This window comes from Erythrolamprus reginae, chromosome 3 (genome assembly GCF_031021105.1).
Source record: "Erythrolamprus reginae isolate rEryReg1 chromosome 3, rEryReg1.hap1, whole genome shotgun sequence".
In the NCBI taxonomy this organism is placed as follows: domain Eukaryota; kingdom Metazoa; phylum Chordata; class Lepidosauria; order Squamata; family Dipsadidae; genus Erythrolamprus; species Erythrolamprus reginae.
The window spans coordinates 210,324,780-210,396,868 of NC_091952.1; the positions used below are offsets into that span (position 1 = coordinate 210,324,780).

The following is a 72,089-nucleotide window of genomic DNA, read 5'->3' on the forward strand; positions in this document are numbered from 1 at the left end:
TCTTTGGGGATGGGAGACTACCCCCCACAGGTCCGTTTGGGAAAAGAGGTTTTCCCCCCTTCCCAGCTGTTTTGGGAATGGGAGGCTTTTCTGTTTTGGGATGGAAAGCCAAAACGGGGTGGTTGCACATATGCAGGGGATAGAATGTGCGGGAGGGGCATTGCATTATCTGGGTGGCTACCCATGCATGTGCAATAGTGCATGCAAACACACTTTCGGCACCTGAAGGAAAAAAAGGTTTGCCATCATTGGTCTATATCAGTGTTTCTCAACTTTGGCCATTTGAAGATGTGTGGACTTCAATTCCCAGAATTCCCCAGCCAGCAACGCTGGCTGGGGAATTCTGGGACTTGAAGTCCACACATCTTCAAACGCCCAAGGTTGAGAAACACTGATCTATATGGAGTGCTTCACTATCCAGGTGTCCTATCAGTGAGGAACTGGAAATGTGGGATTAGCACTCCATTCAGTGTTTTTCTTATTTTACAAATGATTTATTATGCTTAGTCCAAGTTTTCCCCTGCATCAGGGATCTTGATCAAATAAATGTCAGTTCTTTCCATTCTGCTCGTTATATAACCTATACTAAGCCTCTGATAAGATCTTTTGAATATTAAAGCAATTCATATCAGAGCTGTTGCAAAGCTTTAAGGAAAAATCTGATATTGAAATTTATCCTCCACTGATCTTGGACAACACAATCCAAGAAATCTTATAACCTTTGAGGTTCTGTTACAGCAGGGATCAGCAACGCATAGCTCTGGAGCTGCCTGTGGCTCTTTCATCCCTCTGCTTGGCTTTAATTCAACTACATATGCTAGTTCTGTGGCCTCTCAGGAAATAGCCAAGCATGGGAAGGGTTTTGTGGCTCCTGTGGTTTTCTTTTCTGTGGGAAATGGGTTCAAGTGGCTCTTTGAGTATTTAAAGATCCCTAGTCTATAGGGATCTCTGATTTTAGCCAAACCTACTTAAAACTTACATATGATAAAACATTTTAAGTTTAATTCGTAAAACAATGCTTACTGAAAGCATACCAAAATTGGAAAGTTTAACCAAGCCTAAGAGAATTTCTATGAATTCTGAAACTTTTTCTCAGTAAGTTACTTGAAGTGATTACTTGCATTGTACAAAGCAAATCTTTCTTTTGAATTTGAAATGTTCACGATAATCCCAAAGGTGCTTTTTTCAAAAGGCAATTGGACTTTTTTTTCCCCTTGAAGACATTTTGCTTCTCATCCAAGAAGCTTCAAAATGGAAGAAGCTTCTTGAATGAGAAGGAAAATGTTTTCAAGAAAAACTGAAGTCCAGTTGCCTTTTGAAAAAGGCAAACCTTTGGGGAAACCATGACCTGGATGACTAAGAATCTCCATAGACATATTCATATGATAATTTCTTCATGGTTATGACAAGTGGCATTGAGTCCTTGAAATAATTCAAAAACTGAGTTCCTTCATATTTTTCTCTACCAACAAAAAGTTCAGCTTGGGCATTATTTTTAAAATTCAGAATAATCCACTCCTCTTTAATGAAAAACTAAGTTTTACTTACCAACTTAATCGTAGGAGCAGCATTTCTTCATTAGTAGCATGAGTGCATTTCAAAGTTAACAACAAAGCAAAGCAAAATGCACAAACAAAAAAGTCACTAGAGATGAGGCCCATAAAATGTTATCTTATTACTGAACCCATAGAATGAATTTTTGTTAATATTTCTAGAAAAATGAATAGAAAACACATGAAAACTTGATAATCGCTGCTCTAAATCAAGTCTCCAATATGTATCACACCTACCTTCATTTTGTAAATGGAAATCATAGTTTTAAATATTCATAAACTGGGGAGCCAGTTTAATCTAAGAATATCAATTTGGTAACTGTAGAACTCATTAAAATCTTGCTTTCCAATTGATTTTGGTGGAACTCTGAATAATTATTCTATTGCTTAAACTAGAAAACAGCCTAGTATTTTAAAGAATGTATACATTACGAAAACTAATAGCTGTGAACATCTTTAATAAAGAATAGCTTTATATTTATTTATTTCATAATTACTTCCTGCTATTAAAGAGTATTGTAGAATTGGTATTAAACTTGTTTTAAATTTTTACCCAAATACCAGAACAGAATCATCTGATTTGTGCATAAATGTATATTACTTTCACCAGCTATATTAGAATACAACTTCAGCTTTAAGTATTGACTCATTAAATTACCTTCTGTGCTGTTGACTATGGAATTAGAATGGGAAGAAATCTTATAACTCCCTACCCAGTACAGGCTTATAACCATTCATTTAGTGCTAGAAGTTATAACGGCGCTGAAAAAAAGTGACATGATTGTTTTTCACTCTATAGTTGCAGCATCTCTGTGATCATGTTATCAAAATTCAGACACTTGGCAAATGACTCATACTTTTTAATTTATTTTATTTTTATTTATTCAATTTTTATGCCGCCCTTCTCCTTAGACTCAGGGCGGCTTACATGTTAGCAATAGCACTTTTTAACAGAGCCAGTGTATTGCCCCCACAATCTGGGTCCTCATTTTACCCACCTTGGAAGGATAGAAGGGCTGAGTCAACCTTGAGCCGGTGATGAGATTTGAACCGCTGACCTTCAGATCTACAGTCAGCTTCAGTGGCCTGCGGTACAGCACTCTTACCTGCTACACCACCCCGGCTCCTTATGATGTCCTGGGGTCATGTGACTACTTTTGTGAAGCCAGATTCACTTAATCATTTTACTAGCTTAACTGCAATGGTTCAATTAATAACTGGCAAGAAAGATTATAAATTGGGGCAAAACTCACTCAACAACTATTTTGCCTAGCAACAGAAATTTTTGTCTCAACTGTGATTGTAAGTCAAGGATTACCTGTACTTTATGCAGCAGCCTGTTACTGATTGACATTTCACTCAGAATGCTTCTCATATCTAACTGAACTACACGCCTTGTGCATACTTCTCCATCCTTAAACATCATATGTACTATACATGTATCTTCACATCAGGGGTGAGTTCTTCAGTTTGGACCAGATCACCTGAATCATTAGTCACCCGCTGGTGATGTAATTTTGGCGTCATGTATCCAGTTCTGTCTGTGCCAGTTTGTGCTCACCGCCATCTTTTTTTCTGAATTTTTGGCTGATTTTCCTGTGTTTCGATGGCTTCTCTTCATTCTGTGCATTGAAAAGAGCCTTTGCACTTGCCCCCAGGTTAATACTGACCTTTATTTCTTTGCTGAAGCACAGCTGATCAGTTCCTCAGCTGTGTTTCAGGCTGAATCCACCTTCTGAGTATGCGCGGAAGAGAAATCGTACAAGGGCATGCGTGCACGCTTGCTTGCTTGCTTTGCACGCATGTGGGAAATGTCACAATGCCCACATTTACCAGTGGCAAAGGTAAGTGGAACCCATCCCTGCTTTATATACACAAAGTAGGAACTATTTGTTTTAGCTATGAAAGAAAGTGGAGCTAAATTCTGCAGCAACACAAGCATTATGTAAATTTCATTGATTAAATCTACAAAAGAAATTTTAAAAATCTCCTGTAAGTCAAATATGTGTTGTATTGGAAAAATATGTATAGAAGGTTCATAGAATTACATCCATTCCATTTACATTAATATAAAAATACATGCAAATCTTCCTCAATAATTTATTGGGTATGAAATATCCTCCAGCAAATAGCAGTAAATTAAAGATTAATGCTTTCCCTTTTCAGAAATAGATTTAATTATGGATTCTCTGTGGATGTTTTTATGCTCATATGGTAAAAAAAACTCTGATTGTATTAAAAATGGAGCCATTAAAATAAAATAGAGTTAGTATATTACTTTTCTTTTCCTGCCTATAATCCAGCCTATAATCAGTATTCCCCTTTGGGGACTGCAAAACAAGAACATTGTTAGGCTTCTCTCCACTGGGACAAAATACTCATATATATACTAATTTACTTTTCTGTTCAGTGCAGCAAGCTGAAGATGTGTTTTATTTTTCCATATTAACCTTTTTTAAAAAAAGAAAACTTATTAAAAGAAAACCCCACAGTGCCAAGGGAGAAGATACAGAACAAACTGATATTTCAACTGTGACCATAAGTTCTATTATCTTATTAATGTAAATCAAATCAACTGTAACTGTATGACTCAAGAAAGCATGTTCCACAATATTGCTCTGAGTTGCATAGAAGAACGTATCTCTGGATATAATTTTGGCGGTCATTCTCCCTCCCTCTTACCATTTGAATGACTGATAAAGTGCTATCAAATTCATAATAATTTCTAGTGACAATATGAATAGATTCTTTTCAGGCACTATTACATATTACCATAGGAGATTAGTTTTCCACAAAATACAATGCAATTTAGATAGATAATATTTCATAAAAATTAAAGGCATAAGAGAGGAAATCCTATTTAAAAGCTCAGAAAAATGTATAATTCCTTGATAAATAAAATAAAATTATAAATTGATATATATATATATACTCAGAGGTATAATTCTATACAGTGGATCCTGTTCACAGATAATCACACAGCAAACTGTAATTAATTGAATTAATTAATTGAAATATATATTTTGACTGTTTAACTTTTTTGTAACTAAATAAAACATGCAATAAATATAAAGACAGTACTCTATGATGTCATTGTACAGTCTTTTTCCCCAGGGAAGAGTAACTGCAGCAGTTACCTTAAAGGAAGGGTGAAAAAAGTAAATGAAAAGGTTAGGCCAGAAGGACCTTATATTCAAGTCAGTTCTAAACTCTTCAAACCAAATCAACAAAAAGAAAAATCTATAATTTACATATAGCAAAGATAGTAATTCCAGAATTAAAGACAGCAACTGGAGCTGTATTCACTATTTGGCAGCTTTACCCATTTCATTCAAAACGTGAATATTGTAATGAAAAGTGGAACAATTGCAGTGCTGAGTATTTTCCTATCATCTCTACTCAAAATAAAAATGAATCTCTAATGAACATGAATCAGATATCAGTCCTGGAAGCCATCTTCGGCATTGGATCTTCAGCTCTGCCATATTTAGTGCTGTGGGAAACGGAGAGGGGAGAATTGTACTTTCTCTGAGAGTCAAGGCCACTCTGTCCAGCACCTGGAGGTGTTGTGATGGAAAACATCTCCGGTTGGAATAGTCCATTAATTGGATAATCTGATGGACATGTGGGTCTTTTGGGTGGGAAAAATCTGGAAGCTTTCAGATTCGTTTCCCCAGATGTGCCAATATGACATCTCGAATAAAATGAAACTTTAATGAATGCTTAGCCTCGGAGTCTTCTTATGTTGGGAGTGTTACATGGAACCCTGACACCAGATTTAAGCCAACATGATCCACAATGTTAGGGAGGCATTCCCAACATCAAGTTCCTACTTATAAGGAATAACATGTCTCACTGCTGATGAGAATGTAATAGATATGGAATAACTATATAAACGTAAATTCATTCATTTAGTATTAAAGTATTGAAACAAAGGCTCTATAATGATTTTCAGTTTGTCCTGAAATGAACTCAGGCTAAGTGAAACATTTCTGAGTATGTCAACAAATTTAAATGTTTTTTAGTCAGCATTTTGTAAGATCCAGATTTACCATCACAAAAAGTGAAATCTATTATCCCAGAATCAATATAACACAGGGTTATATAACTCCGAGTCTCCGGAGAGGGGCGGCATACAAATCTAATAAATTATTATTATTATTATTATTAATTATAAGAACTTATTACTCCAATAATACTTAATACTCCATTAATTAAACAATCCTTACTTTGCAAAAAACCATGCTACTCAGAACTGCCTATACATTCAGATGGTACTCAAAAAGTTCTTATGCTCGTTGGTTAAGACTTGAATTTTTAAGTTTTTATCAATCCCAGACTCTGAATGGAAGATTAACAACAACAACAATAATAATAACAATAGAAAAAAGAAAGACAAGGTAATATATTACAATTACTGGTGAACTGTCAATAGTCAGTCAAAGTCTGACTAATTCTGCAGACAATAAAACAAAATTTAGCTACATTGAGAAACTACCCTATTTTTCGGAGTATAAGACACAACAATTATATGATGTAAGCATCTTGATAGTTTGAAAAAAAAAAGTTTGATTGTTCAAAAAAACACAGGAAAAACAGACTGATTTGCTGGGCTTCCAAGTCTTTGATAGGTTGTTTAAATCAGTGATTTTCAACCTTTTTAAAGCCGTGGCACAATTTTTACATTTACAAAATCCTGGGGCACACCACCAGCCAAAATGACACAAAAGAACCGTTGTACCTACCTGAACGGTCTTCTCAGTGCACTGGAAGGAGAGTCCAATATGGGTTATTCTCAATCCTATTGGTCGAGACTGAGTTTAAAATTAACCTACTATTAGGCACCGCCCCTTGCCTGCCCCCAGTGAGCTCAGTTTTAAAACGAAAGGTAGTATAATCCAACACAATTTTATTGAACCATTATCAACATATATATATATAACAATAACAACCAACCAAGCCCAGCTTCCCTGAAACAATCTAATGCTGGGTGGGTTTGGACTCTCCTTCCAGTGCACTGAGAAGACCGTTCAGGTAGGTACAACGGTTCTTCTCCATTGCATCTGGAAGGAGAGTCCAATATGGGATATACCCAAGTTCCAATCAAATGGGAGGGAGATTGTTAGTCAGGGCAGCTGGAGAGGAACACACTCTCTGTAATACCCTTCTCCCAAAAGATGCCTCAGCTGAAGCATAGGCATCCAGTCTATAATGTTTAGTGAAAGTAGAGGGAGTCTTCCACGTCGCAGCCCGACAAATGTCCTCGATCGAGGCTTGAGTCCTCCAAGCCGCTGACGTGGCTGCGCTGCGAGTAGAATGCGCCGTGACTCCTTGAGGTGGATTCTGAGCTCTAGCCTTATACGCCTCTCCTATGCAGTCCCGGATCCATCGACTGATTGAACTGGGAGAGACGCCCAGACCCTTCTTTGGTTCTGCGAATGAAACAAACAATGACTCGGACCTTCTAAAGGCCTCGGTCCTTCTAATGTAGATCTTAACTGCTCGCCTAACATCTAGTTTGTGCCACCTAAGTTCTGTAGGGTGGCTCCCCTGCGAGCAAAAGTCCGGCAAAATTAGTTCTTGCTTCCTATGGAATAGCGAGTTGACCTTAGGAAGGAATGACGGGTCTAAACGTAGAACCACCCTGTCCGGATAAAATATACAAAGGTCTGGTCTGATGGATAATGCAGACAAATCCGATACACGTCTGGCTGAAGTGACAGCCACTAAAAAGGCCGTCTTGATGGAAAGAAATTTGAGCTGAACAGATCTTAGAGGCTCAAAGGGGGGCCCAGTCAAGGCCTTCAACACCAGAGATAAGTCCCACGATGGAAACCTGTGAAGAGGCGGGGGATGGCTGTTTGAAGCTCCTTTTAGAAAGTCCCGTATCCAAGGGTGAATCGCTAAGGAGCGGAACTCCGGTAGTCAGATAACTGTTGCCAATGCAGCCACCTGTCTCCTAAGAGTGTTTGGAGACAGTCCTTTTTCAAGGCCTGACTGCAAGAATTCTAGGACTGTCAGTATCTGGGCTCTTTCTGGTTGTATGTCTTTCCCGGTGCAGAACTTACAGAAGGCCGACCACGTGGCCTGGTAAATCCGGGATGTTGACGGCCGTCGGGCGGCCTGCATTGTGTCAATGATGCTGTCCGGCAAACAATGCTCCCTCAGTTTGTTCCTCTCAAATGCCAAACGGCTAACTGGAGCCATTGAGGGTCTGGGTGGAATACTGACCCCTGACTGAGTGAGATTGTCTTGTCCGGAATCCTCCAAGGTGGGGAGATCGACAGGGCTACTAAGTCCGAGAACCACGGGCGACGTGGCCAATGTGGTGCAACCAGTAGCACTTCTGCTTCCTCCAGTATAATCTTGTCTATCACTCTCTGGACCAAATTTGTCGGAGGGAAGGCGTACAGCAGACCGCGAGGCCAGCTCGACCGTAGGGCGTCTGCCTTCTCTGCCATGGGAGAGTGGAACCGAGAATAGAACCTGGGGAGCTGTGTATTGTTGTGAGTGGCGAACAAGTCCAACAGCGGTGTCCCGAATCGTAGTGTGATCTTGTGGAACAATTGCGGGTCCAGCCTCCACTCTGTGGGGTCCAAGGTGGTTCGACTGAGCCAATCGGCCTGGACATTGTTGACGCCTGCTATGTGCTCCGCGGATAGAGAAGCCAGGTTGAACTCGGCCCATGTGAAGAGGGCCATGGTCTCCTTCATGAGGCGAGGGGACCTCGTGCCTCCCTGATGGTTGAGATAAGCTTTTGTGGCCACATTGTCCGTTAGGACTAAGACGTGTTGACCCCGAACCAAGGTTACAAAATGCTGGAGCGCTAAAAACACAGCCCTGAGCTCTAGAAGGTTGATGTTCACAGGAAGGAGATCCTCCCTGGTCCAGAGTCCCTGGGCTACCTGGGAACCGATGTGTGCGCCCCAACCCGACAAACTGGCATCTGTAGTCATGACTAGTTGATCGGGAGCCAGGAAGGAACAACCCTTGAACAGTGCTGGGGAAGTCCACCAGTCCAAGGAGGCCTTGACGTTCCTTGGTAACCTGATCAGCCGGTTTGACTGGCTGAGTTTCGCCTTCTGGGCCGGTAGAAGCAAGCCTTGTAATGGACGAATGTGATGCCTGGCCCATGGCACAATCCCTATACAGGAAACCATGGTTCCCAGAACCCTGGACAAAAGGTCTAGAGACACCTTCGGTTGTCTCTGGATGGAAGTTATCAAGGCCAAGATATTGTCCAGTCTGTCTGGTGAAAGCGACACTGTGCACGTCGTGGTGTCTATCACTGATCCCAGATGTAGAAGTCTTGTAGCCGGGATCAATTGGCTCTTGGGAACGTTGATGGTAAAGCCGTGTTCTTCCAAGAATGTCATCGTAAGTTGGAGATCTCGGTGCGCTCCTGCCTGGGACTTGGACAACACGATGATATCGTCCAAGTAAGCCATGAGGCGGACGGACCGAGTACGGAGGTGAGCCGTGAGCACATCGAGTAATTTTGTGAAGGTACGAGGAGCCGATGATAGGCCGAATGGCATGGCCCGGTATTGGTAATGCTTCCCTTCCACACAAAATCTTAGATACCTGCGATGTGGTGGAAATATCGGCACATGTAAATAAGCTTCCTTCAGATCCAAGGAAGTGAGAAAGTCCTGAGGGCGTACTGCCGCCAGAATAGTATGCAAGGTGTGCATCCTGAATCTGCGGTAGAGGATGAATTGATTTAACAATTTCAGATTCAGAATTAAGCGACAGCCCCCGGATGCCTTGGGGACTATGAACACCATAGAATAAAATCCCCTGCCCTCTGTGTGTTTTGGCACAGGCTCTATGGCTTGAATCTGAAGGAGGTGACTTACCTCCTGAAGCAATTCCCTCCGTTTGGAAGGGTTCTTTGGTGTGGGACAGTGTAAGAATCGGTTGGGCGGGGGCTGAATGAATTCCAACCTTAATCCTTGTGTCACTGTCGATAGAGCCCATTTGTCTGAAGAGGTGGCCAGCCAGGAGGCGCTGAAAAGGTGTAATTTCCCTCCTACTGGCTGCGTCAGAGCAAAGTCATTTGGATCGCTTAAACCCACGCTGGTTGGAACCTCGAAATGGGCGTCTGTTAGACTGATAGCCTCTGGCCCTGTCTTGAAAGGGGGTACGGTCATTCCTGTAGGTATTCTGACCGAAGTTGCCCTGGGGAAAGGACCTAAACTGCTGGTTCGACCGCGAGGTGTCCCAACGAAAGGACTGACGTCGGTTGTAAGGAGTCTGACGACGATCCTGACCCCTCCGGGACCTGGGAAGGATCTTCCGTTTGTCCTTGTCCTCTATGAGGACCTTCTCTAATATGTCGCCAAACAGCTGAGACCCCTGAAAAGGCGATGATGCCAGGCGCCATTTTGATTTGGTGTCAGCTTGCCAACTGCGCAGCCATAGTAGTCGGCGTGATGCAAGGGTAGCAGACATCCCTCTCCCCGCAAACTTGGCAGCATGTAAGGTGGCATCGGCGGAAAATTCTGCCGCCGCCAACAACTTACTAAGGTCCTGGCGCATCCGTCCTTCCTCCGGCCCCAAGCGCGACATCATGTCCTCGATCCAGACGATGGAGGCTCTATTAAAAAACGATGCAGCCGCTGCTGCGCGGAACCCCCATCCGGCCATCATATGGGTCTTCCTGAGGAGCACCTCGGCCTTCTTGTCCTCTGGCTTCAAGTTATCACCCATCTCTGCGGGAACCAGAGCATTGGAAACCAGTGTCACCACCGGTGAGTCTATTGGGGGGAATTGGAGAAGAGCCTCTACTTCGTCGTCAAACGTGTAGAACTTCCTCTCTACCACTGATGGCCCCTGGGCTGCTGCCGGATATTGCCACGGTCTTTTAATACTTTGTACAAAAATTTCCGATGCCGGAACATGGTCTGTTTCAGGCTTAGGCTCCTTCAGCAGAGTAGAGGATCTAGATGGCACGGCCTGCGATGGTTGAGCCGGATCCTTCAACTCCATAGTCTGTCTTGCCTTGTATAAAAGAGTCCTGAAGGAGGACTGTTTGAACAGTCCCGCCACTTGAGGTTGTTCTGGAGGTGCCTCATCCTCTGACATATCATAGTCTTTATCACTATCATCCATTAACACAGGCTCCTCAAGTACAGAACCTAAACCTGAAAGGGGCGGTGCAGACCAGAGGTCCCGGGTCGTGGCTTGCCTTGGCTGTTGGGGCCCTTGCTGTGCACCCACTGCTATGCCCTTGGTATAGACATTGGAAAGTAATTCCTGGAAGGCCGGTGGCATATCCTGCCACGTATCAGGATTGTCCCTGAGCCCCGCAGCTGTAGGGGTGAAGGTAGCTGCTGGGACAGCTTTGGCCTGAGGTGAAAAACCCCATACAGGTCTCTCCTGGGTGGCTGATCCCGGCCTGCTTCTGGGAACCTGAAGCTGAGTCAGGGCTGGGTGATCAGGAGACCAGTCTCTCTCAACCCTCTCTCTTGGGGTTTGTGGCCCAGCAGGCACATCAAGGCTTAACGATGGTCCAGGCCTAGGCAGTGGAACACTGTGGAGTGCAGCCTCCAACTTTTGTTCAAGGGCCTGAATTCGCCTCTCAGCCTCCTTGATGGCTGAGGAAGAGGACTGAGATGATTTAGCCTTTATCTTCCCCTTATCCTTGGGCTTGGCCACCGGGGCAGAAACTGCAGATCCCAAGGCAGGGGCTGGGTCTGTATTGCCACAGGAATCCATAATACTCACAGTAAAAGTAGAATCAGAGTATTAAAGGCAATTAACGCACAGAGCTGAATTAATTATGCTGTCTCTCCTCAGATTGATAAACTCCCTCAAAATGGCTTCCTGGAGCTGCTGCGCAGTGCGCATGCGCCTGTCAGCCCCTCCAACCGTTCTTCGCGCCTAAACAAGACGCTGAGACAATGAAGGGAGAGGAGGGGGGGGTGAGTTCCCCTTCGGGCGCTCAAAATGGCGGGCGCTGTCTGAGGCAACATAAAAATAAAGGGTTCACAGCCCTTTCTTTCGCCGGCTCTTTCCCCCTGGCGGATCCTGCCTCTGCATTTCCCGGGCTTGCCGCGAAGCCTCTGGTAAGCGCTCTCCTTCCTTTCCGGCGCTCGGCTTGGCCGCCGACCATATGATCGGCGGTATGAGCGCTTTGAAGAAGCCGCGGTTCTTCTGAGAGCGGCGGCAGCGTTCCCGGCGGCTCCAAAGTAGCGCCAAACAGCAACTTATTCCCCTGGGTACAGGGTAGTGCTGGGAAATTGTAAATTGTCTTCGGGGGACTCCGTGTCCCCGAGCCTCCCAGTGGGGGGGGCGGACCCCCCCACCTTCGACTCCCAGCCGAGTTTGGCCACGGAGGCCAGTGACACCAGGCTGCTCCCCTTATGGGACGGTACCCTCTATGAGGGAAGAGGTCTCCTGGGGAAAACTCGGTGGGGGAGTCTGCCCGCGGAGGGCAAAAACCCCTTCCATCCTTGCAGCATCTGTAGAAACAGAAATAAAAGGAAGAAAGGCAGTTAGAACAAGTAAAAAACAGATTTAAACAACATTTTCTTTATTACAACTAACTCATACGTCTCGATACTTAGACTGAGTTTTAAAACTGAGCTCACTGGGGGCAGGCAAGGGGTGGTGCCTAATAGTAGGTTAATTTTAAACTCAGTCTCGACCAATAGGATTGAGAATAACCCATATTGGACTCTCCTTCCAGATGCAATGGAGAATGACACTCTAACACAGTACATATTATACATATAGTTAATAATATACACCATCAGGGTAAACATAACCAGCTGAGGCTGAGGCTTCATCTAGTGGTGGCAACATTTATCTTCAGTCCTGACCAGGATTATAAATCGGGACCATGGGGAGCAGTAGCAGCTTCAACCACTCACCACAGCCACACAATGACAAGTGCACAGCAGCCCCAGCGGGGACCTTCCTGGGTGTGGATGAGAGGCGGCCTGCTATTGGTTCATTGCTAGTGGTCGGGATGAATCTTAGAAGGTGATTGGTCAGTGAGCATTCTCTGTGCCTCCACTCTTCCTGTCGCTGAAAGGTGGGGGGATTGTGAGAGGAATGTTTATGTTCGGATGGAGGTGGCTTGCGGCGGGCCAGATAAATGGCCTCCACGGACCATATCCGACATGCAGGCTGTAGTTTGGGGACCCATGTTTAATTTTCCCACGGCACACTGGTTGAAAAACACTGGTTTAAATAAACCTCTCCCAGCCCCCCCAATCTTTTGGGAACAGGAAACTTTCAGGGAAACAGATTTTTCCACAGACTTGAGAAAGTGTGGTTTTGCATGCTGCCTGCATACTAAGGATGGGGCTTCGGTTGTTAGCAAAGCCCAGTTTCTGGCAAGCTGCGGACTGGTGTTGGGCCACAGACCGGGTTTAAACTTCCTTCTTAATTTATATTAAATTGTACAATTTTTTTCAATAATAATTTTTATTTTTCAAAATCACTTTTAGCAAATATTGTAAAGACGGAGTTTGAGAAACAATACACGACCAACACTTGTACAGAAAATTTACAGTTTTATTTCTGACCTCTGAGATCTAGGACTCATTCTAGACTATTTTTCAATAAAATGCATTTGTTGCCAAATGTCTATGTGATTGGTAAATTACATAATGTTTTTGGTCATGTTTGGAAAACAGGAGACCAAACAAAACAGATCAAGCCAATACATTAAAAGGTAGACTAGAATTCATTAATATAAAAATACTGCACATATTTTCTGCTGTATAATAATAGGGGTATATCAATAGAAATTTCAAAACTATTTGAAGTTTGACAATACAAAAAAGGCTTTTGTATGTTATGGGACAGGAAATATTACGAATCGCAAAAATGATTCATACAGGCTACCTACCCACACTAGATATGGATTAATTTGTTAATATAATGAAAAACTATTTGCTTTAACACACTGAAATGATTCAAATGGAGTATGACATTGAGAATTTTTTTAAAAAAATCAACCATGTATGTCAGAAACAAATAAGTACAATAAATTGTTTATAAAATTAAGGGAAAAAACAGTTACCCAAATTTTATTGATAAAAGTTTAATGCAGAGTTGCTTATAAAAATGGAAAAAATATTACACCATACAACTAAAGCATCCTGGCTCTGACCATTAACTACAGGGATGTTCATGTCAAAAACAAAATCTAATGTCAGAGTTATCTGCTTAAAAGGAAGCAACAAACAAAAACATCTCTGCAAGTAATAGGATGCTTTACCTAGTTCTTAAAGCTAATTATAAAATTATTTGTAACTGGTCCAACAAATTCTTCTTCTAGCAGAACTGTAAAAAAGAAAATAAATATTTATGAGATAGTAATAAGTGCACTCCATTTTTTTTTCTATTAATGCAAATATGCATATTTTACTTCTTGGACACATCATGAGTATTCTATTGTAACATCAAGATTTATATCAAAATTCACTTCAATTTTTAGGACAATTCAAAAACAGAGGATCTGTTAAATCTACTTTTTTTGGATTGCAGGCACCAGTTTTACATACAATTTGATATGCAGAATTCTCTTTAAAAATACATATATCCAAAAATGGCAACTACAATTTTTTTTTCACTTCGTATGTTTACTATAGTTTTATTGCTAACTCTTACAGATTTATTAAAATAAATATTATATTACTGTCCAAATTCTAAGCGCCCTCTATTTTTTTAAAGGTTCCTCATAGAACAAATATAAATCAGTGATGAAGTTAAATTTACTTTTTCCAGTAGAAAACATTAAAAGTTTCTGACAAAACAATCTGACTGTCAGGCCAAAGCCAGAATGCTTGGAGGTTTTGGCCTGTTACATTATGCTATGTTCTTTTGGAACGTTTCTTGCTGTAGGAAGAGGGGCGCAGCGGTTGCATGAGGAGTTAAGAGGTAGACAAAATAAATTCCTTTTAGAATTTCAAGGTCATCTTTTGTCAGTACTGGGCTGGAACAAGATGGGTCTGTACAGATTGGTGGTCCATGTGACGAACGTGTGGGTGTGGGACAGGAGAATGAACTGTAACCAGGAAGTAGAAATCCTGGGGAAATCAGATCTGGTATTTCCCAGATACGTGCCAAGATGGTTCTAAGAATAAATTGGAACTTTGAGGAAGTATTTGCCTTGGACTAAGATTTAAATTTAGATGTTAGTTGGAACACTAACACTGTATAGAATATGTTTATCTTGCTTATTATAAGTAAAACTTGCTACTTTAGTTTTCCTATTTCTATTACCATTATGCAACATTTGGTTAAGCATCTGGTTAAAGATAGGTAGGTAGGTAGATAGATAGAATATAGATATATAACAATGAAACAAATGCTTAATAAAACAAAAGCTTTAACGTTAAAAAAAGAACCAATACTGCACAAAACACAAACAAAGCTAGTTATTTTTACCTTCCATCTGTTTCCACATTCATTGCATACAACAAATGTTGTCATAGGTTCATCGGCACTTCTGGTCTGAACCTACCAAAAAAAACCCCAACGAAAACCAAACAAACAGAAAATAGCAATGTTACTTGGCTATAGTTATATAATTTTCTTATTTTGTGGTAGTACAAAGTACAATCTGATTTACTGATAAAAATAATTAAACCATCCAAAAGAAAAGTTCTCTAGTCAAAATATAACACATTAGCTCAAATAAAAAACATATATGATAAAATCAAGTTAAATGCAAAACACCATAGAAACTAGGCAGCTGCAAGATGGACACTGAAAATGTAAAACAATATTAATAAAAATAATAATATTGTTTAAAACTCAATATAGTGTAAAAGTCAATTTTAAAGCCTAGGAAAATGTGAATCTCTTCACCTGATGTTAAAATGATACTAATGTATTGTTCTTTTTTATGTGTTATATGCCGCCGAGTCTTTAGAGAGAGGTGGCATATAAATCCAATAAAGTAAAATAAAATAATAAAATAAATAAATAAATGCCTCTCTGACAGATAAATTTTAACTCCAATCTTTTGTGGCCAGGGCAGCCAATGATAAGATAAGAGAGTTTAAAAGGAGGCAACAGCAAAAAGAGTACATTTTGCCCGTCATTACTCTCAAAAAGAGTTTTCCCTATCTTTTTGCTTATGAGTGTTTTGGGAAAACATTCAATTGGGCCTTTGCCTTCTTATATTGGGAATACAGACTAAATAGGGAGTCCAGATTTAGTGCTAAATCTGATGTGAAGAAAGAAAAGATAAACATCAAAGAACATACAGCATTCTGAGATGAGATCAGGTACGGATTACTGTAATGTTCTGTATTTGAAAAATATAGTGTATTCCAAGACAGCCAACAAAATTATGGCTTTGTTCAAAATTGTATTTCAAACAAGGATGGATGGATGGATGGATGGGCGGGCAGGCAGGCAGACAGATAAAAATTACTAACTCCAAAATCTAATACTGTGATGGGCATGTAGAAATGTCTAAGTCACAAACCAGAGTATCTATAGAACAATGTATTTTGAATTCTTGAGGTAGTTGAATCTTTTTCCTGCTTTGTTGGTTCCTTATAATATGCTCCAAGCATATTATTTAATATTATAAAATATATTTCACAAAATTGCAAATGTTGAATGTTGCTTGAATACAACTTATATACCTGGGTGTAAGTACAGTTCTTCTTTTTACATTTACCACAGGAAAATAGATCAGTCTCTGTCCCTCCTGTTTTAGCCATCTGGTGCTCTCTTATAGCTTCTTTGGTAAGGTTCTTTCTCATTTCTTTCAATTCATCACTTGCCATCTCCTATAGGAAGCACACAAAAAAATCATATTAATTTTACACTTCACACACACACACACACACACTATTTACTAGGCAATAGGTTTACCCATTAATTTATGAAAGCAAAAATATTACTAATATTTATGATATATGCATTAGTCTTATTAATTGGTATTAGATTATTCTATATATTGGATTATCAGATTCCTTTTGCAGTCTTACAAAATGACAATTTATTTTACTGAAAATTCAGTAAAAAAAATTCAGGTTAAGGACTAAAAACATTATTGTACTTCAGACTCTAAGTGCTATTAAAAGATAATGCTGAGTGGCTGCTGTCCGAAAATATAATAGAAGCCATGTATCTTAGTTACTGTACAATAGTTTTGTTACTATATAAAACTTTTAAATGATTTATTCTTCATAGCGGCCTTCAGGAAAAAAAAAATTCTTCAAATGATTGAAAAGATTCAGCACAATCTGATTATATATACAGGTAGTCTTACAATAGCAATTGGGACAGGAATTTCCATTACTAAGCAATGAAATTATAAAATCTTATTTTAATATACAATACAGGCAACCAAGTTAGGAGGCATCGTAGATTTAATGTTTTTGATCCCTCCGCTGCTATCCTCAAGCCTGGGGTTTTTTTTTTACCATAGATATGATAGCCTAACTTGGGCTGAAGACTCAAAGGGCCATCTAGGTTTTAAGCTATTCTGAAAAGCCCCAAAAATGGAATAAAAGAATTCAATGGCAAAGAATTTTGTATTATTGCCAAGAAAACTGTACTATCACTTCCAGGAAGTTGAGCTCAAACTGAAGTATTATTTTAAGCAGGGGTGGGCTGCGAGCCGGAATGCTAATTTGGGCTCACTGCGGCGGCTCGTGAGTGCTAGCAGGGCCAGTGCTATTTTGCTTCTGTAGCTGTGGAGGTAGCAAAATCACGCAGAGCCGCAGGTGCACCCATATTTCGGCATGCGTGGGAGCAAAAAAACCTCACTGAAACACGGGTACATGATTTTGCTACCTCCACAGCTGCAGAAGCAAAACCACACTGGCCCCGCTAGCACTCACGAGCCATGGCGGCAAGCCCAATTTAGCGTTCTGGCTAGCAGCCCACCTCTGATTTTAATACACTATGCCCAGTTAGAGGAGTGATCTATCCAGCATAATACTATGTACATTAACTGAAAGTAAGTCTTCAAGATTTCAAGTAGAAGTTTCTCCAACATATCAGGAGATGCCAGGAACTGAATGAATGACCAAATACAAAACATACATTATTTCATCCATTTGTGCTCTTCTATGGAGACTTGAAGGCAGTAAATTATACTTACTATATTGCTAAAACGTTCAAAGTATAAATTTAAATACTTTTAAATTATATAGTACAATTTAACAGTACATTCAAAATTTTTACTACTGTATTTTGGAAACACAAAAAGGCATAGATTTTTAGTTAAGCAAATCAAATAGGCAATATTGACAATATTTTCAACTGAGATATGTAAATGTTGTTTTAGTTATGTCAACTAAATGTGGATTAATACTTGTATCTTAGATTAAAAAAATAAAAATTGTAATATATTGAATGTTATTACCTCTGCTGACATTTTAGCAAATCTATCAGGAGGTATATTTCCACATAAAACATTTTTTCTTAAATTAGGATTTTTTGTATCTTTAAGATTTGCTATCCTGCTGCGCACTCTATTTTTATATTTCATGTCAGTATTTTTTAGTTCCTGAAATATAGGTATTCATGAATTAAGGAAATAATGTGTAAAACACAGAATTGATTTCTTTTACAAATATCTGACCACATTTTATAATTCCGTGTTTTTAATTAATAAAAGCATATGTGGAAACTTAACTAAATTTATATTAGCCACAAACTATCAAGTTTGTCTTGCTTACACTAATTAAATATGCACAAAAGCAATATGTTATCTTAATGGTATGACATTTTAATATTAAAGTATTTTAATAATCTCTCAAAGATATGTATACATTTTGCCCTGTTGTTTAAAATATCCATTAATATATACAATATTCTAAACACATTTTAAAATATATCCTCTTTCAGCCATACATTTTGTTTAAAACGTTACCTGATCTAAAATACTTTAATAAAATTTATAAAAATGTAAGTATATTAATGAACACAATACAGACTGATGTAAAGTATAAGGCGACACAAAAAATTAAAGAACAAGAGGTTAAGAATTAAACTACAGAATAAGGTATGATTTTCATTATACAAGAAAGGATATCTTCTTCAATTTGAGAACCCATTTCTTCCTCATCAGCACCAATAGCAATGTAATCATCTGAAAAACAAATTAATTGGGAATCAGTTTTTAAATATATATATATATATATATATATATTTAGATGCAAATAATATTCTGTTTAATAAAATGTGCTCCAGATTATACATTACTATAACTGCAGTAGATTCTATCTATCATAAAAACAAGATAGAAAAAAACAAGTGCAAAAATAACTGTAAAACAATCACAAGCTGGCATTCCAAACAATAATTCAAACATAAAACATCACAAACAGGGGAGTTCTATCCACCCTATCCCAAGGTCTGGGTAAATAGATTTTCAATATCATCTGGCAGTAGTGGGTTCCTACCAGTACAAATAATTGTGCGCAGCTCCGTGTCTCTGGCATGCATACGCGTGACGCAGGTGCGTGCCAGATTTCGGCAATTTTTTTGCTCCCATGCATGGCCAGAAACAAAAAATCACCAAAATCTCTCTCACACACATGTCCCCTCGCGAGATTTTGCTTCCTGCACATGCACAGAAGCAAACTCTCACTTGGACACGCACAGGTGCATGCCATAGATTTGGAGCTGTGCAATTATCCATACAGGTAGGAACCCACTACTGCCTTCAGGAATGTAAGGGTGGGAAGCATGTGGATCTCACCTCATTCCAGAAGGGAGGCACCCATAAAGAAAAGGTGAATTTCCTAGGTATTGAAAAATGATACAATTTAATTGAGAGGACCCAAAGCAGGCCACTCTGCAACATTGTATCAGATAGGAAAAAAATGAAGAAAGATTGGTCGCTTAGGCCTATACCTGTGATGGTAAACCTATGGCACGTGGCACCATAGATGTGACACACAGTGCTCTTTCTGTGGGCATGTGCACAGTTGCCCCATCCCAACTCCAATAGTGTTTGTCCATCGCGTTTCACTCAATAAATTCCATCTTCTCGCAAAAGAAAAAGATCTCGCGAAGTTGGAACTGATTCAATGAACTTTTTCACTTGTACACTTCGCAATGGGGAATATGGGGTCCTGTCCTCCTCCTGGAGCCCATTATGAGGTGGAGCCACAATGTGACCCTTCATCATGTCAGCAAAAAAAAGGAGTTTCTTTTCTTGCACAGCTGCTTGTGTTGGGATGCCCCGCTGCCCACCAGCCAGCTGAGTGTGGGTGCCCTGCTCCTGGGCTTGTCAGCTTTCGGATGTCATCCCTACCACCCAGCACCAATTCAGGGATTCCTCCCCGCTCAGAGTGCAAGGGAGGGAAAGAGAGAGAGGGAGAGGAACAGACAGAGGAGGGAGTGAAGGGGGGGGGGAGAGAAATTATATTACAAAAGTTTTTCTTTTTCATTGTTGCTGAACATAATCTTAGCTTTGCCTGCCAGCCTCCACTTCCCCTCCACAGCCCAAATGGTTTGATTCACATGACATGTAAAGCTTGTCAGGAGATGTTGGATGGATAGATAGGTAGGTAGGTGTGTAGATAAAGAGGGAGGGAGGGAGGGAAAGAGAGAGAAATAGACAGGCAGAGAGAGAGAGAGAGTGAAAGAGAAAGAAAAAGAGAGGAGGGAAAGAGCAAGACAGAGGGGGGAATAGATGGGGAGGGAAAGAGAAAGAAAGAAAGAAAGAAAGGGGGAAGGGAAAGAGAGAGGGAGAGAGAAATAAATAAATTGGGAGAGAGAGAAAAAAAGAGGGAAGGGGAAAGAGAGAGGGAAAGAGAAAGACAGATGGGGAAAGAGAGAGAGGGAGGGAAAGAGAAAGATGATATTACAAGTTTTTATTTTTTATTGCTGCTAAACGTAATATTTCAAAAACGGGGGGAAATGAAGGGGCATAAAAGTGCATTTAGAACGATTAGCTGAACTCTGTGTTATCATTATTTGGGGTAATAAAACCTCATTATTCAAGTTAAATTGCCATGTTGGCACTTTGTGATATATAAGTGGATTTTGATTTGTACTCGGTCTCCAAAAGGTTCGCCATTACTGCCCTATACTATATGCCCAATAATAACCAGCATCTTGGATCCTTAATTTATTCCTATAACTGAAAGAAAATCAGTTCTTTCATTTCTCTCTTTCACTCCCTTCTTTGAATTAGAAATTAACTTTCAAACATTTTTCACAGTGAAGACTTCCATGTGATATTAACTGGTCAAAGATACTTCACTAGGTTATTTTTTCACTAGGTCATTTTTCACTTCTTCATGGCTTTTTTTGGTGTAACTTGTAACTTTAGATCAGCAAAAGACATTCTATTGACACAAGGCATCTCTTTATCTAATAACGGATATGTATTCAATCCACTTAACTGTAAATTCAAAATTGCAACAAATATCAGTTCAGAGCTAAGAATACTAACTTGAGGCCATTCTCAGAAAGAAATATGACAAATTCACGGCAACTAAAAATAATAAGCACACATACTGCAACATATAAAGAATCCTTCTAAAAATGTTTTTCACCATACACTTAATATCGTCTCACAGCCAGATTCTTCATACCCTTGCATTGTGTAATAAATAGAAGTTGAAAGAAAATATGGAGTCAAATGAAAAGTAAGTATAATATAATTCTTACCCCCTGTTTTAAGAGCTGCTGCCAACATTTCTCTGCATTTCATCCGTACAGAATCAGATGTGTTTGGAGCCCGAGGAAAAGAAGAGATATATGTGTCTGATGAAATGTTAGAATCCTCTTTCTTGCTGTTTGAATTGCTACTGGAACTGCTAAACAGGCAAACAGACAAACACTTTTTTTGTTCTGTTTCATTACGAATCAGCAGGACCCACAAAGGATGATTTGGACCCTCTTTATCATCCACCCAGACACTGCCTTCACTGATCAAATGATCCTTTTAAATATCTAAATCAATGAACAAAATCCATCAGTATTGAATATATTTCCATTTATATAATGAAGTTCATAGATGCAGAAAGAAATATTTTATCAATCTCAAATATTAAGGTAATTAAAAAAATGAAGACTTTTCTATACACACAGATTATTTCTGACTTAAATATTCCAATCTAAACTGACAGGATTTCATCTAATTGAGTGTTAAAGGTTCCGGTATATGGTATAAGACTATTCTGTAATCTTTTTTCCATATGTTATTTCATCATGTCCTTTAATATTACCCTTGAATTTGTATTCTTTAAGTTTGTAAACATTAGGATAACAATGTTAGTTGTCTTCTACCATTAAAAGGTTATAAGAAGTACCTTTCTTCCCTTGCTTCAGGACTATTTTGTGACGATGATGCGGATTCTTTTTTCTTGTCTTCAGATTCTTTGTCATTTGATGGTCCATCTAAAATGCATATAATATATAAAAGCAATAATAGTTCAATTGATGAAATAAGGGGATGTCAATCCAAAATAAATAAAAGAAGATTAGAAAGTGCCTGACAGCAATGAATGAATTTAAATAATTAATTTATTATATCTTATTAATTAACTAATTAGCTTTATAAAAATAGGTCAGATAAATCTTCATTTCCTGTTCTTTCTCTTTTGCCCTTTATGTAGCTATTTATTTACTACAGTGGTACCTCTACTTACGAACTTAATTCATTCCGTGACCAGGTTCTTAAGTAGGAAAGTTCTTAAGTAAAGCAATTTTTCCCATAGGAATCAATGTAAAAGCAAATAATGTGTGCAAACCCATTAGGAAAGAAATAAAAGCTCGGAATTTGGGTGGGGGGAGAAGGAAGAAGAAGAGGAGGAGGACAGTCGCTACCGAAGGAAGGTGAGGTGAGGGGAATAAAAAAAATCCAAAACTTTAAGGCTTAAAAAAAAAGAGGGATTCTGACGCGGCGAGGAGGAGCATGCACCTCCAATACATTCGGCGTGAGGCTGCCTCCCATACACTGTGCCAGAGAGAGAAACCCAGGCTGATTAAAATATTAAAATGGGAATGGCCGGGCTTTCGTGCCGCTCCCAAATTTCCTGGGAAATTTTTCCGGGTTCAGGTTCTTAAGTAGAAAATGGTTCTTATGAAGAGGAGCGGAGGGGAACAATCAGCTTTTCTTATTCTTAATAAAAAATGAAAATAACTTTATCATCAAAGAACATTCAAAGGCAAAGAGAACTCCTGCTACTATTTTCTAAACCTAAATCTATTCTAAACTGCTGTTTTCCACAGGTAAAATATTAGGGTAGTATGTAACTAAAAGCAGGATATGTAAGAAAAAAACTGTGGGTAAAAGAGTTACATTTCTCTCTCCCATGTAACAACTCTGAAACAGCTCATCAAACCCCTCTCTCCATGGTAACTTGATGAAATTTTGGATGTCATAGTAGTTTAAAATATGGGGAAAATACAGGGAATAAAACCAAGAAAAGATTAGTAACAGGAAAACTGTTAAAAAAATTATATTCCGCCCCCCCCCAAAATCGTAAGAAGAAACTGGATATAAAAGACCAAGAAAGAAAAGGAGTTACCGTAATATTTAAATTAATTTGAAAATCATCTAGCAATGAGAAAATGCAAAAGCTTAGTGCATCTGTACCTAACAATTTCTTCCATGATTTAATGAGAGATTTTGCTAGAGATGTAACTTCTTCCTCTGTACTTTGTTTCCGAATTGCATTTACAGACATTCCAATTCTTGTAGACTGAAAATTAAAATAGTTAAGATTAATGATAGGTAATTGCAAGATGATATATACATACATACACATCCCATTAAATTTCCCTCTTCCAAAAAGTATGTTGGAATAGTAATTGGTTGGGACAAATATAAGAAGTTTCGAAATCTAGCATCAAAATATATACATTGTAAATAGTTATTTAAAGTTCTGGTTATGGTGATAGATAAATGATTTAAAATTTCTACATTTTCTTAAAGGTAAAGTATTGGCATAACAATGCAAATTGTTTCAAGCAGATTGAAAAAAACATTTGGAACACTTTAAGGAAAAATATTAAATTGTACTTAACTAATTTTTGGCTATGGTATGATAGAGGTTACCTTTCCAGATTTTTTGAAATGTATAGCTGTGCATAAGTTTCAATTTAAATTTATTTGTGAAATAAAACTGAATAGATTTTTTTTTTTTTAAAAAAAAAACAGATTTAAAATTTAAAGTTTCATACAATGATGGACACTTGAGTCTATTATGACTTATTTTTTACATGTAGCACAACCTATTTATGTGATTTCCCACCCACCTCCTTTTAATATATTTTCAAAATAAAGCATACTGAACTACTACCATCTATTGTACTAGAAAAAAGTGTATAAGGAAATTTTATAATTTAACAAACCATCCATCATTCATAGCAGAAAATTAATAATTGCCAATGTTTACACAAATGTGTTCTGTTTTAATAATTCCAACTGAAACAAGCTCATGTGTAATAAAAATGACATAAAAATCATAGCGTTAGCTATAGAAACATAGAAGACTGACGGCAGAAAAAGACCTCATGGTCCATCTAGTCTGCCCTTATACTATTTTTTTTTTATTTTATCTTAGGATGGATATATGTTTATCCCAGGCATGTTTAAATTCAATTACTGTGGATTTATCTACCACGTCTGCTGGAAGTTTGTTCCAAGGATCTACTACTCTTTCAGTAAAATAATATTTTCTCATGTTATTTTTGATCTTTCCCCCAACTAACTTCAGATTGTGTCGCCTTGTTCTTGTGTTCACTTTCCTATTAAAAACACTTCCCTCCTGAACCTTATTTAACCCTTTGACATATTTAAATGTTTCGATCATGTCCCCCCTTTTCCATCTGTCCTCCGTACTATACAGATTGAGATCAATTAAGTCTTTCCTGATATGTTTTATGCTTAAGACCTATGGCATATGTGTTCTGGAATAGCTTTATGTACACACATCAGTTTAGAATACTGATTTCTCACATGTTTGCATATCTGTACCTAACTATACCTAGATTATACATTATTAAGCTTGAATATTTATAACTGACTAATGAGAAAACAGGTGTCTTGTGTGAATTTTATACTTTCACTCCTTTTGAAAAAAATAATAGATCCTCTGATCACCTCATCTGTAATTTTAGTCACCAAGGTGACAGATCTCTTCATAAAGATCTGATGAGACAACTACTGAAGCTTTCTTTATGAGATAGACTCATATCCTTTTATGAAAAATTAGATGTCTTTTTTATATGCATATTTTTACTAGCTTTCTGCATTTTGTGGAATAATATTTTTTATTTTATACACACACACATGCACGTATAATTTTAACTGCCCAGTCACTGAAAGTTAGGTAGCATATAAATTTATAAATAAATAAATAAATACACATCTCCAAGATATAAGACAATCACTGAAGCTCAACCATCATAGGATACAGGATATGCAGGTAGTACTCAACTTACAACAATCCATTTAGTGACTGTTTGAAGTTACATCACTGAAAAAAGTGACTTATGATCATTTTTCACACTTACAACCAAGCTCATGCTCATATTATCAAAATTCAGACACTTGACGATGATTCATTTTTGAGATGGTTACAGAGTTCCTGGGTTATGTGATCACCTTGTGCAACCTTCTGACGAGCAAATGTAGAAGCAGATTCACTTAACAATTGTATTATTAAATTAATACCATAGCAGCACCTTGCAAGAAATGTCATAAAATGAGGCAAAACTCCCTTAACAAATGTCTCACAGCAACAGAAAATTTGAGCTTAATTGTGATTGTAAGTTGAGGACTACTTGTATAAGCATCATAAATCTACTAGCAAGATCCAATAATCATAACCAAAAACATTTTTCTTATCAATACATTTATGTTTGAAATGAAGATCTGAGAAATCACTTTCTCTTTGTAAGGAATACGAAATATCACACTGATGAATGTTAGCTTCTATATCTCTGTGTTTACAACATAATCAACTTCAGTATTTGAAGAACAACAAAAAAAAAAGAGCATACCTGTAACAGTTCCAGCGTCATGGGTATATTCTTAAGTTCTTTGAGTAAATCAAGAGCCCCACCCTGCAAAACACATTGAAGATTAAATATACCTATTGCCATGTACTTTAAAAAGACGCCAAATATTATTTTATTCATCTTAAAATCTATGATATAAATGCTAATGAAAATGATACTGATAAATATTTCTTCCTGTTTTTTCCAAGAACTGACAAGCAGAGGTGGATTCCTCCCAGTTTGGACGGGTTTGCCTCAAACCGGTAACAACTTGCAGTTGATGTCACAACGATGTCACAGAATTAGTTCAATTGGTGCCGGTCTGTGGGTATTGCTTTCTTTTGGGGGGGGGGGGATTTTTAAAAAAAAATTGAGGAGGAAATTTTTTTCTGGTTTTTTTTCCTTCTGTGCATGCACAGAAGCTGAGTTTCTGGCACTGCACATGCGTTGCCATCTTGTTTTTGTCTTTTTTGGGGGGAACCTTTTTGCATTTTTTTGCCACTGTGTATGCGTGGGTGTTTCGCAATGTGAACTAGGTCCATCCTAAAGTAAAGGCTACCTATGTGATAGCTAGTGACATTTAATTAAAAGAATACACATTTTTCCAATATCTTGAGCAATATTTAAATTCAGCTTAAAGAAAAATTATAGAATTATCACAAAAGAAAAGAATATCCAAGATGTCTGAGGATGTATATAATTTTTCATTATATTTGTTTACACAGTCTAATTTATATTTAATGCTGAGTTCCTAATTTATTTTAGAACATAGTAAAAAAGGGAAAGGGAAAAATATATTTTCCCCTTTCCATTCAAACTGTTTGATTTCTATACGTACAATCTATCAGTTTTAGATTATACTCTTATATTGATCTGTTTGAAAAGTTAGTAAGATTTATAAAAAAATACTTCTCTGGTAACATGTAAGTCATGACTATGAAAAGAAATATTCTGGTATATATTATGAAATAGAATTGAATTATAAAAGTAATTTAATGGAATATAACCACAATATATTAAATGGACATATTTGTATCATCGTTATTCTTACTACATATAATTTTCCTTCTATTGAAATAATAAAATTCTTTTTGCTGAAAGAGTTTTAAAAAACTATCAGTTAATATCAACTTTATATTCATATCGCAAATATTGAGCACTGAATCACAAGACCCAACAACTATAAAAAATCCCATTCAAGAATATCAACTTTATATTCATATCACAAATATTGAGCACTGAATCACAAGACCCAACAACTATAAAAAAAAAATCCCATTCAAGAAAGGGAAACAATTCAAATTAAGACAGTTACCCTCAGACTTTGACTTCATTACACATAAATTTTATTGCAGGAAATAAGGAATTCTAGTGATAGGAAAGTATGAATAAAATGTCATTTGGATCTGAGGACACATGAGAATTTAACCAGTTATTTAAATGTATTCACTTAAGACCCCAAACAGATACATATGTAAAAGCCTAGAAAAATATGTAACAAAGTTATTCAGGAGGTGAAGAAGTTGCCTTTCCAAAGGCAAGGTCAAAAGAAATACCTTATAGGCCATAACATTACTAAAATGTTCACTAAAATCACTAAGACTCTACAACCATCATAAATATATGCCAGTTGCCAAGTGTTCGAATTTTGATCACATGGCCACAGGAATGCAACAATCATAAAGGGGAAAAATATTATGTCACCTTTCTCAGTGCTCTTTGAATAATCACTAAACAAATAGTTGTAAGTCAAGGACTACATGTACTGTATATTACTAAACGGATATATTTTTTTGTTAAACAGTATTTCTGACAGCAAATTTCAATTAATTTCTAAGAAACTGAAGCTACATGCAATACAACTGTAAAATGGGCATTAAAAATGCCATTCAAAAATACTTCTAAACACTTTCTGAACAAAAATACTTTTTGCACAATGCAAACACACACACAGGTGATTGCTTTTTATTCCTTCATTAATTTGTATGTACTATAAAAAGTCTAAAAGGACAAAATATTAATTTCAGTTATTACTGTGGTTTTCTTCCCTTATCAAATAATGCCCAAAAGCTGCCCAAGAGAGAGAGAAAGAGAGAGTGGGAGGGAGAGAGGGAGGGAAGGAGGGAAGGAGATAAGAAAGTATTTATTAGTGGCTTGCCACCATACCTTACTTATGTCATATTTAAAGATATCCTCATTCACACATGTTTATAGTACTACAGTATTTAGTTACTTGGTTTTAAGTACACTGTTCTATAATATTTACAAAATAGATGTCCATACTGATATTGTGGCTAAGACCCTGTTCTTTATCCTGATGATCTCAGCTGTGTTAGGATTAGAGAATTCCTAGCCAGCCTGTGGAAACTCTCTATAAGAGCACATAATATAAAAACAGAACAGTTCTAAAACTGCAGTAGGGATGCATGATCTGTAGATTATTAAGTTCATGGGGTCTCCAAACCATTTTTATAGTAGCTGAGTCCCTAAATATTACAACATCCTTCCCCCACTAAAAACCTCCCAAAACCATTCAGCAGAGTAAAAATACACAACAAACAGAAACATAATCAGGCATTATATGACATTATTGTTTTTGAATCTTCAAATTTCGATCCTTGTATGTTAAAAAAAATGATAACATTGTCTGTATAATACAAGTAGTCCTCAACTTACGACTACAATTGCACCCAAATTTCCATTGCTAAGCAAAGTAATTGTTAAGTTCTGCCCCATTTAACTACTTTTTTTTTGCCAGTTTTTAAGTGAATCACTGCAGTTGTTAAGTGAATCATGTGGTCGATAAGTGAATCTGGCTTCTCCAATTCACTTTGCTTGGCAGAAGCTGGTTGGGAAGATTACTAAAGTTGATCACATGACCCCGAGACAATGCAAATGTCTTAAATACACATCATTTGCCAAACACCCAAATTTGGAACATGTATCCATGCAACCATGATTATACAATGGTCATAAGTGTGAAACCTGTTATAAATCACATTTTTCAGTGCCACTGTCACTTTGAAAGGTCATTAAATTAATGGTTGTAAATTGAGTACTATCCGTACTAGAAAATTTCCAATCTCAGCAACTGAATAATGTCACACAAGCATTAGCAACCCAATTTCATTACATGGCCTAGCACAGTGATGGTGAACCTTTTTTCCCTTGGGTGCCAAAAGTGTGTGTCCACGTACTGTCACATATGCACTAGTGTCCACACCCATAATGCAATGCCCTCCCGCATGTCCTGCCCACTGCACATGCATGCACAACCCACTGCGCATGAATGCATGGGGTGCCTGTTTTGGCCTCACATCATAAAACAGTGGTGGGAGAGGGGAAAATCCTCTTTTTCCAAACGGAGCTGGGAAGGGAGAAAACATCTTTCCCCAAACAGAGCTGGGAGGGGGGGGAAAGCCTCTTTTTCCAAATGCAGCTGGGAGGGTGGAAATGCCTCCCATCCCCACATGGAGCGGGGGGGGGGGGGACCTTGCATGCCCAAACAAGACTGGGGTGGAATCTCCAGAGATCTGGAAAAGCATGGGCCATAGAAAGTGAGGAGAAAGCATGAGCTTGTCTGACCCACAAATCAGCTGGCCGGAGGGAGACACTGGCACATGCCCAGTAGAGCTGAGCTGGTCAATAGCTCGTGTGCCTGCAGAGAGGGCTCCGTGGGCACGCATGTCATAGGTTTGCCATCACGGGTCTGGCAGCTCAAATGCTTTATTTATAATGAGAATTTAAAATAGTGTATACCTAAATGCCAGTACAGAACATGATAATCTTTTATGGAAAAAATCTAAATAACAGTTATGCTCAGAATGAACACATAAAATGGCCTAAGTATACAATGGGAAGGTAGTTCACATTGTTAACTCTTCCCAAATAGACAAATTACATATCCTATTTTTTAAATGTCTATTGGGAATACTGGGACACAGTAAATTTATCAACATTGAAACCTACCTATATGAATCAGTCCCTTAAATCATATCCATTAATCCACAGATAACACAATATAATCTATACTCGCAAGCAGTGGTCTCCAGGATCATATTAATTTCCCCCCCCCAGATACATACAGTTACATTAAACCAGGCTTAATGTATCAGGAATTTAGACTTGAAATTGATTGGGAGGAGGAGGGAGAGTGTATTGAATAATTTCTAAACGCTGTTCCTGAATCCAATAGGAGTTCTCCCTTCTCCTCTCTTTTTCTTATATTTTACTTTATGCTATGATCATAAAGTATGCTAATGTTTCACTCAACTTGGTGGGTCTTACTTTATTTTACAATTCACATAATTTAAACTCAACAACTTAATATTAAAAAGATTTTAAAAGTGTAGTTAATTTACCATGGAAAACAGCATACTAATATTCTAAACATAGAACTATAACTTTTGCTAATCAAGTGTTTATGAACTTTGGAAATAATTCTATCTATATTTTGAGGTTTGATTTATAACTATTCAATGACCCCTGACTGTAGTCTTTATTAGTCTTTTTAAAAATACCACTAAAAATGATTCTATACTCCAAGTCTTAAGAGTCTATACACAGAGATGCTGCTGTCTATAGCAGAGAAAATACTTTTGTACCTACTCAAAAGTAACTTCTATTAAATTAACTATGATTTATCTCAGGTATGTGAGTATAGAATGGCAGTATGATGCACATGGAAAAATATTTAGTACACTGATTCTATATCTAATAATAGGAAAAGCTACTGCTTACCTTTTCTTGTCTAATCCTACTCAACTGCTCTTGATTTTTGAATATCCATATGTGCAACTTTACCTCTGTCAACTTGAACCTATTCATTACACAATAAGGTAATTCATTACACTAAATATACTATAAAAACATTAATAGTTACTACTATCACTATAATAAAAGCAATTATAATCCTTAACAATACTACCATATCATAGTTCAAGGGACTTAAGAGACCCTAATGGAAAAATAACTGTGCATAAGACTGCATATTAAATCCATACCAAAATAAAGAATATGAGAGCGCTTGTCAAAAATTCATTTAATTAATAGCAGAAACTTCTTATACTTCTAGTGGTAAGGCTGGTTTTATTCTAAAATTCATTGCACATGTGTATGTATTAAACAGAACATTTTAGCAGAAAGTACTACTTTGTGCAATATCTCAGAGTTTGTCTTTTCAATAAGTATTGAAAATAAACTGCAACTTATATAAACTAGAATTGCATTTATCCTAAGCTAATGTTTTTACGCCAGGTTTGTGATTTTCATGTATTTTTGCATCTGCGTATTTTTATGGTTGCTTCATAAATGGTACCATGTAGTTTTCTTGGTAGTCACAGAACTCTTTTGCTATACAATATAAATCACATATTTGTTAACATCAAAACCTGAATTCTTCCAATATCCTTCTTCATTTCACAGCTAACACTTCAAATTGCTCAGAAATGCAGGAAGTGGTAGCTTAGCAACATCTAAAATCCACAGACTACCTCTCTCTGGAACAGGTAATGTAGTTTTAGATTAGTGTTTTAAACTTACAAGTCAGAGAGTCAGATTAAATTAACATAGTTAGAAGGGATCTTGTAGGTCATCTAGTTCAACCTTAAGCAATGTATCTTATAATAATATATAGTATGGATAGCATTTTGAAACAAACCTTTTGTTTGTTGATTGTAAATAAAAATTACAATAAAAGATTCAGAGTCAATATCCACACATGGTAGCAATACACTGCAGTGCATCATTTAAATTTTAATAAGATGTTTGGGATCAATCTCAATAGATGCTCAAATTGACAAGGGTTAAAACAACCCAGTGTAGTGAATTACAACTGCAAAATGGAAGTTTGATATACACCTATAGGGCAGTGATGGTGAACCTATGGCACACATATGGAGCCATATCTGAGAGCACGTGAGGCATTGCTCAAGCATGCATGTGTGTGCTGGCCAGCTGATTTTTGGCTGTTCGGCTCTTCTTCCCAGGCTTCAGGAAAGCCTCCTGATGTCTGGGGATGGCAAAAAAACGGCCCAACCGGCCAACCAAGTTCAGAAACAAACTTCCAGTTGGGTCATTTTTCATTCTCCTAAGGTTTCAGGAGGCTTTTCTGAACCCTGGGGACAGGAAAAACAGCCCAATGGGCCTCCCAGAAGTCTGGAGACTTCAATGAGGTCTGAGAGTAAGAGTAGGGGGGCAGTGCAGGGGTTGTGCGCATACAATAGGGTTTGATATTGCATTATGGATATAGGCTGGCACGCCCACGCTATTGCTCGCACACACACCTTTTTGGCATCCGAGTCAAAAAAGGTTCAGCATCACTGCTATAGGCTAATGTTTAGACTTCTAACTCCATATAACCAGAAAAGCTAAACGGTGGAGAACAGGGGCTGGCATCGCATTATAAAGAAGAGAAAGGTAGCATAGGTGCTAAGGACGGAACAGATTTCCAACAAAAAGAAAACCCAGAACATTAATCTGATTTTAATCATTTTATTTGTACTCAGACTATCATTGTTATACCTTATGATTCTTGACAAACTTTTCTTTTATGTATAGTGAGGAGAGCATGTGCACCAAGATGAATTCCTTGTACGTCCAACCACGCTTGGCTGATAAAATTCTATCCTATCCTATCCTATCCTATCCTACCCTATTCTAAAACTCCATGAGCCCTCGACTCTCTTGGAAGCTCCAGTGGGATTTATTTATTTTTTATTTTCTGAAAGTGAAGGATTGGGGCTTTCTTCAGAGCAATAAATGCTACAACAGAACGTTTTCCCTGGATATTTATTTATTTATCTGTTTGTTTGTCAAATGTATGGGATAGGAGTAGTTTGCATAAACATAAGTAAAAAGTAAGAGGATAATAGGCCAGGGATGGTAGGCACAATGGTGCGCTTATGCATGCCCCTTACAGACATCTTAGAAACGGGGAGTCGTTGACTGTAGATAATCTAAGGTTAAAGTTTTGGTGGTTTGGGGAAGAAACCGCAGAGTCAGATGGTGCATTCCAGGCATTGATCACTCTATTGCTGAAGTCATATTTTCTGCAGTTGAGTTTGAAGCTGCTTACATTTAGTTTAAATCTATTATGTGCTTGTGTATTGCTGTGGTTGAAGGTGAAATAGTCATTAATAGGAAGGACATTTGGCTATATGTTTTTATGAACTACATTTAGATCAGATCCAAGACAACGTAGTTGTAAATTGTCTAATCCCCTGGTTCCCAGGCTGGGTGTGTGTGTGTATGTTGATTTTTAATAGGGGCAATTGGAACCTTGTTTAAACAAAGTTAATGGCTTTTTAGGCTTCCTCCAAGAGTAGGAGTTCACTTTTCGAATAGTAAAACTTGGGGGGGGGGGGGGGGGGGCGCACAAGGATTTTAGAGATGCTTGGATGCCGCATGGTCAAAAAAAGGTTGGAAAACACTGGTCTAATCCCAGTATCTCAAGTCTGGTGGAATAAAGTATTTTGTTGCGTGGGGAGGAGTGAAGGACTCTTCTTGTGAAATATTTCTGGACTCTCTCGATTGTATTATTGCCTGATATGCATATACTGTAATTTGAACGCAACGTACGACTACGGCTCCTTACAAACCAGGAGAGCTACCACAACTGGCGCAGATACGGAGATCAGGGTCCCGCCGCGCAAATTGCGCTTTCCACAGATGACAGTTGGGAACATCACAAAAGAGAAACTGCACCCCCCCCCCCCCACTTTAGCCCCTCGTTTATCAGCCACCCCACGCACTCCCCCCCCCCCGCGGAAAAAGGCGGGCGCCCCGTTGAGGCGCAGCGCTGCTGATTGGTCGGACAGAAGTTGAAGTCGGGCGCGCGAGAGGGGCTAACGGACATTTTTCCTTCCCGATTGACCTCACCGCGTTCTTTTTCTGCACCATCTTGTCCATCTTCTTAGCGATGCGGATGATTTCATCTTCGGTGCTCATGGCGGCTGCCGGGTCCGCGGCGGCGCCTCGCGCTCTCTCTCTCGCTCGCTCTTTCTCTAATGGGCGACTGAGGAGTGAGCTTCAACCTTCAGTGCTTCTTCTACGCCACGAACGCCGACGCTTTCGGTGCAAAAAAGATGGAGCCGCCAAATCACTGTCGGGGTCGCTGAGAACATCAACCGGTCGGGAGCGACAGCTCGGCAGCCGTGGCGCCAGGCCGTGGCGATCAAACCTCGAGTAAAGAGTGCCAGGAAAGTCTCCAGAAAACCGAAAACATCGATTAAGGGTTTTGTTTTGTTTTTTGTTTTTAAATAGAGGGCGGAGCTACTTCAGAGTTCCGACCGTTCAGCGGAAATGGAGGCTCAAGTTTTGCGCGGGGAGGAGCGAAAATGACACGGAGCCAGTATAGAATCTTTGTAACTTTGTAACCTCAGGACTTTGGGCTGTGAGTTGTTTTTCTCTTGGCAAATGGAAACAAAAGGAGATCGCAGTGGTTGTGATCTCGGGGAAATAACACATTTATTTAGGCGTGAAAATCTCCAGGGGTGTTTATTTGTTCAGTCAGTCAGTCAAGTACGTATTGGTAGAATACAAAGATATAACAATGTTTACATACATGATACTAGTAATAGACAAACATTAGGACAGGGGACGGAAGGCTGCTGCACTTATGCACGCCCCTTGCAAAATCTATTAAAAAGATGACTACAAAACCCATGGCTCTCAGCATGCCCAAATGATGACAACGAGTTTGCAGTCTAATTTATTTGGAAGGCTACGGGTGGTTTGTTAGAGACGTTTATCTCCAAGGATCCAACTTCCTGAAATTAACTGTAGTTTGCATATTTGCTTGTTTGTATATTTTTGGTCCTTTTTAAATTGAATATATAAAAATTGGAAGTAGAACAATTCTATAACAGAATTTTAGAACAGCCATGGATAGTCTTATCTCTAGGATTTAAAACGGTGTTAAAGTATTTGTGGCATTTTGAATAAATGTATTTTGATCTAAAATGCAAGAAAATTTCAGCCAAAAAAATGCCTTGGCCTTTGTATGAAGTGTTTGTTGACTAAAGAAGACAACTAGTGATTGCTGGTTTACTAATTTAAATTGTCAGAATGGTTTTGCAATTGTGTGTGCATTGGGATTTCATGGAGATGGATTTATATGTAGTAATTCTACTTTCCATTTTAAACTGTAATAAAGTACAAAGCTGCCTGAGCTCATTTTTTATTCATGTGAACTGTATACCACCAAAAAAGCTATTACAGAAGATTAAAGTTCACAAAGCATATGTAGTTGTATTCTTGCAGCAAAAACAATGCTACAAAATATATATTTTACTCACCATAGAAATAACTGATTTTTTTTTTTGTATCTATCTTGCTTGTGCATATTTATAACTGCAGTTTGAATTATGTGTTCAACATTGCTGGCTTTGTTGATACACTGAGTCACACAACCAAAGTTTGTAGCCAAATTTTACAGAAGCCCGTCTTTTATGGATTGGTGAATTATACAATATGAAAATATACTGACCAAGTATTGATTTATCTAACCATGGATAAAAGTATAGTGCAAATGTGACTAATTTTGCACTATACTAGTCGCTCCGAGTCCATGGAGACAGCATACAAATCTAATAAATTAATTTTAGTATAATGGTGTCACCAAGTCTTGGTATTCTGCATCAGCTATATAAAATGACTGATTTAACCTAATTTTTTATCCTGTTTAAAAAGCAATCCAACATAAACACATCTTCTTTATCCTATTTTTCCCTACAATTCTGATAGATTGGGATAAGAGCCAGTCGCCAGGCTTTCATGTTAAGGTGGGACCTGAACTCATGATCTTCTGCTTTCTAGTGCCTTTACCAGTACATCACACTGGCTCTTTAGTTTATGATATGTAATGCTACATATTTTGCTTAATATCTTATAGATATCTGAAGACATGCCTGTTAAAACACAAACAATTGGATAATTTTTTATTTTATGGCAGTGAACCTGATCATTACAGTATCTTAGTGAAAAGTATGAATCCAAATATTTTCTCATGTTTTTTAAATTATATAACTGTTACTATATCTCTTCAATCAGGGGTGTCAAACTCAAGGCCTCTAGGCCAGACCCGCAGGCCACCCTGGAAATAGAACTTGACAGTGGTGCCTCTGATAGTGAAAATGGAACTCCGTTTCAGTTTGACACCTGATCCACAACGCTCTGCTAGTGAAACTTGGCCACACATACCACCCCCAAGGTCATACACAATCCTGATGGCAGCCCTTGTTAATGAAACCAAATTTTACACCTGTCTTCCATGAACAATTTATTTTTTTCTTGTTTAATAGTTGTAGATATGCATATAAGGGGTACAGCATTTGTCATACAAGAATTGTTTCACTCATTGATTGTTCAGATTTTATTCACAGTAATACATTACAATTTCCACCTTAGGTGTTTTCAGTAGAAGATTTCTTGCCATAAACATAGTATAAAATAAAAGTGTCCTCTTAGCTATGAACCTCCTAAAATATAAGATAAAGAAAAGCCAAATTGTTTATAAAATACTCCAGCCTGAACATATGGCTTCATTTACATCCTATACACGCTTTCTGGAAACAATATTTGACAGTCAATAGCACCTATTTACTAAAAAATGCATTTAGAATTTACTGAAGTGCAATACATTTCCTAAGGCAAACATTAAATTAACAGACCATAAAATTCATGTTAGAATAGAGTATGCCTTCAGCAATTCATTCACTGCAATGAACAATGCATTTCAAGATAAATTAAAAAGTAATCCTATCAATTGTCTCAGTATTTAAGGTACAATATAATACAATAAAGATTTTTGTTTTATTTAAACATTCCAATTAAGAATCATTTAATACTCAGTACTATAAAGTTTAATTGTTTAGCATACAAGTATTGTATGTCAGATTCCAAAGTAAACTGAACATTATGTGGGGACTATTATATTTTGATGTCAGTAGTTCTGTATAGTTTTTTTTAAGTTAAAAATGAAATTAATCAAAGGTTTGGTTTGCATTTCTGATGTTTAAGAGAACTAAAGCAGTTACCCTTACATAATAAATACTTTAAGACTACTATCTGATAAGCCAATATTCAAAAATCTTGTATGTTTATCGCTTAATAAAAATTTTCTGAATACTGTCCAGATGCTTTCTTGGAGCATGTAAGCAACTAGTCTCTAATAAAAACAAACTGATAAAATCACTGTTCCCATATTCAAGTCCTATGTACACAAACTCTAACAGAGATTCCTATAATTAAAATAGTTCAGAGGTGCTTTCAATACAGAAACATTTACTTCTTTCAAGAGCCAAATTCAGTTCATTAGAATCCAGATTCTGCATTTTAAAATATTGTTTCAGGCTGCAACAACTTAGGTTTCCTTGCTTTCCAAATTCTATCATATATCTAAAGTACGTCCAATTAAACCTCCATGATATTGGCAATACACACCAGAAAAAAAAAAACAATTTGAAGTTGAAAGCATAGCTTTCTTGACCAGTTCTTTAAGCTGGTATATAGATTGCTCTCAGTTTAATTATCTAAAGGCCCATCAAGTATCCAGAAACATTCCAGAACATAGACAAAAGCATCAAAGGCCATGATTATCTATTCCACCAACATGTAATTGCAGTTACATTTTTAATTCTGCATTTAAATGATTATAAGCTGCAGATATAAGTGATTCCATTAGATTTTATGTCTCCTGTTAAATAAAATCACATTAATGAATAGAAGAAATTTCAGAAGTGCCATTTCACCATCAGTAGATACATAGTAGCAATATGAGGCAACCCCCCCCCCCCCCCCCAGCAATATTGGGATTTGGTGAATGGCTTGAAAGAGAACATGTCCAGTTTTTTCCCCACATACAATATTGACCACAAAATTTGTACATTATTTCTAAAGGACTTTTACAATTATGCTTAGAATTGTGGATATTTTTTATTTCTATGTACACAAAGTACATATAGAAGTAATATGTATGTATAGAATTAGATGTGTATATGTACAAAACTTGGAAGGTGTATTTATCTGAAATACAATTTCAAGTCTTATTAAGAATTTAGATGTAAAATTTGTCATGACAAGGGTGAAGTATCACCTTATTTCTGAATGACCTGGTCCAGGGACATTGAAACTGTTGCTTGCACAAACTGTTCCAGAACAGCTGTGTGACTAGTTTAAACAGCTAGTTTCTGTACCACACCAAACCATGCTTTGCTATTCAGTGGTGGAAGAAACAACAGACCAGCCAAGGCTGAATGGTTACCTTGGTGATGGCATATTGGGTATCAGTCGCAACGGGAGAAGAGAAAGCAAATGGCAGTAAAATCCTCTCTAGGGTGGGTAGAACAGACAGGCAATGTGATAGCCTATGCTGAATATCAGGGGTTGTAGTTGAAGGCAGGCCATGGAAAGAGCAATGAGATGGCAGGAATGCATATGCCATGCTGAGGAGGAAATAATGTGTACCAGTCTTATCCTAACTTTCTCCAAAAAACTACTCTGGTATCCCTCCCTCCTGATTGTTTTGAATAACCAAACATTACATTTCTGCTGAGCTGTGGCAGATTTAGAACAGCCCAAATTTTCAGAGTGATCTTCTTCAGCTTTAAAATAAAATATATTTTGTATGCACCCCTTCTCTTGTCTCTTATACTCAGTTGATTGTCCAATGCTTTAAACAACCTTAATTTCTTGTTTGATTTTTTTAAAGCAGAACAAGTTACAACTAATACATACAATATATTTTCTGATTTTGATTTTTAAGAAGTTATCTACTTAAGAGCTTTTGAAAGCTCAATTTTTGCAATATATTAAAATGTCTAATGCTTTTTATTATATTCTATGTGCAATTGAGTGACATCTTTGCTTAAAATTATCTCAGTAAGGGCAGCTGAATGAGAAACATGTTATAGGGATAAATACTTTTTCAAAGATTCTAAGTAGTACGGCACACATTTAAGATAAAACACTGTATTCCTACCAGATGTAGGGATAATTTAAAGATTTGAGTCTTACCTTGAACATGCAATACTGGTTAAATGTGAACGTTAAGAATACCCGTTCTACCACTGCATGCTTAGTTTTTATATACTGCATATACAAGTGTCAATTTAGCAAGTAGTAATATAACAGGATTTGGGAGGGGGGGATCTTGCTCTGAATTATAAAAGGGCCCCATAACTTTAAATTTGGAATGATCTAGCAAGGAAGAGAATATCTAATTATATTTCAATATGGCTTCCCACTGCCATATATCTATGTTATGGCCAATGAGATTTAAAAGGAGTTTTGTTTCTCATGAAGTTATAATTTCTAAACTTTGCAATACAGTTAATACTGTAGGCACAGAGATGCTTTAGAAATAGCTACATGAAAAAACAATCTTGTACAGATGATGCTGGTGCATTTAACCTAAGAGTTAACACATATTTCAGTCAATCGGAGGTAGGTTCTTGTCAATAAATTCCTTCACATCCATCATTTCCTATTTAGGAATGAAAAACAGTAAATTAGTTTAGATGGTTTAATACTAATATTCTCTTAATTTTCAACTTGTCTGGATTATAGTTATAACAACCAGTTACAGTGGTATCTCTACTTAAGAACTTAATTCATTCCGTGACCAGGTTCTTAAGTAAAATAGTTTGTAAGTAGAAGCAAATTTTCCCATTGGAATCAATGTAAAAGCAAATAATGCATACAAACCCATTAGGAAAGAAATAAAATCTCAGAATTTGGGTGGGAGGAGGAAGAACAGGAGGACAGTCGCTGCCCAGAGCGAAGGGAGCGTTTCTTTTCTCTGGGCGTTGGCAGAGGTTTATTCCCTCTCCAAGCGCCCAGACAAAGAAAAATGCTTTGTTCGCTCTGGACTGCCAAAGCCTCCTTAAGCACCACCAAAAGGCTCCTCTGGAAGCCCAGAAATGAGCAAGATGGCCGGGATTAAAGGGGGAATGGCAGGAAACTGGCATGCCTTCGCTCTCAAATTTCCTGGGAAATTTTTCCAGGTTCAGGTTCTTAAGTAGAAAAAAGTTCTTAAGAGGAGAAAAAATCTTGAACACCCGGTTCTTATCTAGAAAAGTTCTTAAGTAGAGGAGTTCTTAAGTAGAGCTCCCACTGTATATTGAAGTAATTGCCACTGAATTCATTGTCACTGAACTCATATTATCACAATTGTCAATGTCAGCTTGCCATAAGCAAAGTCAATGAGGAAGCCAGCAGGAAGTCAAAAGTTGCCTTCATGTGAGTGTCTCACTTAATAACAGACAAGGTCCTACTTAATGATAACAAGGGGGGTTGTTGTAATTATCACCACTCAGTTCCATGGGTTGTATGTCACAAAGGAGTTCCTGCTCCCAATTGCTTATACCTCTTAAATTATTTTTTCTTGATTAAAATAACTCATTCTTAGTGTAAAACAATCATTACCTCAATACATGAGCTATGCATCATGCCTGAGTACATTTTGAAAGTTATGTTGCCAGGGTTTAACATTTTCTTTAGTGTTTCAGAAGTCACACTTCCAAACATTAAAGGAACCAAAGGATCACTGTCACCATGGCACTGGAGAATAGAAATGTCTTTGTTGATGCAATTGATGGAATCCTAGAAAAAATGTTACAAAAAGTCACGTTGAGAGTAAAGCATATTACACAAGCTGTTTATTTGTTATATGTTCATATTTTTATTTCAGTCTACCTCTATTTTTATTTCAGTCCCCATCCCATTTACCTACATAATCATATAATATGGAATGCTACGTAGAGACAATATTTGGTTGGTATCATTTACTAAGTTTTGTGACCAAATAAGAATTCAAATTTCAGGTTCTTTACCCAGGACTTTACATTTGTTGTTTTTGAAATTTTTTGGAATCTTATCTTTGATTTTCTGGCACACAGTGGGATTTATTAGTCCCTTTAAAGTTACTGCAGCATTATTTGTAAAACAAAATAAACAACAATAAGAATTATTATTAACCATTTGTAAACTGTCCAAAATTGCTGGCAATCAGACAGCATATAAATTTTAATAAATTATTATGGTTCATCACAGTCAGCCAAATGTTTCCGATGTATTTGGCATTTTTATCAATCTACAAAGTCTTTTCCAAGGGCCTGAGATAGGCAGTTGTTGATGTTCGTTGCAGGATGTAATCTATTCCAAAGCTACCTTTTGCAACTGATCAATGATGATTTTGTTAATGCCAATGGTATTCAAGTGCTGCTCCAGTTGTTTTGGGATTGCACCAAAGGTGCCTATTACTATTGCTATTACTTTTGCTTTCTTTTTCCACATTCTATTTCTATTTTCAGGTCTTTTTATTTTGTGATTTTTCTCCAGTTCTTTCTAATCTGCTGCCTTCAAGTACACCCACTATCCAGACTTCCTATTTACTCAGTATTCCAACATTTCATTTAAAGTCATTCAATATATTGTGTTCATGAAATGCTGGTTATATTTTTCCATATTTATCCAACAAAGGAGAGGATCTTAAAGATGCTGTTAAAATGCTATTAGGAACGTATATTTGATACTATAAATAAAAAAAATATTTTTTTTATGAAACCAATACTACCTGTGGAAATGAAGTCCGCAGTGGAAGCCAACAGCTGAGTGCTATAACACCCCCTATCTTCTGTTGTGTTGTAAGAGCAGTATATAAAGATAAAGCTCCTCCCTAATAAAAACCAAGGTAAAGTCCATTAGTAGAGCTTTAATCAAATACTGAACAAACACAATTTACTTTCAAAAACATGAATTTCAATTATATTTATTTTATAATATTTAAGAAACTAGTCAAAACATTTATAACGCAGTAGCATTAGTTGTTGGATTTTCACATTGACTAGTTTAAAAATATAGAAACACTTGCCAGCAATACATTTCTATCTCTTACACGATTAACTTTTGTCAATCGTGTATCACTTCCAAACTTCTTTTGTTAACTATGAAGCATTTGTTATGCAACTGATATGTCTTATAAGAATTTTAAAGGACATTAAGAATTTATGGCTGTAGTCAAGTCAATATTTATCTGACTTCTGAGTGCAAACTGTAAAACTGTGAACCTTTGTTTAAAGGAGAACTATCTTTGCTTAACCCAATTCATAAGGTATTTGAATGTAAATCATTTTATATGCCCTATATATGTATTATATTATCCCTTGCACAATTTCTTGTTCATGTTCATTTAAGAAGCCAGTGCTTGATTTGAACATGGAATTAGGTTATTAACTGGAAATCTAACAATACTATTTGTGTCCCAAAAATGTCAGACAAATAAGACAGAATTATTTTAGTTCTGCTATACTGTACAAGAAAGATTTATCAAGTAAAAAGCATTGTTGTTCTGTTCTGTTCTATTCTTCATTTGTTATGAACTATGCAAAATATATTTTGGATAATACAAAATTACCAGTATGATAAAAACAATAATAATTTATATGTCACCTCTCTCCCGGTGACTATACATATATGTGGAAACTTCTGTTTTAGTATTTGTATTGGTCTGAACATCGTTATTCATTCTGTACTCTGAAGGGAAAAAGAAATTTAAACAAGCATATCAAACCTTGCCAGTAAAACTGGATTGTATTCATGCTGCTACAAACTAAATACCTACAATAAGAAAGCATGGACCTAAATAACACCTGAAAAGGTATTTGGGAACTTTTTGTGGAATCAATATTGTAGAATCAATACAAACTAAATACCTACAATAAGCACGGACCTAAATCACTAAAGGTGTTTGGGAACTTTTTGTAGAATCAATATGGTTAAAAGAATAACTTGAAATCCAAATAATCAGTTGTTACAATAGATTTGCCATACTGGTAGTTTTCATAGAATTGGAATTTTTATATCAGTATTACCTGAGAAAATCCTCCCAAAATTATTCTGTTTGAAGGTATTCCATTCTTTACTTCTTGTTCTATAATTGTATTCACTGAAAGAAAGAACTGAATGTTAATTATGTTTATAATAGAAAGATATTATGGATACAATACTTATTTAATGATTATTTAGTTCCCTCCACTTTGGACTTTTCACTTTAGGGTGGGTAGAGGTTGACATATTAATTTTTATTGTTTACTATTCTATTTTCTTATTTAATTTTGGAACTATACAGATTCCATTATTTTAGCATGAAGCCTACAGAAAATAATTGACTATATTTATGCAATAATTACTTAATATTAAATGTGTACTTTAAATTATGATAAATTTCATTTTTAGGAAGCACTTAATTGACTGTATTACAATGTATTTTATTATAACCATAAAAATACATTATTTTTTTGTGTGTAAAAATAAGTGATACAACAGTGTGTGTGTATCTTATTGAGGCAAAGGATCAACTTGAAACAGAAGACTCTAGGGTTAAAGCAATGGTGAAAGAATCCAAGAAATATAAATGAAAAAATATTCATAGTTATTCTTTAAAAAACCATCAGTCTTTATGGAGAATTTCTTTAGAATATGTTATTCTAAACAGTTGATAAAATTTACAGGCAACACAAAGCATTATTAAATCTATCAATATCTCAATATCTATCAATATCTCAAGGCTCTGCTACAAATCATGGCAATGCTTATTTAGTTAGTTATTTAATTATGATAATAATTTAGAAAGGGCATATTTAGACTCACCATATAATTCCAACATTTTATTTCAGAAATCAAATAAATGATATACAATACCTCTACTTAAGAACTTAATTTTTTCCATGACTAGGTTCTTAAGTAGAAATGTTCTTAAGAATAAGCAATTTTTCCCATAGGAATCAATGTAAAAGCAAATAATGCATGCAAACCCATTAGGAAAGAAATAAAATATCAGAATTTAGTTGGGAAGACGAGGAGGAAGAAGAGGAGGACAGTCACTGCCAAAGGAAGAAGGTGAGGTGAGGGGAATCAAAAAAATCCAAAACTTTAAGGCTTAAAAAAAAGAGACTCTGAGACGGCCAGGAGTATGGGCCTCCAATACACCCGGCATGAGGCTGCGTCCTATATAGTTTATAGTTATAGCTATCTGCTGCCTCTACCTTCCCATGCTGAAGGACTCCCCTCTCCTCTCGCTCGCTTTGTAGCCAACGCCTTTCCTTTGCTGTAGTGACTCCTCGGCTGCCCAGTGCAAAGGGACTATTTCTTTTTTCTGGCCACTGGCAGAGGTTTATTCCCTCTCCAAGCGCCCAGAGAAAGGAAAATGCTTCGTTTGTCCTGGACTGCCAAAGCTTCCTTAAGCGCCATTGAAAGGTTCCTCTGGCAGCCCAGAAAAGCCTGAGATGGCTGGGATTAAAGGGGGAATGGCAAGAAACTGGCCGGGCCTTTGTGCCGCTCTCAAATTTCCTGGGAAATATTTCCTGGCTCAGATTCTTAAGTAGAAAATGGTTCTTCGAAGAGGCAAAAAAATCTTGAACACCTGGTTCTTATCTAGAAATGTTCTTAAGTAGAGGCGTTCTTAAGTAGTGATACCACTGTTGAATCTAATGGCAGGGTTTTGTCAGTCACACATCTGCTTCTACAAGTAATTCTTAATCTCTCCCCCCAAAATGCACTCAAGTTTCTCCAGAGCATACAGGGGATCAAAGGAACAGATTGATAAGAAATCTTGTTAAGTAAGCACAGCACAAACCAAAATTCCCATCAATACTACTGGCCCATTAGTATAATAGTTCTTCAGCTGCAATAATTTACACAAGAATTGTTTAGATTGTGTTCAACAGAATACTAGGGTTGAGCAAGAACTTTCTGGGATTCTGTAAATACGGTCCCAATTTTCAATCACAGCAGAAAAAGAAAGGCTGATATTTATATGACACCCCCTCACCCTCAATTTGTACATTACTTGTGTGTGTATATTTAAAAGGCAGGCAGTATTGGCTCTAGGGAATTCTTGATCTTAGAACAAAGTTTGTAATCTCATCTGACCAGGCAGAAAATCTGGGCTGATTAGAAAAAGAAGATCTTCAACAGGAAGTAAAGGAAGGTATTATATTTAGGAAGGGAAATATATGTCATGTGTACAAGACTGAGGATTCAAAACATAGAAAGGATTTGGGTATGGCCACTGACAAGCTCAATGTGAGCCAATATGTCTCAACTATTTGGGTTGTTTTAGAAGCAGCATATCAAAGATTCATGAAGTCCTTATATCCACATATCTAAAATATTTCATGTCAGAGTCCATCAACAAAGGGTTAGAATTCTCCACCTTAGAGGATTTTAAGAGGTGGCTGGATAGCCATGTTTTAAGAATAGTATGATCTTCCTGATGCTGGGATAGTTTTTGAATCTTTGACTAGATGATTGTGTTTCCTCCCAACTGCACAATTGTGTTTCGTCCCAGCTGCACAATTTTATGAATCTGTATCTTTTGTTGCCATCTACTTATCATCTGGATTTCTTCAGGATAGATGTGGTATTCTCATGCTTGATTTTCACAGAAACCATTCTTGCTATTCAATGCTATTTTTTAAAATCATAAAATATAAGGCATTATTTTCATATGTAGTTTGTTAGCTGACTTACCTATTATTTATTCATTTATATGGCTGTTCACTCAATATACAACTCAACAGTACTGTTTATGTATGAAGATTATTTGCAGTATATCAATGGAACATAGGTAAGTTTACAAAATATAAGTTTATAAATAGGATGGAAATTGGTAAATTTCCAAGCAATTATAATTATCTACTTCATCAAATACAACATGAATATACCATTCTCTGATGCTTGTTTGATTCCAGCTTCATCTTCCTGTGAATCTGGAGCAAGTCCATAAATATTGAACCTTTAATCAAAGTGACAAGACAAAAAATTAGTCAAATGCAGGATAGTTTTTCAGCTTTATATCACTCTAACACTGAAATTGGAAAAAGATCCATCATGTTAAGTCAGACAGATGTTTTCACGCTGGATAGCGAGGAAGCCCTCTGCCCCGCCTTCGCCCCGCTGTTGCCCTGGATACCCCTCTTTTTCTACTTTGTCCTTCAGACTCTCATGCCTCGAAGGGTGTCCAGATCGCGAAAATCGAGCAGCCTTAAAGAACGGAGCTTGTTCGTTTCCAGCTGTGGCGCCCCAAGTCACAACCGGAAGTCTCTGTTCCCTGCTTTATTGGGTTTATGAAATCCAGAATCATTACTGGAACTGATCTGAATTCTTTTCTTTACTCTATGACATTTAAGCTATAGGGCCTGAACCAGAGGGACAAGGCCAATTACAAACTGAGTGCTTGTTTGGGGAGCTACTATTAGTAGCCATCTTGATTCCTTACCCTTTATAAACTATAAACTATAGACAGGACACATTTGTGACCCAATCTGCTATATCTTATCAAATGTGCCATAGGAAATAGAATCAGTGGATAATTAAATCCCTTTCCATTTATTATGATTATTATTGTTTTAGTATAAATCACAGGAATAAATAAGAACCAGAATGTTTCAAACTTAAAAACAAAGAATAGTGAAAAGAAATTAATCCCTCACTTACCAGGAAGGCATGGCCATATTCATGTTGAGAGAAACTGGCATGATGGGCCTGAAAGATTCAAGTTAAAATTCAGCAAGAATGTTTTAAATATTCCCTTCTGCAATTTAACAAATGTTACTTTTTTGTTTTTCCTTTTCAAAATCTTATGCTGTTTCCTAATACATATCTTTTTCTCATTTCTTATCACATTGTAATGATCTATACTAATATCTATTCAAAGTTTGAAGTAGCTTAAGAGGAGTGAAATTCAACTGGTTTGGACCAGCTTGCAGGTACTGGTAGAGGAGATTTGAAGTGGTTTACCAAACCAGGAAAAAACCACTCCTGTTGGCCCCATCCACCACTACTCACCCCTTCCCACTCATCCTCACTCACTCCCTTTGCAGTGAAGGGAAGGGAGCTGTGGCAGCCTGCCTGTCCCTTTAAGTTACTTCCCCAGGAGGGATGGGGCCAGGGGGAGACCATAAAGGGAGCAGCAGCTCCACTGTGAATGGAGGGAGAAAAGTCCAGCTTTTCTCTGCTGCAACTAGTTATAGTTATAGTTTATAGTTTATTAGATTGTCGCCCGTCTCCGAAGACTCGAGGCAGCTCACAACATAACAGTGATACAATACATTACAAATCCAACAATAGAAAAGTTAAATCAATTTTAAAAACATTAATAACATAGTAAAATCCCTAACTATACAATCATACACATTCAGCCTAATCTATCATACAGTAAGGCCGAAAACATAATAAAAAAGGGGAGGTGGTGATAATTATCCCCACGCCTGGCGACAAATGTGGGTCTTCAGCATTTTACAGAAGGCGAGGAGGGTGGGGGCTATTTGAATCTCTGGAGGGAGTTTATTCCAGAGGGCCGGGGCCGCCACAAAGAAGGCTCTTCCCCTGGGTCCCGCCAGCCAACATTGTTTGGTCGACGGGACCCGGAGAAGGCCAACACTATGGGACCTAATCGGTCGCTGGGATTCGTGCGGCAGAAGGCAGTCTCAGAGATATTCTGATCCGATGCCAGTTTGTACCTTTAAGGTACTTCAACCCGCAGGAGGGAGAAGACCGGGGGGGGGGGGGGGGCGGGGGGACCTAAAGGGAGCAGCTCCGCTATGAAAGCAGGGAGAAAAGTTCTGCTTTCTCTCCCGAGTTTTCAACATGGCTGCTTCTTGCCTCCTTCTTGGGCTCATATACACAAAGCAAATATGAAAAGGAGGCAAGCAGCAGCCAGATTGGACACTAGAAGACTTGGCTGAATTTTTACGTCAGTTCGATGGGTGGGGCTTAATGGGCGTGGCTTGGTGCCACCCACCACCTTGCCATGAGTAATGTCATGTTGGCCACGGCCACTCAGTCACGTGACCTCCCCACCACCAAACTACACCTACAGAACTGGTAGGGAAAAAATGTGAATGTCACCCCTGAGCTTAAGAAATTCCAGAGAAGGTGAAATAATTGTTTAAATTCAGGTACCTTGCAAAATTAATCATGAAATATTTTTCTATATACTTTAGGTAAATAGATTTAAAGATCTAAATCTATCAGAAGTCCAATTGTCTTTCTTTCCATTTAATTTCAAGACCCAGTACTCTATTCAATTTCCTGTTTACAAAGAAACCAATACAAACACTAAAATGATGGGATCATAAAGGTTCCACTAATATACCGTCAATCCAAAATAAAAGGGAATTGGATTTAGGGTAAAATAAAATCTCCAATTTCCTGTATTACAGCCCATTGACTGGAGGAGGGGGCAGTTGACAAAGAAAGGAAGGAAAAGGTCAGAAGATGGATGGATGGGGGAAGAGAGAGCGTTTTCTGCTTTATATACTGTAAAGTGGGATGGAACTCTCTGCATGGCAATTCACTGTGGCCAGCTTGCCACAGGACAACTCAACGTCAGATAACTGTAGTATTAATGTTACTAATAATATTAAGACAGGAACAGGTCTAGAGTTTTGTTATCTCACATTAGGTTGCCCTGCGTCGAGTTGTCCCACAGCAAGTTGCCCATGACAAGCTGTCCTGCGATGAGTTGGTGGTGGTAAGATGGCTGCAAGTTGGCCACAGCAAGTGGTCCTAGATCCAACACAATGTGTGGTTACTTGATACACAGGAATTTACAAGGAATACAGTAATACCTTGTCTTACAAACTTAATTAGTTCCAGGACCAGGTTCATAAGGTGAAAAGTTCGTAACATGAAACAATGTTTCCTATAGGAATCAATGGAAAAGCGAATAATGCGTGCAAGCCCAAAATTCACCCCTTTTGCCCATTACTGCCGGCATTCGGATCCTTGTTCGGGGGCAGGTGACGGCAGGGGGTTGGGGTGGACATGATATTTCCAGCGCTGCTGCTGCTTCTCAAAGGGAAATTGCCGCTGCCACTATCCTCTTGTCCTGGCCAGAGGGATGGAATCCGCCAGGACGTGGCAGCCCTATCCTTTGGGAGGGCGGGGCTGGAGCAGAGGGGTGGCTGCGAAGGGGCTGGTTCGGAGAAAGCGCTCCCAGCGAAGGGGCTGTGAGAGGTTTTTTTCCGAGCGCTTTGGGAACGCCTGCCCTGCCTCTTCTGCAGCCCCTTCGCTGGGAGCGCTTTCGTCCAGGGCTGTCAGCGAATTGGCTGCAGGAGAGATGGGGCGGGCATTCCCGAAACGCTCAGAGAAGGCGCTCCCAGCGAAGCGGCTACGAGAGCGCTTTCTCCAAGCACGGAATCCCAGCGGGGGCTGTAATCAAATGTGAAATCCCGGCGGTGAGAGTCACAAGGCAGGGAAATCCCTACAGCAGTCAGAGAGCGCACTTGCAGCAAGATAGCCCATGTACCCGGGCTCGGGTTCGTAAAACGAAAATGGTTCTTAAGACAAGGCAAACAAATCGTAAACCCTGGGTTCGTATCATGAAAAGTTTGTATGAAGAACCTTCATAAGACAAGGTATCACTGTATCTATCTATCTATCTATCTATCTATCTATCTATCTATCTATCTATCCATCCCTCCCTCCATCATCAGTATAAAGATTCTTTTTTTAAAGTAATTTTTATTAATTTGTTTTTAAAAAGCATAATCAAGAAAATATATACGTTGACAGATTTGCAATATTTGCAATACACAAAAAAGAAAATAGAAAAACATACATACACTTCTAAACCAACAAAAAACACCTGGACAATTACAAAATTACAAATAACATAGAAATATCATCAATTTCCTCTAACAGTATAAAGATTCTTATAAGTCAGATTCACTTAACAAACACATTGTTAACAACTGCAGTGATTCACTTAACAACTGTGGCAAGATATGTCATAAAAATGAACAAAATTAACTTAACAAATGATTGACTTAGCGACAGAAATGTTGGGGTCAATTGAAGTCAGAAATCAAGTAGATGTACTCCTCCATAGTGCTTTACAGCATTCTCTGTCTACAATATCAGCATATTGCCCACAACAATCTGGATCCTCATTTTACCAACCTAGAAGGCTGAGTCAACCTTCAGCCAATCAGGATCAAGTTCCTGGTGTGTGGGCAGAATTACTTGCAATACTGGATTCTAATCACTCTGCCACTACAGCTCTTAATTAGGTAGGCTTGAGCTTCTTCAAAATTACGCATGGAAGCAGATTGAGGGGAAAAGAAATTAGTATCACCATGGACTTTTGAAGCCAGTATCTTTATGAGTGGAAGGGCTGCTTTTGCGAGGGACTCTTTATGAAAGAGGCAGGGAACCTTTCTTCCACCTTTAAAGATTTTAGTTAAGTTAGCACTTAAATGGGACAAAAATGGCATGCTGAACCAATGAAAGGAATTTTTGGGGTTCAAACTTAGTTTCCCTTACCCAGCACACAAATTTCCTTCTATACATAGAGAGGAGTTGCCTGCCCTCTTTTGGCAGGGAGCTCTTTCCTTCTGTCCTTTCAATGATTTGCACAGTTGCTTAGTGATTGCACCTGGAAGAATTAGGGTAGCAGTCATTGAGAGGGTGCCTCACTTAAGACTGTCCTCACTTATAACCATAATGGACAAGATAATAATAATAATTATAATGATAATAATAATAATAATTATAATAATTTATTAGATTTGTATGCCACCCCTTTCCGAGGACTCCATTATGGTCGTAAGTCAAAAAGTACCTGTAATTTCTTTCTCATAAATGGGTCACATAAATCTGTCAGACCTGTAAAGAAACAGCAACTAGAAAATATTAACATACTTACGCATGTGGACAAATATACTTTACATGTGGACTCCTAATCCCAGTAAATGCTTCTGCCCAGCCATGCCTATAAAAATATGGAGAACAAATTCCCATTCAAAATCTTCTCAGCTATTGGTACTTAATGTATTTATAATTTCCATTCTCAAATATGGAAATAAGAAAGAACTATTAATAATCTTAACATTCACAATTGTGAAGTAGTCTGTCTTGAATGGAGTCTAATTCTTGGTGATTTTAACATCATGAAATCTTCCTAGCAACAGAAATTGTTTGCTACAAATTTCTTTCAGGATGCTTACAATTTTCCAAACTAGTCTTCCCAAACTAGTACAGCTATGGGATTTTCTGGTAATCACCTATTTAACCTAACCAACTCCAACACTAATTTTTCAAGAGCATTTAAGATCACTGGGATATTCTGACTGTCATAGATTAAATTTACTTATCAAAATAATTACACTGCTCTTTAAAGAGCCAGTGTGCCATGATTTTGTTCCACTTTTGCTTTAAACAGGTAATACCACCAATTGGGACCCAGGAAGCATGCCTTCTCTGTATAGCACCAACTCTGTAAAATGATGTCCACACAGTTATCTATGCCTCTTGCACCTAGTGATGTTCCAAGGAACTTTAAAAATATGTAGGGTTTGGGGTTATGGAATACAATCAGCATTCCATGGAATCTAGATTTTTTAAAATATTTTTTTCAAACTGTAAACTGCCCAGAATCATTCTGCATTTGGCCAGCTCCTAAGAAATAAAAATTTCAAGATGTAAGATCACGTATTACCGTGTTTTCCCAAAAATAATACGTCTCCATAATAAGGTCAATCAGGCTTTTCAGCACAAGTGCTGAAATAACCCCCCAACCGCCCAAAAATAAACCCCTAAAATACTTTCCAGAGAAGGAGGGATATGCAGGGAGAGCAACAGCAAGAACAAATGAGAGGTGGCTGTGTGGACACCCCCATGGGACCAGCTCGACTCTTCGGGGCTCTGCCTACGGCAATTTGAAACAAGCTCCTACCTGCAAGGAAGAGGAGGTGAGCATAGATCCCTGCCTCACTGCCTCCTCAGAGGAAGGAGCGTGTTTGAAAGCGGTGCCAGAGGCAGCCCAGAGGAGCTGAGCCAGTCCCGTGGGGGAGGGGGGTGTACCTGCCTCCCGCTTGCTCTCTCTCTCTCTTTCTCTATGTCCCTACCAGCCAAGAGTGCCCACTGCAGAAAGAGCGGTTCCCGGTTGGAGAGCGACACAGATCTGCATACACGACCCCACAGGACGGGCTCTTCTCCTCTGGGCTGCCTCTAGCAGCGTATGGAAATGTGCTCCTGCTTGTTAAGAGGTGGCAAGGACAGATACAGCAAGCCCACAAGTACAGGACTTGAGCAGCAGACAGGTGCATCCAGCCCATGCCTGTTGCCACTCATGCAGCGGCCAAGGCTTTCCAGACACCTGCCGGAGAAGCCGTGTGCTGGCCTGGAGCTGTTGCCAGCATTCCACAAAGCGGAGGTGCTGGTGCGCCACGACTCTCGGGCACTCACTGCTTGTGCCTCTGTGGCTACTGATGCTGCAGTCCTGCAGTTAGCTACAGAGAGCTGGACTGCCAATTGACCTTGTCGTCCCTTCTGCTCTGGCTCCCGCCTGCCTCCCTTGCTGGCCCAGGCCACTCATCCTACAACTGTCCTCTCCACCTCTTACAGGGGATGCAGGTGAGGGCAATGCATGGGAATCGACTGCAGGAACAGCCACCCCTTCCTCAGTTTTGTGTCCACTGACCCTCCCCATCTTGTCGCTCGAGTGAAGCGGGAGGGGGAAGAAACTCTTGCAGGCTGCCTGAGGCAAAGCACATACTCTTCCTCCTCCCTTTCCTCCTCCCCACTCTCTCTCGCAGGAACCACAAGAAATCTTTCTGTCTTCTATCTTTCTCTCTTCGGAAACGAGTCTTGGTGAGACTCAAAAGTACAGTTTTATTTTAAAAGTCACTTCACTTACCCAGTATCTCCTAATCCATGGAGAAATATGACCTAGAATTGAATAATATATGAATAGCGTTACTACATGCTGGAAATCTAACTGCAATAAAGTGATATAATCCTTTACCTCTGTCACCAATATCTCAACACATATTTCACCAACCAGCCAACCCACAATATTTCCAACATTTTCTCTTCTTTCCTTTACCTGACATCCTTCAGCTGTCAATGCTTAACTTCCACTGCATAGTATACGAGTGTGCTTACCCCATAATCTTCCCAGAACCTTCTCTTCTGCCTTTCTCAACCACTACTAATATTTATTCATTCATTCATTCATTCATTCATTCATTCATTCATTCATTCATTCATTCAATTTTTATGCCTACCTTCTCCTTAGTCTCAGGGTGGCTTACAACATGTTAGAAATAGCACTTTTTAACAGAGCCAGCATATTGCCCCCACAATCCGGGTCCTCACTTTACCCACCTCGGAAGGATGGGAGCTGACTTAACCTTGAGCCGGTGATGAGATTTGAACCGCTGACCTTCAGATCTCCAGTCAGCTTCAGTAGCCTGCAGTACAGCACTCTACCTGATGTGCCACCCCGGCTCTTGACTTTCCCCCCCTCTTCCATAAAAAACCTACTCAGAAAATCTATATTTTAGTCTACATGGATCCATTTTGTTCCATACTTGAACAAAACATTTTGATTTAAGCACAAAAAATCCATGAAACTGTTCATACAGTGTTTTACTATTCATATTGAAAGAAGGTAGAATGAGTATAAAATAGCATTCAGTTCAAGAGCACTTAACTAATTAATAGCACTATCCTAGTCTCCCTTAAAATGAATGAAATAGAGCTATCCTAGTCTCCATTAATTTTAAAAAAATTCAGCAAAAACATGTGATACATACATGCACCCACACCCACACCCATATATATAAAGTGAATGGGTCGAAAGAAACTGGAAGAGTGAAAAAACTGCAGTTATATGGAATTGATGAAGTCTTCAAACAAGATTTGGTCCATAGTTGTGATACCAAAAGTAGATATGAAAAGTTACAGTGAATAGTACTGATGTAAACTACATTTGGTTATATTTTCTTTGCTTGCCTAGTGTCCTTATTTCTTTGCTATGCTATTTTTTACTTATTTGCTACATTTTGCATAGATCTGCTTACCCATAAGAAAATAGTACCTCAGGTAAATATGTAAGTATTATTTTTATCCTTTTTCTTTAAATATTATGAGTGAGTTGACATCATCACTTTTTGGCCACTGGCAGATCAGATTTCATTAATACAGAGATGAAGTTCAGACTTTTTCGGTCAATGTATAACATTTATACCTTTTTACATTAAACTTAATAGCTATACTGAAATAGGATCTCTTCACAATTCCCTTTTGAGTTTATTACTTTGAACAGTTTGGTATCAGTAAATGTAGTCATCAAGTGTTCATTTAAAATTAAACTTTGGGCATCCAAAGATATCCAGCTCTCTACCCTTAATCTAAAATCATAATGATCCAACAATATTGTTAATAGAAAATAGCTGAGAAATATTCTGTGGAGCAGAATCCCATTAAGGACTTCCAGTTTGTCTTTCAGTGACATCGGAAGCCGGACTGCAAGCTCCACAGCCGACTCCAAACACTGCATTTGAGGGTCCCGACTCCAAACACTCTGCATTTGGGGCCTAGGCCTTTCTGGAGAGAGGGTGAAGCAAGAGGAGATGGCAGGAAGGTATCCCCTCTCTGTGATAGTTATAGCTGTTAAGAAGGCAAAATCAGCTTGTTTTAAAGAGTAAGAATGATATGCAAAAGAAGAAAAAGATTTTTGACTACTGTTTAGAAAAGAAGTGAAGTAAAATATATTAATACTAGAAATGTATGTATACTAGAAATGTATAAGGCGGGAAAAGACCATATCTTTGATTGCTGGAATAGAAGAAGAATTGGAGAAAAGGGGGGGGGGATTAAAACAGAGATAAAATAAAATTGGAAAAAGACTAAAAGATAGACATTAAGATGAAAAGAAATGAAATGACAATGAATTGTAACCAATTAAGAAAAATATTGTATGGATGTATGAAACTCAGAAAGCAAATGCATGTGACATGAGATCTAGAAAGACTAAAAATAAATAAAACTTATGGGGGAGGGAGAAGAATCTGATTAAGATGTTTTTCACAAATTTCATAACTTAGCACTTCAAATCATTTTCAGCAATTAGGTGCACAATGCTTTTAAGGCTACTTCTTTAGGACACTCTTGAATGGCAGCCAACAGTAACACAATTCTCACTCATTCACGCTTCAGTTATTTTGATGCAAGAATTCACACCAAGCCACTTTGGAAAGACAATTAAAATGATGAAAAAGTTGTTATTTTCCATCTTAAAATATAAATGGGTCATCTTCCCTATACAGCGTATTTTCAATTTTATGTCATGGACCTGACATGAGGCTACCACTGAAGAGTGTTCAGAGACTTCAGGTGGTGCAGAATGCAATTGCGCATGCTGTTGTAGGTACACCTAGGTACACCCACATTACACCAACTCTCCACGAGCTGCACTGGCTCCCAATTGGTCTCTGAGCACAATTCAAGGTGTTGGTAATTACCTTTAAAGCCCTACATGGCTTAGGGCCAGACTAGCAACCGATAAGATCCCACAGGGTTGGTCTTCTCCAGGTCCTGTCAGCTAAAGTGTCGGTTGGTGGGGATGTGGGGAAGAACCTTCTCCGTGGTGGCTCCAACTCTCTGGAACCAACTACCTCTTGAGATCTGGACTACCCCCCACCCTACTTGGCCTTCCAGAAAGCTGTAAAAACCTGGCTCTTCCGGCAGGCCAAGGACCGTTGATTGGATGGTTCACCATCAAAATCCAGCCATAAATGACATGGCTTTTTTCTTTATGATTGGCTTTAATTTTGGTTCACCATCAAAATCCGGCCATAAATGACATAGGGTTTTTTTCTTTATGATTGGTTTTAATTGGTTTAATCCATTTTCTTAGATTTTACATTGTATGTTTTATTTTTTTGTTGTGAGGGCTGAGAGTCCCTAGGGACTTGGGCGGCATACAAATTAAATTGTGTGTGTGTGTGTGTGTGTGTGTATGTATACACACACATACATATATATAATTTAATTTAATTAATTTTATATATATACTGTATATATAATTTATTCCTTCCTTCTATAAATACTGGTGGGTGGGTAGAAGGCAGCTCAGGTCTCGCTGTGTTCGCCCTAGAACAAGGACAGAAGCACCAGCCTGAAGATGACCAGTGGGACCTTGTCAAAACATAGCCAGAAATCTCTAAATCCTACACTGGAAGAAACCCAAATGTTAAGACCTTCATACCTGTACCCATGAAAATCTAGGAAAACACACACACACACACACATATTATATGTATTTGTATATAATTTATTTGCTTAAAAAAATACTATCTATACCCCTTAAGAACTTACAGAATACTGTAAAACATATTTTTCACAGAGTTTTTAAAGCTTCCTCATAAAGTATTTAAAAGTTTGGAAGAAGGAAGTTACCAATAGCAGCTGTCCTAATTAAATTTCTAAAAGCATGTTTGACGACCCCAGGAAACGAGAGCAGGGTGGACATTGTCAAATTTAAAAACAAAAAACAAAAGCTTTGCTTGAAAATGTCAGTATCAGATAATTAATCTTGCATTCCCGCTATTGGACCAAAGTCCCTCCAGATCGTAAGCAAACGGTGAAGACTCCATAACATCAGAAAAAGCTCAAGCGTTCTGGGACGATGTGGACTTTTCCAGGAAATAAAAGGGGCACCGCGGTCGGAAGCCTTTCAGAGCCATGTCAATAGAAGAGGGCGGCCAAGTCGCCTGTCCGGTCAGAAAATGTCTGCATGGTGGGTGAGTCTGTGCACGTTACTCAAAAGCAAGGCCCGCTGAAGGAAGCCTTGCTCGACCTAAACCGACCCTTCCTCCTCGCCTCTCCTTTTGCCCAACCAATTTATATTCCATTGCGCCTTCTTGCCCCCCTCCCTCCCCCCGAGAGATAAGAACCGCCAGGAAGTCCGTTATATTCACTCACCGCGGCGGTGGCCTTCTTGGCGGCCGGGACAATGGCTGGGAGCGGAGCAGACATGGTGTTGCCGCACATACACTGGGCTCTCCTCTCGCGTCGGCCAGTCAGACACTGACGGGGCGGGCGAGCTGGAAGGGAGGTGTGGAAAAACGGGAGGCCCAGGAACCTTATTGGAACCGGAGAGACGGAGGATAAACTCAGCGGGCCCGCCTCCCTTCCCTGGGAAGGGTTGGGAGGGGGAATTGGTTGCGCGCGCTCCCGCTCTCTCCTCGCTCAGTCGAAAGAGAGAGCGCGCGCGAGGCAGCCGTTGGAACGGGGGCGGAGAGGAAAGAGGGAACGCTGGAGCGCGGGTCGATGTTCTCCCGCGCGTGCGCTTTGCCGGGCGACTTGGCGCGTAGGCGGTGGCTCGCGCCGGAGATTTTTTTTAGACTTTTAAAACCCCTTGTGGACCCCTGTAAAGGCCAGCCAACGGCAAGGGATTCTGGGAGCCCCCAGTTCGGGTCACGTGGCGTCCTCTAGGGCAGGGATCGCTAACCTTGGTCAGCTTAAGACTTGTAGACTTCAACTCCCACAGTTCAGTAAATGTTGTCATTTAACTGAGGAATTCTGGGAGCTGAAGTCCACAAGTCTTAAAGTGACCAAAGTTGGAGGCCCCTGCTCTAGGGCTTCGTTAGAGTCTGCCAGCTGAAGCCGCGAAGTATTTTAGCAAAAAAATAATAATAATTTTAGGGGGGAAATTAACCGGATTTTTCTTTTGATACCGTGCTTTTATTTTAGTTGATATGACGATTGGCAACATGCAATCTTCCAAATGCCACCATTTCTATTTCTATATATTAATAGAAGTGCACTCTATCATCTGCACCTCTATAACTCTCTGGTTTGCTTCTGCAACCCAACAAGATCATCACAGGCTTCAGAGGATAATCAGAACTGCAGAAAAAACAATTGCTGCCAACCTGCCTTCCATTGAGGACCTGTATAATGTGAAAATATTTACTGATCCCTCAAAACGTCACTACACAGCATCGCACACCAAGACAACTAGACACAAGAACAGTTTTTCCCTGAATGCCATCACTCTGCTAAACAAATAATTCCCTGAACACTGTCAAAACACTGTCTGCACTATTTCTACTAGTTTTGTCTCATTCCTATCACCCATTTCCTCCCAATTATGATTGTAACTTGTTGCTTGTATTCTTAAGATTTTTATTAATATTGTTTCGTCATTGCTTATTTGATCCCTATGACAATCATTAATTCTTGACAAATGTATCTTTTTCTTTTATGTACACTGAGAGCATATGCACCAAAGACTAATTCCTTGTGTGTCCAATTACACTTGGCCAATAAAGAATTCCATTCATTCCTTACCATAATATTGCTATTCCTTTTTACAGTTGGACTTTCAGGGAGAGACGGGCTAAATTGTTTTCCATCTTTAACAAGAATATTTTTAAAAAATAAATAAATAAATTAGGTGACAATAAAAAATTATCTTCCTCCTGCTTGTATCTGCAAAGAGACAACTCTCCTCCCTCCTATTTTTTTCCTCCTTCCTATTTTCCCCACCATACTTTGAGGTGAGCTGGTCTGAGAATTAAAAATGGATTCTTTCTTGAGGTGTTATTCTGCCCATTAAATATCTTTTGTGGAGGGGCAAAAAAAAGATACAGTATTGGAGGGATAAATTCTGTAAGGAAATGCCGCAGCTGTTCAAAAGAGAAAGTAAGAATGCCAATGTTATGGCAGCTAGCTGTAGGCATTGGGCAACAGTTCTCGGAGAGGGGCGGCATACAAATCCAAATAAATTAAATAAATAAACAAAAACAAACAAACAAACCTGCTGAGTAGAACAAAACCAACACTTCAGCCTGAAAGATTTTGTGAGTGCTGTAAAAATGCTGAGCGTTCATTTTTAATACAGTTGAACCTTGGTTAGTGAACACCATCCGTTCCGGAAATCTAGTTCCAATCTGAAATGTTTACTATCTGAAATAATTTTCCCCGTAATAAATAAAGGAAATAGAAATACAGTAGTTGGTTCCCAGCCCGTTGACTCGCTAAGATATAAGTGTTACAGGTTATATGGGTATGCTTTTTTAATTAGAACAGTTATAATACAGTACATAAAGAGTTAAATAAACATAAAAACTTTAAAGAAAACATTTAAACATAAGAAAATATTTAACTAAACATAAGAAAACTTATCTTTTTGACTGCAATGTGATGGCGTGAGTGGATGGAGGTGTGGGATGGAAGGGGTGGAATTACTGCTTTGAGGGGGAATCTCCCTCCATGAGAACAACTGGCATTGTGAATTCAGGGGTGACTTCCCTTCTCTGTCGCTTTGAGATTGAAGGAAAGAACTTGTCTAATGTATGTTGCTTCTGCCTTTTTTGTAACACTTTACTGCAATGCATCACATTATCATTGAACATGTTTAGGCTCCTATTGCCTACCGCACTATTAGGGAGAGATTTTTCTACAAACAATTGCAATTCCCTCCACTTTGCACACATTTCTTTAATCACTGAACTTGGGAATTCTTTCTTCCCTTCCTCCTTCCCCTAAAAAAAAGCACTAAAATCAATAAAAAAAGGAAGCAGTACAATAAAGATAACGACTGAAGGAATGAATGTAACTGTCTCGAGTGTGAATGATGCTTGGTTTGAGACACAGGGATGAGTGTGGGTGACATCAGATGTTCAGTCAGCTGTTAGTGAAATTTTGTTCACTTAAGGTGCAAATTTTTAGCAAACTTTTTGGTCACTAACTGTATTGTTTGGTAACCCAGGCGTTCACTAACAGAGGTTCCACTATATTTGCATTGAAAGTGGAGGTTTTGTTTTAAACCCATTTGTTAGTACTGTATATGGAAAGATGGATCTGCACCAGTTCTGACATGCAAACTTCATTCTAAAAGTGAAGTTGGTTAAACCAAGAGCTTTTAGTGACTATTGAAAAACAAAGTGTTTGAGAACCCAGTGCCATATTTTAATTGATCATCTTTCCCAAGACAGTTCTCCAGACAGCCCAATATTAAAAAAATGCATGTGATCAAAAAACAAGCCAGGAATCGCTATGCATTCAGAGGCACAGGAGCACTAATTTTCACACAGCCCCTTTGCAGCTTCACTTTCCCAATTGGTACATTATAGTTTATTTTATTTATTTATTTATCATATAGAATAGTAGTAGTTTGTATGAACATAAGTTTTTGGCATTTGGGGAAGAAACCAAAGAATCAGGTGGTGCATTCCAAGCATTGATGAAATCGTATTTTCTGCAGTGGAGCTTGAGGTTTACCTCAAAATCAGACTACTAAAAGGATCCCACAGAACTCCCGAAAATTCCCGCCTCCTTCGTTACAATATTACACAATCCGCAACGCTGCGGCTTCCCGACGGTTGTTGCCTCTGCTGTAGCTTTCGCGCGCGTTGACTTTGCAACACCCCGCAACCGCGATTAAAAAGCAGACCCTGAAGCAAACCCGTGTGGGAGACTCCTTCCTTTTTCGTTCCTCTCGGTCTCCTCGCGCCTGCGCAAAGAGGACGCGTGCCAGCCTGCTCTTTTTCCCTGCAGCGCGACGGTTTTCCTGGCTGGTGGCGACCTTGTGATCGATTAATTAATTGCGTGAAGACGATGGCGGCTTCGCGGGCGCCTGGCGGGGGCAACAGAATGAAAGCCTTGGAGCTGATGCAGACCCTGCCTAGGGTCAGCCTCGGCAACCTGCGGCCTATGCCTGAGTCTCGGCGCAAGGTGAGTTGAAGGTTTGCTAGGCTTCTCGTTCTCCGCTCCGCTGCTGCTGCTGCAATGTGGGCCGCTTTTGCTTCGTTTTCGCGAAAGCGAAGGAAAGCCAGGCTTCCTTTTGCCGCGTGAAACCAATCCCTTCCCTTTCCCCCCCACCTCCCCTCCGCGTTGCTCTTTCTGTAGTTTTTGCTAGTAGTTTTTAACCTTTGTCTCGCATTCATTTATCCTACGGTTTTCTTTCACTTGAATGTTTTCTCTAATCCCTTCAAAACAACAACAACAACAAATGCTGATTTGTTCGATTGCCGAATAGAATAGAAATGAAACAAAATAAGACTAGAATTTGGAGATCTGCACAGGCAGGAAACCCTATCCAGGGGTAAGGAACGTTGGCTCTTCTGTGACAGATGGACTTCAACTCCCAGAATTCCTGAGCTAGCATGATTGGCTCAGGAATTCTGGGAGTTGAAGTCCACAAGTCATAGAACAGCCCTGTACCATTTGAGACAAAGGATTGTCCAATCTCCTCTTTAAATGTTCCAGGATTGCAGCACCCACAACTTCCCGAGGCAACTTGTTCCACTGCTTAATTATTCAAACTGTCAGGAAATCTAGGTTGCTTTTCTCCTTGATTAGTTTCCATCCACTGTACCTGCCCTCAGGTGCTTTGGGCAAAATAGTGCAGAATATAAACTTGTTTAAATACCTAACCATGGGGGAATGAGATATTTTAACAATGTTTTTTGTACATTCATACTGGAATTGAGCTGTAAGGCAGTGTTTCCCAACCTTGGCAACTTGAAGATATTTGGACTTCAAGTTGCCAAGGTTGGAAAACACTGGTGTAAGGAATGGGAGAGCCTATGAGGACAAAGGAGTAAAAGAGGAGGCCGAAACGGAATTAGATTTGAATATGAAACTCATGTCAACATATTGTTCTTTTTAAGAAAAAACAACAAGGTCGTGGAAGATATAATCCTGCAAAGAGAACTGATGGGCAAGCAAAATCTGGGTCACTCCCTCGATTAGGCTTTGAAGGTGGCCAAACACCATTTTATCTGGTTATTCCAAAATATGGCTACAATGAAGGACATCAGTAAGTTTATTCCCTTATTATATGTACAAAAATGTGAAATGACATCAGGTGGTTCTTCAGCTGGTGTTTGCCTTCGTGTACTTTAAATTGTCCTATAGACCCTTATGTAATTGATAGATGGAAAAGTTGCCAGTGTACATATTTTCTAAATGGTGTCCAATAATGATAATTTATTATCATCTTAGACATAAAAGGTGGCTAGATGACTGGACCAGTCATTGTCTTTCAGCCCAACCTGCTAACAGTTGTTATTGGAAAATAGAGAGTAGAAGTATTAGGCATGTTTGCTCATATTATATCCATTAAACTATGTATTCCCTATAAAGGTAGGATAGAGATTTTATCTTAATTTTATTCTTCATTTTTGCAAGAATGTGAAGTTAGTCTATTTTATTCTTTCCCAATACAATGAAATCCTTCTTCTGATCTCATTACAAATGACTTCTGAAACAACTGATAGTTGATTTTCACAATGAAAAATATAGATGAGCCTTCTGAGGATTTTGATATACATTTATCTAAATTGTTGTGATTAGGTTAACATTTTAAACAGTATCCCTATAACCACAAGAGAGAGAATTGTTCTTTAAAGTATTTAATTCTCATAATTTCATAGCTAATAATACAAGGAACAGAGTTGAAGCAGTGTGTGCGTATTGACAACAATTTAAATTAAAGATGATATATAATTATTTCATACATGTGTGTTTTTAAGAGTGTCTTGTCTATTCATTCGCTAGTATTATCAGATCTTTAATCCAATGATTAATCAGGACCATACATTTCATTCCAACATTATAAGAAAGACATCTACAATTTTTCCTTGTCTAGCTGTAAATTTCCATGTAAGAAGTATATTGTTCAAAAAATATGGACCTCTAAAAATATTGAATATTCAGTGTATTCAATATTGTATTCTGTATTCAATATTCAAAGTATTTAACTTTAAATTAAGTAACTAGTTTTACCAGATCGTGATAATTTCAAGTCATTAGAAAAAGACTTGTTTTAATTGCATTAGTCAAATGTTCTAATTGATACTATACTTCATTTATCCTTATATTTGCATTTTATAGCTAGGCCGTTAAAGATAATTAAAATAAGACTTTGTAAGAGGAGTATTTGCCTTTTTATTTCTGAATTGTTAAATGGGTATGGGTTCTGTCCAGTACTAAGTTGTTTTTTATTTTGAAAAACATGTTTGCCACATAAAGATATATAGGTTTGAGTGAATTTATAGGATTGCAGAAGAATATTGCATAGATATAACAATTTCACCTTTAATTGAGGATGGTTGTCCAAGAATAATGTGCTGATATATTATACTATCAATATCCTTAAAGTACTTTGAAATGGATTTACTTTCTAAATGTTTATTTTCTTTTCATTTCACAGTCTCAGGCGACAGTATCCACCTATCAGTCTCAGAAAGCTGCAATACCTTATTGACTTAGGCAGAATTGATCCCATGCAACCAATAGATCTTACCCAATTGACAAATTCTAGAGGTGTATCAATGCAGCCATTCAAAAGACATTATGGTGTTCATCTTGTGGAAGAGGCAAGTCTATAACATGTTTTTTAAAGTAGCTTCATAGTTACTGAACAGTTTCAATAATATTCTCAAACTATTGTTTGTTTGTTTTGTTTTTTGTTAGTAATGATTTTTTTTTTGTCTAGGAACTTTATGCATCTGAATATTTTCAAAACAATTATTTAATAGCATTTTAGAAACATACCCCACTGAAAATGACATATAATCAATCAGAAATATTTTTTTAAATGACCATATTTTTAAACTGATTGGACTACAATTTCACGCTAAAGGTTATATTGGTCAGATCTCTGTTACTGTTAGGAAATACCCTGTAATTTATAGGGATTATCTGACTAGGAGACCAGGAAGGCAGAAAATGAAATGTAATCATATCCAAAGGATGATTTATGAAAGAGTTATCAAAATAAAGTTTCTCTTCTTGTGAGATGTTCACTGTACAAGCATGACAATATGACAAAGTACAGGTGGTCTTCAGTTGATAATCATTTGTTCGGTGACTGAATTTAAAACGGCACGAAATGAGTGATACTTAAAACTGTCCTTGGAGTTCTAGTTGTTGTAGTAACTTTGTGGTCACTTGATTGCTTGACAGCCAGATTTGATTTCCCATCATTTCCATCCCGTAGTCATGTCATTGCCATTTGTGAACTTTCCTGTCAGCTTCTCACAAGCAAAGTCAATGTAGAAGCTGGCAGGAAGTTGAAAATTACAATCACAACAGAAATTCCAATCCTAGTGACCATTATTAAGCAATAACTATACAAATTCCATATTATACAGTGATCCCTTGACTTTCGCGGGTCCAACTTTCACAGAAAGGCTATACCACGGGTTTTCAAAAAAATATTAATAAAAAAATATTCCGCGGGTTTTTTTTAACACCACGGGTTTTCCTGCGGCTATCCGATGTACAATACGGTGCGTTTTAACACTCCTCCTACCCCATCACAGCTGTCCTGCTCTTTAAATAAAAGTTCCGCTTCTGCCCCAGCCTCCCAATCCCTCCCCTTTAATTCTTGGAGAATTAGTACGCTCCACTTGAAGCCGAGCCTTACTGCCGCCCATCGCCTCTTCTTCCCCCACCCACCTAAGCCGTCTCCTTTAGTGGTAGCATCCGACCTCCCAGCTGACCGGCCTGGAATCTTGGCTTTGAGTCCTGGCCTGGATCCCTCTTGCCTTGAGCTTCCTCTGCCTGAACCTGAGCGATGAGAGATGCCGGCAGCGAGTGCAGCAAAGCCCCCAGCTTGCCGCCCCATTGCCCCTGCGGGTTCTGGGGGTAAGTAAACCCAGGAATGGAGGAGGGAGGGGGTGGAAGGAAAGGAGTGTCTTTACTTCGCGGAAATTTGACTTTCACAGGCGGTCTTGGATGGTATCCCCTGCAAAAGTCAAGGACCACTGTATTTCCTGCTAACACACTATTTAATTATGTGTTATACTTTATATACAGTGAAGAAATATTTCCTAAATGAGTAATCCTCGTCTCTGGAATTGTGAGTCAGTTAAAAACAAATATTGAAACTCTCAATGAAAAGAATCTATTTCTTCTGTATCACAGTGCCAGTGAATGTAATGCTGAGTGCTCTAGAATACTTGTTTTCAATTTAAAATTGATCCCAATTATAATCCAGACCACTATAACTTGTACCAGGTTGAATTTCCAGACTGTCTTCAAAGGTAGTATAGTACAAAATAAACCCCACTAATCCTGAAATAGCTGGCTGAAAACTTGCATTTTAGATTGCCCAGATGGGTGAATGATGTTTTGAAGTGATGTTATGTAACTTCAGTTTATGTAAACTTACAGGGTGCTGATACTTTTGCAGCAAAAATAAACATTGAAGTACAGTGGATATCTGAACTAGCCATAGCTGCTGTTGAAAAAAATGGTGGTATAGTTACTACAGCTTTTTATGATCCAAGGAGTTTGGGTAAGAATTTTTAATATATCTTCATGTCCTTTTATCTTGCCAAATATTGTTTAAATACATCAAGTATCATTATTTAAAAATAAAAGCCTTGCAACACTTTTTTAAAAAAATTATTTATGAAACTTTTCACCAGATTTAATCTGAATGTTAATTTTTTATCATTAGAGCAGAAAAATATGATCAGCTTTATTTTAACAATACAATATACATGTTAGGAAATAGATTTTCTGTTAATACACTTGTTCCAGAAGTTGGATTGTTAACGTTAAAGTAATATTTTATCTCTCTTTTCCATGTTTTATACAGAGATTCTTTGCAAGCCAGTGCTATTTTTTCAGAGAGGCAAACCTATTCCAAGGAGGATGCTTCCTCCTGAAGATCTTGTCCATTACTATACAGATCCTGCAAACCGAGGCTACTTGGCTGATCCTTCAAAGGTTGCTGAAGCAAGGATAGAACTTTCAAAAAAATATGGTTATACCTTACCAGACATTACCAAAGATGAACTCTTCCAAATGCTGAGTACTCGAAAGGATCCTAGGCAGATTTTCTTTGGACTTGCTCCAGGTTGGATAGTAAATATGTCAGAAAAGAAGATTTTGAAACCAACAGATGAGAGGTTGCTTAAATATTACAGCTCCTGAATACTGAAATTGGATATAGCATTTAATGTTTATATGTGATATAAATAATTTTTTTTCTAAAAATGATTCAGTTGTAGTAACAATAGTATAATAAAATATGAACATTTCTTTTGCATTAGAGTTTATTTTCTTTATGTCAGATGCAATTTTAGTATGATTAATCCTCAGTTTACAGACTTATTCTGTCCTACCCTTTAACTCACATTGCAGATTTCTGGGTCTTTCCTGCATTGTTTTCTTCAAGGAGTTCAGTAAATAATATTCTTTTAGCTTGGAGATCCAGATGAGTATCAAAGTTTCTTGTTGGTTCTATATATTTTTATACCTCAGCTGCTGACTATATATTTTTAGAGTTATGTTTTTTGATTATTTTTGTTACTACTGTTAGCCTTCCACAGTCAATCAAAGAGCCGGGGTGGCGCAGGAGGTAGAGTGCTTTACTGCAGGCCACTGAAGCTGACTATAGATCTGTAGGTCAGCGGTTCAAATCTCATCACCGGCTCAAGGTTGACTCAGCCTTCCATCCTTCCGAGGTGGGTAAAATGAGGACCCAGATTGTGGGGGCAATATGCTGGCTCTGTTAAAAAAAAGTGCTATTGCTAACATGTTGTAAGCCGCCCTGAGTTGTAAGGAGAAGGGTGGCATAAAAATCAAATAAATAAAAAATAAATAAATAAAATCTGAGATAGGTGAACGTATAAATTGAATAACTGACTGAACAAACATAGGATCAGATCTTAAACGTTTGAATAATAATTGAAACGATTGCAATTATTTTAAGATATATCTAGTATAATTTTAAAAAGTAAGATAGTGTTTAAATTATATGAAGATATTCTCTTTACAAGTGTGACTTTAATATTTTGTTTTAAAGCACCAATGCTTATTCTCTTTAACAGGAAAATATGTTTGTGTTGTTCCATCTCCCTACACTGGTTCCCTTACTTTTACATTTTAATCACTATATCAGATTTGATAACTCCTTTATGGGCAACAAATCTATTTATGCCAAGGAATTGAAGAAGTAATGTTGATATGGACAGTGTATATATTTATCAATGTATATTTACTAGTGTCAGCATTCCAAATAGCATCCGAGAAATAAATCAGAGTCCCAGACTTTGCCGTCTTCAAAGTTCCAATTTATTAACAGGGCCATATTAGCACAACTGGAGCAAACTGAATCTAAAGTTACGAGGGTATCTCCTCCCGGGTTATAGTTCATTTCCTTGCATCTCCTCCCATAAGCCCATCACATGAACCATACATCTTCTGCCAACGTATCCTGCAACTCCCAGCAGCTTCTGGCCAAATGCTGAACAAAGGCTGACTTTGAAAACCTAAAAGAATTGTGTCATGACATGCAGCCCTCCTCCTCCCCCAAGTTCCCACAGCAAGAAACTTCTGGCTTTGGGCTGACAACTAGTGTGCTCTGAATAAGAAAGTGTACATCATTTTCAGAGTTGATTCTCAAAGTTGGGGAGAAAACTGTCAAGATTTTTTTTTAATGTTATTTGGTCACAGATTATCTACTTGTTACATTTACCACGGGGAGGGAGTGTGTGAGCATGCATGCAGGTAATTCTTTTAATACTTTTGCAGGTGACAATACCAAAATATGACCATTAGAGATTAAAGTATGGTGGAATATCATGTACTGGATAATTCAGCTGAGTTATGCATCCCTACTTTTTGTTCGTATGTTTAGATGTCGGATAGCAATATTGGTTAGTGAAGAGTTTGTTGCTTCCATGCCATATTGGACAGGTTTCTTTAAGGTGGTTACTTTAGTTAAAAATGAAAGCGAGTAACTAGAGCAGTGGTTCTCAACCTGGGGGTCGAAGGACCATTTCACAGGGGTCGCCAAAGACCATGGGAAAAGACAAATTTCCCATGGTGTTAGGAACTAAAGCTTCTATTCTGGCGCCTTGGAACGTATTTTTACAATCCGACCAATCAGGCGTTTACAGTGTGGATGTCCCTCTGACCTTTCAGCCAATCAGCTTAAAACTCTGTTGGGAGAATTGGTGCTAGGCCTATGGTTGGGGGTCACCATAACATGAAGAACTGTATTAAGGGGTCGCAGCATTAGAAAGGTTGAGAACCACTGAACTAGAGCATAGTTAATACAATATTTCTTTTTATATTGTCCTGTCCTGTATTCTGAGATTAACAAATCAGGCGTTTACAGTGTGGATGTCCCTCTGACCTTTCAGCCAATCAGCTTAAAACTCTGTTGGGAGAATTGGTGCTAGGCCTATGGTTGGGGGTCACCATAACATGAAGAACTGTATTAAGGGGTCGCAGCATTAGAAAGGTTGAGAACCACTGAACTAGAGCATAGTTAATACAATATTTCTTTTTATATTGTCCTGTCTTTATTTATGAGATTAACAAATTATGCCTGTTTTTGCAGCCCTGGTGGTTTAATTTGAGAGAGAACAAGAACAGAAAAATATGAGTAGATTGCACAATGCTTTTTCATGAGTTCATTATTGCATTCCAGAATTTGAGACATTGGTCAGGGAAGCTAATTGACTGGCAGTAAGATCTTGCAATGAAGTTTAAGCAAAACTCTTTCTGTGAAATATGTTTGCATATGTTATAAAGAACAGAAGACTTATTGCCACTCGGTTCTTTTATGTTCGATGAGCATGTTGCTATATCTGTCTAAAAATGCTGTTCATCACATTCTTAATATATATTGTGGTGTATTCTAAATAAACTTCAGGTGAAAGGGAAACTGATAAAATGAAAATGGGGAAAGAATGAAAACAGGAAACAGATGTCTAGTGACGTGCACTGATTGGATAGCACATATTTGTCAAGCACCCTTGTAGTCACAAGGCAGCTGTATCCTGATACCAATTTTGTAATGCTATCAATACGTTAAAAGAGCCAAAACTGCCACGTTCCACAGAATCCGGTCATTTTATTTTAGAAAGGTAATTATGATCAACTAAAAACTAGAAAGGAACAAAGGTGGCAATGCTATAGTTAAGAAAAGAAAAACCCACTGTTTTTGAAATTCTCTCTTCAAATACTTTCTAGAATTTCAGGATAGCGTTATTTCTAGTTTTGCTGTAAAGAATTTCCCACTTACTAGCCTATCAAAAGCTTATCTGTTACCAGATATGTATCACTGCCCCTTCCGCCGGGTAATTTTTCATATGTTGACTTATTTTAATGCGAGCCAACCAACTTCTCAAATCAAAGAACTTGTCTAAAAGCCAAATCTGTTTTTCACAGATTGAAGATGAATTGTTGCTTCAGCTTCCCTGTTTTGTTGTATATGTAGAAATATAAAAGTACCATAACAGGAAAAGCACTCGCTAAACTTGCTTCAGGATAAAGGACTTAGTTTTGGCCAATATATACTGAAGAAATGGTTGCAATGTTGTGAAACATTGTTTCCTGAGGATGAGAATTGGCCCTGGGCCAAAAAACTAACTCAAAAGTGAGGATTACGGAAGAAATGTAGAAATTTTTGTTTCCATTTATATATGCACACCTAAAGGGTTTGATCATTGGGCAAAGTCAAAATGTTTAGGACAGTTAATAAGTCTAAGGTACTGCTAATGATGATTTCATTTATCTTCCCCTAATTCCCAAATTGAAAGAAGTACAGTGGTGCCTCTACTTAAGAACTTAATCCGTTCCGCGACCAGGTTCTTAAGTAGAAACGTTCTTAAGTAGAAGCAATTTTTCCCATAGGAATCAATGTAAAAGCAAATAATGTGTGCAAACCCATTAGGAAAGAAATAAAAGCTTGGAATTTGGGTGGGAAGAGAAGGAGGAAGAAGAGGAAGAAGACAGCTGCTGCCAAAGGAAGAAGGTAAGGTGAGGGGAATCAAAAAAATCCAAAACTTTAAGGCTTAAAAAAAAAAGAGGGACTCTGAGACAGCGAGGAGGAGCACACACCTCCCATACACCCAGTGCGAGGCTGCCTCCCATACATTGGCTGCTGCTACCTGCTGCCTCTTCCTTCCCATGCTGAAGGGCTCCCCTCTCTTCTCTCTCACTCGCTTTGTACCCAGCGCCTTTCACTCCTCAGCTGCCCAGAGTGAAGGGAGTGTTTCTGTTCTCTGGGCACTGGCAGAGGTTTATTCCTTGTCAAGCACCCAGAAAAAGGAAAATGCTTAATTCGCTCGGTTAACACCCGGTTAAGTGCAGCCCAGAAAAGCCCAAGATGGCCGGGATTAAAGGGGGAATGGCAGAAAACTGGCCGGGCCTTTGTGCTGCTCTCAAATTTCCTGGGAATTTTTTCCAGGCTTGGGTTCTTAAGTAGAAAATGGTTCTTAAGTAGAGGCAAAAAAAATCTTGAACACCTGGTTCTTATTTAGAAAAGTTCTTTAGTAGAGGGGGCCCTGTATTGCAGTGTTTCCCAACCTTGACAACTTGAAGATATTTGGACTTCAACTCCCAGAATTCCTGGCTGAGGAATTCTGGGAGTTGAAGTCCAGATATCTTCAAGTTGCCAAGGTTGGGAAACACTGCTTTATTGCACTACTGTGATCAGCTATAGTAGATTCTTGTTTCGTTATGTAAACAGGCTTTTCAGTTCTGTTATGGCAGCTGGACATTTTGGGGCATTTTTTTGTGGCAGCTGATCTATACAAGGCTCCACTTTATTTCCTGTCACAGCTTTCTATCTACCCTCAGAACAGGGGTGGGTTCTAGCTTACCTCACTTCCGGTTTGCTTCCTTCCGCACAGCATGGATGTACATGCACAATGCAAAAACCAAGCTTCTGCGCACGCATAAAAGCAAAAGAACAGAAGCCAAAAACAAGATGGTGGCACCCATGGCAGGTTCAGGGGCATGGCCAACTAGCAATCGCGCCTGGTTCAGCGAGCAGGGGGAAATTCCCACTACCAGTTCTTAAAGAACCGGTCCAAACTTGGCGCAATCCACCTCTGCCTCAGAGAGCTCTTCTGTTTATTCAAGTTTTTGAAACCACAGCTTGCTCATTTATTTTAATTTTAAACAGACAGTCACAGTCCATGACCCATTTTTGGACAGTTCATGGACACATATTTCAACTACTGGATGATAATCTTAAAAGTGCTTTTTCAAAAGACAATTTGACTTTCTTTGTTTTTGCTTGAAGACATTCCACTTCTCATACAAGAAGCTTGTTCAGTTTTCAAAGAATGGTGGAGAATGGAAGGATATATACTACTTGTAGTCATTTGGTCATTAGCAGTCTTTCTGAGAGTAGTTGAGACCACTTGTAAGTTTATCTGAGCCCTCGGTGTCATCTGAATAGTGGAAATAATATGAGAAACAAGCAAAAACAGTCTAGTTGGCTTTTGAAAAAGCAACTTTGACGCACCCTAATCTGGATGACTGAATTTCCATGTACATACTGGATAAGCTTTATCTATCATATTTTCATTATCTACTCAGAAGAATCTGGGACAGTAAATGCCAAAAGAACCTCGATGATGAAGTGGGTGCAGTATCGCAAGCTACTTCTGTTGATCACCGGCTGCTAGCAGTTTGGCAGATCAAATCTCAGTAGGCTCAAAGTTGACTCAGCCTCCCATCCTTCCAAGATCAGTAAAATGAAGACCCAGATTATTGGGGGCAATATGCTTACTCTCTGTAAACTGCTTAGAGAGGGATGTAAAGCACTGTGAAACTGTATATAAGTCTAAATGTTATGCTATGCTATGCTACCTTAGAACCAAGCGTGGGCTGCTGCCTGAATGGAGGAGAATGCAGTGGGGTAGCAAAAATGGAGCTCCACCCCAGAGTACCCAATTGCACTGAAATAAAATGTAGAGTGTCCTGCATAAGCCATGCCCACAGTGTGGTAGTAAAAATCTTGGTAGCCCTTCACTGCTTAGAACCATAACTTGGTTACTATGTGAATAATGAGCACAACAACCTGGCCATAGGTTTTACCTATGGCTGAATTTTCCTAAATAATTCAGTTTATACCTCCTATCATTTGTTGCCATTTTAGACCATCTGTGGCTATCATTCTTACCTTCTGATGAATGACTCCGAAACAGTTCATAGTACCTTTTACAAGTACTATTCTCTTAATTGTCATTGCCAGCAATGTGGTACAGTACAGAAATGTCTGTTTTTCTCCTACGTTTATCCCCATTGCACAATCGCTAACATGTTAGATCCCATTCCTCAAAACAATACAAATCAATCCTGTGATTCTTCAACTTCTGTTTTCAGTACAGTGATACCTTGTCTTCCAAACTTAATTGGTTCCGGGACGAGGTTTGTAAGGTGAAAAGTTTGTAAGACAAAACAATGTTTCCCATAGGAATCAATAGAAAAGCGATTAATGCGTGCAAGCCCAAAACTCACCCCTTTTGCCAGCTGAAGCCCCCGTTTTTGTGCTGCTGGGATTCCCCTGAGGCTCCCCTCCATGGGAAACCCCACCTCCAGACTTCCGTGTTTTGGTGATGCTGCGATTTCGCTGAGGCTCCCCTCGCTGGGAAGCCCCACCTCCGGACTTCCGTTGCCAGCGAAGCGCCTATTTTTGCGCTGCTGGGATTCCCCGCAGCATCGCGAAAACACAGAAGTCTGTCGGTGGTGTTTCCCATGGAGGGAAGCCTCGGAAATACCAGCAGCGCAAAAAGGGATACTTCGCTGGCAACAGAAGTTCAGAGATGGGGCATCCCAGTGGCGGCAGCTTGGGTTTGTAAGGTGAAAATAGTTTGGAAGAAGAGGCAAAAAAAATCTTAAACCCCAGGTTTGTATCTCGAAAAGTTTGTATGACGAGGGGTTTGTAAGACGAGGTATCACTGTACTCTGAAATATACATGTTATTAGTATGAGAGAAACATTAGGACAGGGAACGGA

At 38.4% G+C, this 72,089-nt stretch overlaps 3 protein-coding genes across 5 annotated transcripts; 1 reads left to right on the plus strand and 2 right to left on the minus strand.

Moving 5' to 3' along the window:
• Positions 1-13,061: 13,061 nt before the first annotated feature.
• Positions 13,062-33,812, minus strand: TCEA1 (transcription elongation factor A1). 2 transcript variants are annotated; one of them, XM_070747750.1, is made up of 11 exons: positions 33,387-33,694; positions 30,249-30,327; positions 25,512-25,574; positions 23,101-23,206; positions 21,812-21,899; positions 21,168-21,316; positions 18,577-18,633; positions 17,905-18,059; positions 16,172-16,318; positions 14,961-15,032; positions 13,062-13,853 (listed from the first exon to the last, which is right to left on the minus strand). In XM_070747750.1, the coding sequence occupies exons 1-11, from the start codon at positions 33,440-33,442 to the stop codon at positions 13,845-13,847; spliced, it is 981 nt and encodes a 326-aa protein (XP_070603851.1). In that variant the 5' UTR covers positions 33,443-33,694; the 3' UTR covers positions 13,062-13,844. The 2 variants fall into 2 exon arrangements, with proteins under 2 accessions (XP_070603851.1, XP_070603852.1); XM_070747751.1 differs by lacking the exon at positions 30,249-30,327 and having other exon boundaries at positions 33,387-33,812.
• A 1,962-nt stretch (positions 33,813-35,774) lies between these two features.
• Positions 35,775-56,556, minus strand: LYPLA1 (lysophospholipase 1). 2 transcript variants are annotated; one of them, XM_070747752.1, is made up of 9 exons: positions 56,283-56,556; positions 52,210-52,241; positions 50,218-50,283; positions 46,005-46,052; positions 45,233-45,303; positions 42,380-42,453; positions 41,083-41,184; positions 39,933-40,109; positions 35,775-38,991 (listed from the first exon to the last, which is right to left on the minus strand). In XM_070747752.1, exons 1-9 carry the CDS (start codon positions 56,349-56,351, stop codon positions 38,938-38,940), a joined length of 693 nt encoding a protein of 230 aa, XP_070603853.1. In that variant the 5' UTR covers positions 56,352-56,556; the 3' UTR covers positions 35,775-38,937. The 2 variants fall into 2 exon arrangements, with proteins under 2 accessions (XP_070603853.1, XP_070603854.1); XM_070747753.1 differs by lacking the exons at positions 52,210-52,241; positions 56,283-56,556 and having other exon boundaries at positions 50,214-50,277.
• A 3,226-nt stretch (positions 56,557-59,782) lies between these two features.
• MRPL15 (mitochondrial ribosomal protein L15) lies at positions 59,783-65,365 on the plus strand. The gene is made up of 5 exons (XM_070749163.1): positions 59,783-60,041; positions 60,980-61,128; positions 62,524-62,689; positions 64,491-64,614; positions 64,921-65,365. The coding sequence occupies exons 1-5, from the start codon at positions 59,925-59,927 to the stop codon at positions 65,256-65,258; spliced, it is 894 nt and encodes a 297-aa protein (XP_070605264.1). The 5' UTR covers positions 59,783-59,924; the 3' UTR covers positions 65,259-65,365.
• The last annotated feature ends 6,724 nt before the right edge of the window (positions 65,366-72,089 follow it).

Excerpts from the sequence above, each read along its gene's own strand:
- MRPL15 (XM_070749163.1), top strand. The coding sequence starts at position 59,925 with ATGGCGGCTTCGCGGGCGCCTGGCGGGGGCAACAGAATGAAAGCCTTG. Across the intron at positions 60,042-60,979 it reads TGCCTGAGTCTCGGCGCAAG|AAAAAACAACAAGGTCGTGG; the intron begins GTGAGTTGAAGG and ends GTTCTTTTTAAG. Across the intron at positions 64,615-64,920 it reads TTATGATCCAAGGAGTTTGG|AGATTCTTTGCAAGCCAGTG; the intron begins GTAAGAATTTTT and ends TGTTTTATACAG.
- LYPLA1 (XM_070747752.1), bottom strand. The coding sequence starts at position 56,351 with ATGTGCGGCAACACCATGTCTGCTCCGCTCCCAGCCATTGTCCCGGCC. Across the intron at positions 42,454-45,232 it reads CAAACAAGCATCAGAGAATG|TGAATACAATTATAGAACAA; the intron begins GTATATTCATGT and ends TCTTTCTTTCAG. Across the intron at positions 41,185-42,379 it reads TTTTGGGAGGATTTTCTCAG|GGAGGAGCTTTATCTTTATA; the intron begins GTAATACTGATA and ends GGTTTTTATTAG.
- TCEA1 (XM_070747750.1), bottom strand. The coding sequence starts at position 33,442 with ATGAAATCATCCGCATCGCTAAGAAGATGGACAAGATGGTGCAGAAAA. Across the intron at positions 18,634-21,167 it reads AGCAGCTCTTAAAACAGGGG|ATGATTACATTGCTATTGGT; the intron begins GTAAGAATTATA and ends TTTGTTTTTCAG. Across the intron at positions 18,060-18,576 it reads GGGTTCTCAAATTGAAGAAG|CTATATTTCAGGAACTAAAA; the intron begins ATATCCTTTCTT and ends ATTCATGAATAC.